The sequence below is a fragment of the Bufo bufo genome, chromosome 3, assembly GCF_905171765.1.
Source record: "Bufo bufo chromosome 3, aBufBuf1.1, whole genome shotgun sequence".
Taxonomy (NCBI): Eukaryota; Metazoa; Chordata; class Amphibia; order Anura; family Bufonidae; genus Bufo; species Bufo bufo.
Window position 1 is genome coordinate 379,086,800 of NC_053391.1, and position 72,089 is coordinate 379,158,888.

At 44.1% G+C, this 72,089-nt stretch overlaps 1 protein-coding gene across 3 annotated transcripts; it reads right to left on the minus strand.

Annotated features, from left to right (window-relative positions):
* Positions 1–15,463: 15,463 nt before the first annotated feature.
* RAD51D (RAD51 paralog D) lies at positions 15,464–37,452 on the minus strand. Of its 3 annotated transcripts, none has more exons than XM_040424700.1 (12): positions 37,411–37,452; positions 37,050–37,115; positions 33,586–33,685; positions 32,306–32,367; positions 28,443–28,561; positions 24,338–24,419; positions 22,644–22,778; positions 18,845–18,940; positions 17,913–18,003; positions 17,752–17,822; positions 16,582–16,740; positions 15,464–15,688 (listed from the first exon to the last, which is right to left on the minus strand). In XM_040424700.1, exons 3-12 carry the CDS (start codon positions 33,665–33,667, stop codon positions 15,608–15,610), a joined length of 978 nt encoding a protein of 325 aa, XP_040280634.1. In that variant the 5' UTR covers positions 33,668–33,685; positions 37,050–37,115; positions 37,411–37,452; the 3' UTR covers positions 15,464–15,607. The 3 variants fall into 3 exon arrangements, with proteins under 3 accessions (XP_040280634.1, XP_040280635.1, XP_040280633.1); XM_040424701.1 differs by lacking the exon at positions 37,411–37,452 and adding an exon at positions 37,308–37,388 and having other exon boundaries at positions 37,054–37,115; XM_040424699.1 differs by lacking the exon at positions 37,411–37,452 and adding an exon at positions 37,308–37,388.
* Positions 37,453–72,089: the final 34,637 nt, after the last annotated feature.

A 72,089-nucleotide genomic window follows, 5' to 3' on the forward strand; every position in this document is an offset into this window, starting at 1 on the left:
AAGTTAGAGATTGCTTTGACCAACGTCTGTGTCAGTGTTCAGTCTCTCAGCCACGCGTGGATATTAACCCCTGGGGGGGGTACATTGATCTGGAACACCAGAGTGTATCTAAAATGCCCTAATTTAGGGCTGCTTTAACACATCAACACAAATTTGTTATATTTTTCTTCATGTTTTGATTTGGAATAGAATGTGTAGTGTTTCCAATGCATTTGTGTGTATAGAAACAAAAGCTATTAGAAGGATTTTGAGCTTTATTCACTTTTTTAAACACACTGCTATTATTTTGAACACAACTGTATACAATATCTTGGGATCCATATTTCAGCAAACCCAGGCGAGCTATTGGCTCTCAATTACACCCCCCTCTTACAATCTGTACGTATGCAACTTAGATCTCAAAAAATCCCATTTATCTCCTGGATTGGAAAAAAGAACTTCCTTAAGACATACATAGTCCTCAAGTTCCTTTACCTAATGCAATCGATCCCTATTTGGGTTCTACTAACCTATTTCACTGAAATCCGCAGGCTATTCTCCTCCTTCCTCTGGGGTGGGAGATCTCCTAGAATTACATATTCAATTCTTACTAGGGAGAAAAGATTTGGGGGCTTTGGGCTACCCCACCTGTACATATACTACAAGGCAGTGCAAGTGACTAGAGACATATCACTACTCACAACCTACTCCCCCGACCTTTGCTCAGATCTTGAACAATGTCTCCTGACCCTGGCGGAAAAACTAGTCCTATGGGGGATACGACAGGTCTCATCTAGCGCTTTAACTCAATCCCCCCTGATGAAACCTGATAATATGATCCACACTCTTCAAATCGCAGGAGCTTAGATTTCCACTCTCCAATAACCCTCTAGCTTTACTACAAGCCTATATCCACCCTCAGCTTTAAGAGCCCTCTGGAGTATGGTCAATGCTAGCTAATGTCTCTCTGAAAGAGATCTCCCAGACCGATAGCTCATTGGATTGGGACAAAGTATTAAACTTACCCAGAATATTAGCAGCACCATTTTTACATCTTCTCGACTTTCGCAGGGACATGAGAAAGCTCACACTGCCTTGCATTTCCTCCACCACACCCACCTGGCCAGAAAAGCTAATCTCTGTACAGCAACTTCCCAAACGCCTATTATCTCTTTCTTATAAATCGCTCATATCTGTTGTACCACCTAGGTTATACTTCCTAGCGGCATGGGAGACAGAACTTGGGATAACCCTTTTTAGACCCTGAAAAGGCTTTCATTTTGTCTCATTCCCATGGGTTTAATAGGTGCAAAAGAACTCGTACAAGTTACTGACTAGGTGGTACAAGACCTCAGAATTCCTTCATAGGTTGAATGCTGATATACCCGATTCATGTTGGAGGGGTTGTGACGGAATAGGGTCCCTATCTCATATCTGGTGGACTTGTCCACGCATTCAACCATTTTGGTCAGAAGTGGAGAAGGTAATAAACTGCATTTGCCCTACAACCCAGATCCCAAACTGTTATTACTTTGGTGTCCAAATACCAACTTCAACCCTACCAACCATAACTTACCTACTATGCTCATGACGGCTGCCCGGTTACTCATACCGTATCTATGGAAGAGCAGCTCCGCACCCACTTTGTCGGCATGGGTAGACAAGGTAGACCAATTATTCCGCTTTGAGGAACTAGCAAATTGGGAGACCCATACCAATCAAAATTCCTGAAGATTTGGAACCCATGGAAGACATATATAGTTTTTGGCTCTTAACTAAGATATAATCACAGTCTTAAGTACCAATAATGCTTATCTGCCTGCCGACCCAGCTGACATCGTGAGAAAACTGCAACCACATAAGCATTTGCCATGCCCCAACATGGGCCCCGCGCCCTGGTTGGGATATGATCAAGCGACCCCAGACCCCGCCCGCTGTATCAGCTGCTACATAGGTTCTCCTTCCTTAACTCATCATATACATTATGTAGCAATAGACTCTACCTACCCTTCCCCGCCAACCCCACCTCACTTCCTATGACTACCCTCTTATCCTCTTCTCTCCTGCCTTGAATTTACATTTAAAAAAAAAGTATATATAGAGAGTTTTGCTGGTGTGCCATACCTCCTGTAGGCCACCCAGACTATATAGTCCAGCCCATCTTCTTACTCCCAAACTGGAGGCTTATAGGTCTTTGCTGGTATGCCATACCTCCTGTGGGTCTTCCAGACAATATCGTCCAGCCCATCTTCTCACTCCCACCAGGGCTTTGCTGGTGCGTTATGCTTTCTGTAGGCAAATAAACCAGACATAGCCACAGAATTAGTTCACCATGCATGCATAGTCACCCAAGTATACCGCCATCCAGACACGGCGGCACATCAGACACGGCAGGTCACGTAGACACCTACTCAGAGCCCAAGTACAGTCATCCAAACGCAGTTGGCATCCAGAAAGGCACAGACCCAAAGGGTAGCAAGCCAGAAAGGCACAGACCCAAAGGGCAGTCAGCGACAAAGGCACAGTTCCAAAGAGCAGCCAGCCAGAAAATTACAGACCCAAAGGGCAGCTAGCTAGAAAGGCGTTTGGCGAAGCAGGCAGAGACACAAAGGCATTTGGCCAGATAGGCATAGAACGCAAAAGGTATTTAACCATGCAGGCAACAGCATTCAGCCGCCAGGAAGACCTGAAGCCATCAGGCCGCCATCCAGGCCCTGAAGCCATCAGGCAGCCAAATCAAAGATTCAAACGTATAACCTAAATTCAATCCATCATAAGGTGTTCCCTGTTTCGCAGCCCGAAGGCTGCATGCTGCCAGCTCTTTTGTCCAGAGGACAGGAAACCACACTGAAGGAGAAAGTGGGTATTCCCTTTTTAATTGCTCTGAGGCTTCCTGTTTGTCAGGGCGGATCCATCTCTCTATATGATGCTGTCATGGGTGAAGGGAAAAACCAGGATTGGAGCCTACACAGAGATAAATTATAATGCAGAGATTTCAACCTGTTTTGTGTTTAGACCCACACTTGGTTTTGGCTTACAATGGCCTCATGCACATGGCCGTTGTTTTTGTCCGCATCCGAGCCGCAGTTTTGGCGGCTCGGATGTGGACCCATTCACTTCAATGGGGCCACAAAAGATACGGACAGCACTCCGTGTGCTGTCCGCATCCGTTGCTCCGTTCCGAGGCCCCGCTAAAAAAATATAACATGTCCTATTCTTGTCTGCGTTTTGTACAACATGCTGCTGAGTCTCCCAGCAGGCAGACATGTCACTCAGGACAGCACTTGTATTAACTCCCTTAGCAGTGTCATTATACAGCTGGGACTTGTAGTTCTACACATACAACATGCTGCAGAGTCTCCCAGCAGGCAGACATGTCACTCAGGGCAGCTCTTGTATTCACTCCCTTAGCAGTGTCATTATACAGCTTGGACTTGTAGTTCTACACATACAACATGCTGCAGAGTCTCCCAGCAGGCAGACATGTCACTCAGGGCAGCTCTTGTATCCACTCCCTTAGCAGTGTCATTATACAGCTGGGACTTGTAGTTCTACACATACAACATGCTGCAGAGTCTCCCAGCAGGCAGACATGTCACTCAGGGCAGCTCTTGTATCCACTCCCTTAGCAGTGTCATTGTACAGCTGGGACTTGTAGTTCTACACAAACAACATTCTGCTGAGTCTCCCAGCAGGCAGACATGTCACTCAGGGCAGCTCTTGTATTCACTCCCTTAGCAGTGTCATTATACAGCTTGGACTTGTAGTTCTACACATACAACATGCTGCAGAGTCTCCCAGCAGGCAGACATGTCACTCAGGGCAGCTCTTGTAGCCACTACCTTAGCAGTGTCATTATACAGCTGGGACTTGTAGTTCTACACATACAACATGCTGCAGAGTCTCCCAGCAGGCAGACATGTCACTCAGGGCAGCTCTTGTATTCACTCCCTTAGCAGTGTCATTATACAGCTGGGACTTGTAGTCCTACACATACAACATGCTGCAGAGTCTCCCAGCAGGCAGACATGTCACTCAGGGCAGCTCTTGTATTCACTCCCTTAGCAGTGTCATTATACAGCTGGGACTTGTAGTCCTACACATACAACATGCTGCAGAGTCTCCCAGCAGGCAGACATGTCACTCAGGGCAGCTCTTGTAGCCACTCCCTTAGCAGTGTCATTATACAGCTTGGACTTGTAGTCCTACACTTACAACATGCTGCAGAGTCTCCCAGCAGGCAGACATGTCACTCAGGGCAGCTCTTGTAGCCACTCCCTTAGCAGTGTCATTATACAGCTTGGACTTGTAGTCCTACACATACAACATGCTGCAGAGTCTCCCAGCAGGCAGACATGTCACTCAGGGCAGCTCTTGTATTCACTCCCTTAGCAGTGTCATTATACAGCTGGGACTTGTAGTTCTACACATACAACATGCTGCAGAGTCTCCCAGCAGGCAGACATGTCACTCAGGGCAGCTCTTGTATTCACTCCCTTAGCAGTGTCATTATACAGCTGGGACTTGTAGTCCTACACATACAACATGCTGCAGAGTCTCCCAGCAGGCAGACATGTCACTCAGGGCAGCTCTTGTATTCACTCCCTTAGCAGTGTCATTATACAGCTTGGACTTGTAGTTCTACACATACAACATGCTGCAGAGTCTCCCAGCAGGCAGACATGTCACTCAGGGCAGCTCTTGTATTCACTCCCTTAGCAGTGTCATTATACAGCTGGGACTTGTAGTTCTACACATACAACATGCTGCAGAGTCTCCCAGCAGGCAGACATGTCACTCAGGGCAGCTCTTGTATCCACTCCCTTAGCAGTGTCATTATACAGCTGGGACTTGTAGTCCTACACATACAACATGCTGCAGAGTCTCCCAGCAGGCAGACATGTCACTCAGGGCAGCTCTTGTATTCACTCCCTTAGCAGTGTCATTATACAGCTGGTACTTGTAGTCCTACACATACAACATGCTGCAGAGTCTCCCAGCAGGCAGACATGTCACTCAGGGCAGCTCTTGTAGCCACTCCCTTAGCAGTGTCATTATACAGCTGGGACTTGTAGTCCTACACATACAACATGCTGCAGAGTCTCCCAGCAGGCAGACATGTCACTCAGGGCAGCTCTTGTATTCACTCCCTTAGCAGTGTCATTATACAGCTGGGACTTGTAGTCCTACACATACAACATGCTGCAGAGTCTCCCAGCAGGCAGACATGTCACTCAGGGCAGCTCTTGTAGCCACTCCCTTAGCAGTGTCATTATACAGCTGGGACTTGTAGTTCTACACATACAACATGCTGCAGAGTCTCCCAGCAGGCAGACATGTCACTCAGGGCAGCTCTTGTATTCACTCCCTTAACAGTATCATTATACAGCTGGGACTTGTAGTTCTACACTTACAACATGCTGCAGAGTCTCCCAGCAGGCAGACATGTCACTCAGGGCAGCTCTTGTATTCACTCCCTTAGCAGTGTGATTATACAGCTTGGACTTGTAGTCCTACCCATACAACATGCTGCAGAGTCTCCCAGCAGGCAGACATGTCACTCAGGGCAGCACTTGTATCCACTCCCTTAGCAGTGTCATTATACAGCTTGGACTTGTAGTCCTACACATACAACATGCTGCAGAGTCTCCCAGCAGGCAGACATGTCACTCAGGGCAGCTCTTGTAGCCACTCCCTTAGCAGTGTCATTATACAGCTGGGACTTGTAGTCCTACACATACAACATGCTGCAGAGTCTCCCAGCAGGCAGACATGTCACTCAGGGCAGCACTTGTATTCACTCCCTTAGCAGTGTCATTATACAGCTGGGACTTGTAGTCCTACACATACAACATGCTGCAGAGTCTCCCAGCAGGCAGACATGTCACTCAGGGCAGCACTTGTATTCACTCCCTTAGCAGTGTCATTATAACGCTGGGACTTGTAGTCCTACACATACAAAATGCTGCAGAGTTTCCCAGCAGGCAGACATGTCACTCAGGGCAGCTCTTGTATCCACTCCCTTAGCAGTGTCATTATACAGCTGGGACTTGTAGTCCTACACATACAACATGCTGCAGAGTCTCCCAGCAGGCAGATATGTCACTCAGGGCAGCTCTTGTATTCACTCCCTTAGCAGTGTCATTATACAGCTGGGACTTGTAGTTCTACACATACAACATGCTTCTGAGTCTCCCAGCAGGCAGACATGTCACTCAGGGCAGCTCTTGTAGCCACTCCCTTAGCAGTGTCATTATACAGCTGGGACTTGTAGTTCTACACATACAACATGCTGCAGAGTCTCCCAGCAGGCAGATATGTCACTCAGGGCAGCTCTTGTATTCACTCCCTTAGCAGTGTCATTATACAGCTGGGACTTGTAGTCCTACACTTACAACATTCTGCAGAGTCTCCCAGCAGGCAGACATGTCACTCAGGGCAGCTCTTGTATTCACTCCCTTAGCAGTGTCATTATACAGCTAGGACTTGTAGTCCTACACATACAACATGCTGCAGAGTCTCCCAGCAGGCAGACATGTCACTCAGGGCAGCTCTTGTATTCACTCCCTTAGCAGTGTCATTATAACGCTGGGACTTGTAGTCCTACACATGCAAAATGCTGCAGAGTTTCCCAGCAGGCAGACATGTCACTCAGGGCAGCTCTTGTATTCACTCCCTTAGCAGTGTCATTATACAGCTGGGACTTGTAGTCCTACACTTACAACATTCTGCAGAGTCTCCCAGCAGGCAGACATGTCACTCAGGGCAGCTCTTGTATTCACTCCCTTAGCAGTGCAGGGGGAGGGGCAGAGATTGTTTTTATTGTAAATAAACAAAGGGCCAGAAGAGAACCAGGGAAATAGATTTTTTTTGCCTAAAACTTGCTTAGCTTAGTTATATATTGCTGACCATCAGATTTACAGTGCTATATTTATTTCCATAACTTGGACAACCCCTTTAAAAGGGTTTTCTGAGGTTTTTTTTTACACCTGGGACCACCACTGACCTGTGAACCCCACAGCCTTACAGCTCACCAAGCACAGCGCCGTACATTGTATAGTGGCTGTGCTTGGTATCGCAGCTCAGCCTCGTTCACTTAAATGAGGCTGAGCTGCTCCTAGGCAACGTGAATGATGAACTTGATGTCACTGGCCTAGGAAAAGCAGCAAGAAGGCTGAGGTGCTCACAGGAGATCGAAGGGGTTCCGGGTGTCAGACCCCCACTGATCAGATACTGATGACCTATCCTGAGGATAGGTCATCAGTAAAATAAAAAAAAATCTTGGAAAACCCATTAATAATAAAAGGGCCCCACTGGTTTAGAAAACCATCAGCTTCAAACATAAATCTACTGTAAAACAAAGCTTTGGCTCTCTAATGTGTTTGAGTCACAACACAATGTGTGAACTTGGCCTACGGGTACGGTAAGTTTTCATGTCCTTATAATGGTGCAACAGAAAGCTATAATTGTAACTGTAGTTATGCCAGGATGACAGCTGTGTTCTTTATTTTAAATATATTGTTCCAGGAATATTCCTGGAATTATTTTTACAGTAATCTGGGTAAAAGTATCACCGTTTTTATTACCTATGAATTTTTACTGCTTCTGTTTTGAAAAGTGGCAAGTCTGCAGCCACATAGTGATCGATAAAGAGAATGTTTTACAAATTACAGAAAATGCAGCATGCCATTTTAAGTCTTTGTCACACTTCAGTGAATCATAGATATGTGCTGTTAGTACTCACCACGGACAGCACATGTACCCATTGATTGAAATGTGTTAGTTCACACATCAGTGGTTTTCCACTGACCGTGATTCAGTGGAAAAATCAAGGAGACATGCACCACTTTGGTCCGTGATAAGTCCCATTGAAGTCTATGGGTCTGTGAAAATCACTGACACAACGTGTTCTGTCAGTGGTTTTTCACGCACCATAAAAGAAGCCTTATTTTGGGTATACATTCTTTACTACCATTTGCAGGCATGCATAGCAAAGAAAGTTATAAGAATTCTAACAAAACAACCCTAAATGTGCCCATACGCAAATAAAGAAATGTCAAACCCATTCATTTTGGACAACTAATGTGTCTGGGGTCTCCCCACCATTCCACGGCAAAAAATGTTGGGCAAAAGAAGGATCAAGCATGAGATGTTACGATCTTTAAAATTATTTTAAGATTTAAAAAAATGTTGTAGTCATCACATTTTTACAACTCTACAACAATTACGCCACCCCAAATACTACTTTTACAGACCAGGCTTACATTCCCGTCTGTGATTTAGTAGTGCAGTGAGGAATGGGGCCTTTGCTGCAGTATTATATAACAACTCTGGGCGGAATAGTTTTTAAACAGTTCTTAAAGGGTTTCTGTCACCACCATTTTTGCTGTTAAACAGGCTGAAATTATACATGTGCAAATGTCACCTGAATTTAACTCTGCTATTCTTTTTTTTCAGTGTGCCCCTGTTTTTGTGCAATTATAACTTTTATTACGTATATGCAAATTAGCCTCTAGGAGAAAGGGGGAGGGGCGTTGCACCTGCTCCTAGAGGCTCCATTCTCCCACCTCATGTCACGCCCTTCTACTTTTGATTGGAAACACAAATGGGGTTAGTCAGCACATCCCAATGCGCAGGTGCACGCTGCTATGACTGAAAACAAACATATAATGCAACAGCTCTCTGCGAACCAAATAAAGTACAAAAACATATTATAATGCTTATGCTATGCTAATAAAGTAGAGATGCTTGGCAAATACATTTTGTACAAAATTATTTGAGCCCGTCTGCCGCACTTCAAGGCGATCTCTGTAGGACGGGAACCTAACACTAAGTTCTACCTGTTAAGTGCCATGACAGCGACCATGAAATTCAGGGGGTGTAGGTTCCACATGCATGCTGGGTCCCCTTTGATTTTTATCATTTTTGGCGCCAAAATGGCCCCTATTGAATACAGGGGATGCAAGTACCAACATGGTCTCCCCCTGTCTGCCGGGGAAATCTCGCGCTTGCACCGTCCTGTTCAGTATTAGTCACAGGCGCAGTGAGGGAAGGACACTCACCGACTTCCTCACTGCACCTGCAATGAATACTGAACGGGAGGGCGCAGGCGTGAGATTTCCCCGGCAGACAGGGGGAGACCAACACTGGCCTTGTCCTGTCAATCAAGAGTAGAAGGGTGTGACATGACGTGGGAGAATGGAGCCTCTAGGAGCATAATGTCAGCCTGTTTAATAGCAAAAATTGTGGTGACAGAAACCCTTTAAAAGAAGGGAAGAGAGTGCAGCATCTCGTAGGAGACAATGCAACCATAGGGACAGATATTTGACGGGGTTGTTCATCTTCGGAGGCTTTTCTGGCAAACCCCCCACCCCAACATTGCTGGACCTGTCAAGGAAAGCATAATGACCTGCCTCCTGCTGCTGGGTTCCGGCTTCTCCGGTCCCCCACCACCTCACTCTGTCTCCACATGTTAACAACATGGATCACGTGGCCGCCGCAGCCAATGACATATCATGTGTCATGCATGGGCCAAAATAAAAATAAAAAAATTATCATAATTATCATCCAGAAAGGAAAAGGATAAGCAGGCACACTCTAAGTTGGGTACAATGTATTAATTTATTTGTATTCTGGTGGTTGTGAGATCTGGTGGATGGATATCGTATCAAATGTGAGTGGAAGGGTGTCCTTTTTAATAAATAGTAAAAGGATATAAAAAATGTAGAATAATAGGTGATCACCACTGGGTTGGAGGTGATGGATATCCTGGAAAAATACCTAGATAAAAAATCCTTAGATAAAAATGTTCAGAAAGTCTTTCATAAACAGTTTTCATATAATAGTAGCCACTGATCAGAAGATAAAATCAAGTAAAAGATGCGCAGGATAGTCCTTCATAAGAAAAATGATCGCTGTACAGAGAATTAATATCGAATGGTGCCCCTTTATGTGCTTGTGGCTCAGTTTGTGGGGTATATTATAGATATCAATCGCCGCTCAGCAGAGGATAAATAGTGCGCCTTTTCAATATGTTTTGGTGAAATAAGCAAGTACATGTAGTTGCAATTCAGAGCTAATGACAATATGTAACTGTTAGTAGTTATATTCCATATGTCAAGCTGTGGACGAAAGGGATGCTCTGTGCCTGAGTGCGGCGTCCTGCACTGTCTCTGGCTACAGAGGTCACTTACCCTTCCCGGCGCTAGTTGTGTTGGATCCTCTGATAATAGTCGGCTGTTCCTGGGAGGCTGTTTCAATCCAGTCCAGTTCTCAGGAGTCGGCGGCGTGTCTCGTGTTGCCTAGGACGCCAGGGGGCGTGGTTCGACCGTCTGGAGAGTGACGTAAGCGGTCACGTGATCGCGGACTTTTTTCAAGCTTGTTAACGGTGTTTCTCCTGCTCTGTTTTCGAGTGGTGAATGTTCCAGTAATCCTCAGCTTCTTAAATGCGTTTCGAGAGTCTATCCCTTACTCACCCATGCTTCTGACTGGGTGAGTCAGATCAAGCAGTTCTGCACCTCTACCATTTACCTGAGTGGTGGATCCGTCTATTCCATATATTTACCATAATTATCATCCAGTATGGTGGACAAACAAAAAACAATGCCAAAAATGCTTTTTGTTTTATTCTGGCTCCCAAAAAACACACTAAGAGTCTAAGAAGTGATTAAATTGGCAACAATGGAAACTATGTCACCCTGCAAAAAAAATAAAAAATCCCTCATAGAAGAACCAAAAAACTAATAAAAAAAAATTGGATTTTTTGTACTCACCGTAAAATCCTTTTCTCGTAGTAGGCATTGGGGGACACAGCACCATGGGTATATGTCCAACTACCACTAGGAGGCACTAGACACAAAAAGTGTTGGCTCCTCCCCGTTGGGCTATACCCTCTCCACAGGCACAAGGCTATTCAGTTTGTACAAAAAGCAGTAGGAGAGAGAAAAAAAGCAAGGAACCAACAACTCCCGTACCGGGAAAGATCAAGAGACCAGCCCGGAAAATCGGAAGTAAAAACATAGGGTGGGATCTGTGTCCCCCAATGCCTACTACGAGAAAAGGATTTTACGGTGAGTACAAAAAATCCAATTTTCTCGTGCATGGCATTGGGGGACACAGCACCATGGGACGTCCCAAAGCAGTCCCCGAGGGTGGGAAAAGAACAGCCATGCCACCGGTTGGGTATACAGGTGCAGGAGAACCATGTGACCCAACAGGAGAAAACACGGAATGGGCAAGAGGTTCCATAACAAGGAAGAAACCTCAAGGAAGAATCAGAGAAGACTGTCAGCACCCCAGGAAAAATGCCTGGAAGAAAATCCCAAATGCAAGAAGGCGGCAAAAGGGAACACCGAGCTCAGCCAAGGGCTGGAGAAAAAATTAGGACAGCACCGCGTGTTGGGACTACCTAACGCTCTAAATTGTCTCAGACCCAAAGAGCGAAAAAACCTGTGGCCAACCCCTGACAGGCCAGGGGAGAAAGGAAACAAGGAATTACTGGAAGCCAAACGAGTGAGTGAAGCCGTAGCAAGGCTCACATGTGAAGGGAGAAGGTCTCCCCTCACCGCAAGGCAGATGATGAAGTTATGCGCCCTATTTAAAAGGCGAAAACCCAAGGCTGCTAGAGGAAACCGCCAACCCTTGGAGAAGGAGGGGGTTGTAGGTAAAAGCCAGGAAAAAAGAGTAAGACCTGCGTCCCAAAAACAGGAGATGAGGCCCGAGCCTCGGAAAACAAGATATCACTGTGAAGCGTAAGACCAGAGGAAACTCTGGGCATGTGAAGCATTAGGGAAAAAAGGAACCAGATACAGGCCCAGGAAATCTCAGCAGGACACACTGGACTGAAAGACATGGAAGTAGAAGGAGAGTACTCCAACCGCCTAAGGAGGAAAGGTTCTACAACAGGAGGAGGTCCCTCCCGAAGGAGACCATACGGCGGAATTGCAAACCGCTGTGCTAAGCCACTCAATACCAGGTACTTGACGTGGGAGGATGGGAAAAGAGACACGAATCCCAAGAAGACCACAAGGTTATTGGAACCCAAAAAGGGAACAATCAACCCAGGCCCCGATCCCCCCAAAAAAAAAAAAAACGATTGCCATGCAGAACCTGAGTGGTCAAATAAACGGGGACCAGGGACTCCAGAAGGAGTACCCGGGATGGGCTCACAAGGAACCAGGAGCTGAACCACCAGAACACAACGCAAGCCAGAATATCCAGGAAAGGAGAGATGAAACTACCATAGGGGAAGGGACCTTGGCCATGGACAACTACCCATTCCAAGAACAGTGACTAGCAAACTGTATACATTGTCCCAGAGAGGACAAGTACAGCAGCTCGGGATGTACCACTAAATTGACAGACATCCATATGCATAAGGAATGCAGAAAGTCGCCATGAAAAAGCCGGGTGAGACTACACAGAAATGTAGAAACCAGCCGCGACCGGCGTACTGAAAACTCCCAGGGGGGAGAAAGTACCTGACAGGTGCAAACGACGGCAAGGTCCAAGGGGACTGCCCCTCTGTCATGTAGTACAACTAAGCAGAGAATATAAGGGAATACCGAGAACACCTGGACCCAGAAGGAACTACGGGACCCTGTCCGATGCCAGAGCAACCAGCTGAAAAATTACCTACCAGGCAGGTGTGTGGCGCTCAGTGGTCCTGTCCCTGACCCGTCAGGGAGGACGTCCAGCGATGAAAAATGCTGATGACCCCAGAAGGATTCCATGTGGCAGAGGACATCCAGCGATGACCGAAAACTGCTGCAGCGGCCGATGCTCACCAGCTACGTGCCCCAACAATGGTAGAAGATCCAGTGGCGATCCCTGTACTCCACCAGGAATAGGATTTGGTCAGGGGACACAATGGGGTCTGGAAAGAGGTACTGCACACAAGCAGGGACAGGCCGACCGCATGGCAGCCTTCGTAGACAGCGGACGCACGTGAAAAGACGTGGCGATCCGAGGAGAGGCTGGGAGAGGAGACCCTCATAGAGCAGCCAGCAGAGGCTGTCATATCTGGACCCGGATGCCATGTTCCCCAAAGAGGTGCTGCAGCAGCTATAGAGGCTGCAGGAGAAATGAAGCAATTGAGGAGGGGTGGGGGGGAACGACTTGAGTGATCCCTATGTACAGCATTAGCTGCCTTCACACAGTACATAGGACAATGACCTAAAGGGGGTCTGCAGTTCTTTTAAAAATGAGGATCTATCCACTGGATAGATAACCCACGATAGACCAGTAAAGGGTGGAGGAGATAGCCCCTCCCGAGGGCCGGGCGGGGTCAGAAAAAGCCCGGGAAGCAAGGAGGAGGGGCCGGGAAGATCGCGGCCTAGCAGGCCCAAAAGCCGGGGCCTCGATTTATGAGGCGGCCGGGAATGGAGCGAGGGGGGCGGGACGAATCGCGGCCGACCGAGGGGCCTCCGGACCCACAAAACTAGGTGAGGAGGGTGGGGGGGGGGGGAGCGACGCCTGGGGGTGGGCGGAACAGGGCAAACAGAGCACCTGGGAGCCGGGAACGGGCCATGGAAGATGAGGCCTAGTCCCTGCAAAAGCCGGGGACTAAAGTAGCGGGGAAGGCCCAGGAGAAGCGACGCCTGGACTGTGTGGCCAGGGAGGAGAGAAAAAACCAACCAAGGGGGAAGAGAAAGGTGGAGGAAGATGGAAGCTTCCCAGGACCCCCAGCTAAGGTGGATCCCACCCCCCTGGCCACAGGAGGGAACCTAACCCTGGGGCAGGGACAGGAGGAATATACTCACTATACTCACCATCTGATGTCTTCGGGCGCCGCAGGGTCACCCCTTCGGCAGACTCAACACGGGAACCGTGGGAATGCCGGCAAGCCACTGCGGATGCAGTCTGTGGGGACTGGGTGACCGGCGATGGTACAGAAGTACGCGCCCGCAGGGGGGGCAACTAAAGTGGAACACGATGGAGCCCCAGCCTGCAGCAGGTATAACGGTGGAGATCACCGAGACCTGCAGAAGAGAGAAAAAAAGAATAAAAAATAAAATAAAAAATAAACAGCAGGACCTGCAAAAAAGCAGGACAGGTCTGCCTCCTACGGACACTAGACAAAAACTGAATAGCCTTGTGCCTGTGGAGAGGGTATAGCCCAACGGGGAGGAGCCAACACTTTTTGTGTCTAGTGCCTCCTAGTGGTAGTTGGACATATACCCATGGTGCTGTGTCCCCCAATGCCATGCACGAGAAAATATTTTTTTTTATTGCGAAAAAGTAAAACAATAAAAATACATATAATTTTGAAATGCAAAGATTAAAAAAAAAAAAAAACACTGTCATGAAGCCCTTAACAGGTTAAACTCCCAGAAAACCCCTTTAGATGGGTTATCCGAGATGCATTTGTGAATCTGAATCTTTTGCTAAAACGCTTGCGAGAGATTGAGACTCATGCATGCGCTGCACGTGATCAAGGAAGTGGCGGCCACTTCCTTACTGTGCTCGGGCATCGACTATACAATCTCCAAGGAAGCTGTGAAGGACTGAGAAAAGGTCAAACATTTTCCTATGTCATTAATTCTTATGGCGGTAAACAAAAAATGATAATAGTTAAAGCTGATTTCCAGTGAGATATTGGTGGAGAAATGTACACAGCACTCGAACCACTATGGGTGCCATGCTGTGGCACTCCTGGAATTGGTTTCCTTTTCTGCAGAAGACCTGTACAATAGTAAAGAAACTGGCGGTGCAGATAAAGGGCATTCCCTTTTTAATCTTAAATGTATAATATAGAAAGCAGTAGCATTCCTTATTACAGTACAACAGTTCTATAGCCATTTCTGAGCTTGCACCAGTTCACTCCAAAAGCCATGAAAATGCCTCGTTGTCAACCTCACACATAAACTGGGGAATATGGTGCATTAAAGATGAGCTGCAGACTGCTGCTGTAATTAGATTTTTGCAACTGAATTCGTTTGTGCCTCCGTCACAACCTATAAATCTGTGAAAGAGATGCAGAGGTCTGCACTGACATCAATTCATGGAAAGGGAACAGAGAGAACATTGGATGAATTAGGCTGCCAGCACACTTTCATATTTTGACCTGGTTTTTGAAGCACATACATCTCCATGTCTTTTATCTTTAGAAACAGAGTTTACATGTAACTGCTTTAAAGGGAATCTGTCAGCGGCAAAAGCCATCCCAAACCACCAGCAGTGCCTTCAAGTAGCCGGCAGTGAGTTTCTAATGATGATGACGTTCTTTTATCCTCCGTCCGCGATATTTTCCAGTCAGGCTTGAAGTCAAGGGGGCAGCGGCCTCCTTGCTTCAAGTCAAGGTAACTGTGCCTGCTTCCCTGCCCCCTTACCTGTGACTGACAGCTGGCAGTTCGGCAAAGCCAGCCGGACGCTTTGCACAAGCGCTGTCAGTCACAGCGAAGGGGCCGGGAAGGTGGCGCGGTTACCTTGTCTTCAAGCCTGACTGGAAAATAGCACGAACGGAGGATAAAAGAACGTTTTTCATACTTCTGCCTCATCTGAATGCAGTAAGAAAATCATCATTAGAAACTCACTGCCGGCTACTTGAAGGTACTGCTGGCGGGTGGGATGGCTTTTGCCGCTGACAGGTTCCCTTTAACTTCAATACTAATTGGCAGTCCTGATGAAATCATGATCCAGAAGCGGTGGTCACATTCTCCTCAAAAATCCCACAAGGTCCAATCTCAACTTCCACCTGTAGATTAGTGGGCTGAAAACAAGGCATTGTTTTATTAGGTGAAATGTATACATACAGCAAAGTAAAACCCTCTACTTCTATGCATTGCCCAAGGAGGCCTGTCAGCACTTTTGACCATGCTAAACTCCTGACAGCATTAGTTAAGGGCAGTAAAAACATACCTTTTATGGAGCTTTTCTCATCAGGAGTAGTGTGAATATGAAGATTTTTTTCAGCCTGGTTCTGCTCTTGCAGGTGCCCAGGAGACAGAGCCTCATTGTGAAGTACTCTCTGTTCTCTGCATTGAGCTGCTTCACAGTCAATAGTTTAGCATCATCAAAACTGCCGAAAGACTCCCTTTAACTACATGATAATGTATATTTCACTACTCCTAAAAACACCATCAGCTGGTACTGCAGTTTTTGCATTCAACCTGGAAACAGTATTCCAGAGTTCCACTGATGCTGGATTAAAATAATTTAACCTTTTACTTTCAGTGTATAATGAAGTACAAACTAGCGTAATTGTGCTCCAACTATACAAAATACTTAGGTCCAAGCAAAGAACAAAAGGGATAATTTTCTATCAAATATACGCCAGTTTTCTAGCATATATCTGTTGCAGATTAAGGTGCAAAGGTTATACTTTTCCTGCGCACTAGGCTTAAAAAAGGGGGTGTTGCGTAAGCGGGCCGGCTCATCTCATTTATCATTTTCTAAGCCTGTTTTAGGCATAGAAAATGTTCTAAATCTACGCCAGCAAGGAAGCTGGTGTAGATTTAGACTGGTGAAAGATGCGCGGCAGTTATGCAGAGGCCTGCATCTCTACATAACTTTAGCGGATCCAGCGCAGGGGTAATTAAGACCGGCATCTGAAACGCTAGTCTTAATAAATGACCCCCAAAGTTCGCACCACACCATTCCCACCTGTCGAGAAGATTTGACCAATGACATTAAACGATTTCCACTCTGCTTGTTTCTCTCATCTCTTTGTATCTGAATTCGAGTGCTGGGCACAAAGCTCCACGAGCGGCCTAATGCAGGACGAAAACCAGTTGATCCATCTCTGGTAATGTGATTCGTAACCTGGAAAGACAAAACGACACTAAACACAAATGATCATCAGAATGACCACTACTAATAAAGGAAACCTCTGTAAGGCTGCTCGTACACAGTACAGTCAAATTACCGCTGTCGGTTCACACCTCTACTTGCCATCATTTCAAAGGGGAACTCGTTAGTTTCCTGCAAATACCATGTTTAGGTAATCCATTTAGGAAACTGGTAAGTACAATCATGTCTCTCTAACCATATGCAGCATGAAATATGAACTGATAACACATTATAATAAACTAGGTTTTATTCAGCTGCAACATTTCAGAAAAAAAAGATAGTTTGAAAGGAGACATGCCCACCGAGCAGCTCCCAGGCTTCTCCTCACTAGGTTTGACTTAATTGACAGGTCTCTCTCCCTATACCCTTGGTTGGAGCAGCATGAATCTGCAGACAGGTTCCCTTTAATTTAGAGAAATATTCATTGGTTTCTGAGCAAAGATTGTATAATGACAAGATTGTAACTTGAGTCCACAACTCTATCGAAAACTAATAATTGGTTTCAAAGCCCAAAATAAGAAAAAATAAATAAAGATTTAAGAAAAATTAGCAGATAACTAAGTCAGATAAAGCAAGTCCTTACATATTACAGTCAGGAATAGATGCTGGAAGATGTAAATCATTATCTATGATGAGGGTCCTTCCTGTACAGTGCAGACAATGTGCCAGAAATATAAAATGGAGTTGCCCTCACCTGGTGTCAAAAGGGGCAGCTCATCCTGGCACAGACAGAGGGCAGTACAGGAGGTGTAGTACCACACTGTATTCTTAAGAGGAGCTATTAGAAATACTAGTAGTACTACACCAGTACAGGTGTTTGACAAAAGAAATGGCCATGTAGATCGGTTTCATCCAAGGCATTGGAAGTTGATTCTAGTTTCAATTTACGATGGCCCATGAGAGACCATTGTATACTGAAAATATTGAGAGACTCCTGTAAAGATCTCTTGACAAAAGATAATCGACGTGTCTTTCTATACTTACAAGTACAGCTAAGCTGAAATCATGAGCAAGGGTTTGTAGTTCCCTCGCCAGATACATCATAACTGCCATTCCTACAAAAAAAAAGAAAAAGTTAGTTAAAATATTTGTCTACTTACACACTTCCTACTCAGCCCTTGAATATGGAGATAATTTAAAGTCACCTTCTGTCTGTTTGCCGCCCAACAGCGGGTATATTACAGCACACACTGAATCAACCACCACAAGTCTCAGCGTCTTTCCAGATCGTAGCAGCTAAAAGATTATCAGAAATAGTCATTATTTACAGCTTTCATGTGAGCAAATCCTCTCCTAGTAATCTGTGTCCAAAGTGTTGTATATGGCATTCTTTACTCACCACTCTCATCACTTATGCTGCATTAGCCAATCATAATGCAGCATAAGCAAAGCACCTACTAAGAGATGGGCAGGTTCTGTCCCCTACTTCTCCCAGTAAAAAGATGATAAGTCAAAGTACTACTCGACAGGGAGCACAAACAGTCTGTGAGTGAGAAACCCAGTTCAAGTTTATATTATAGCATATACAGGGCTCTGCAGGGAGACAAGCAGACTGACCCTCCCACAGGCTGAGAGGCGCCGCTTGTCATAATATATAGTACATTACTGGTGATTACATGTCTTAAAGAGCTTACTCAAAAACTCCGGAAAATGCGAATTCCCTATAATTGGCCCGTGAAAAGGTTCAGTTGATCATTCAAGAAGTAAGCAACCACTCTTTTGTCATGTAGCTCCTAAAATCCTCGTTTCACAGGGCAATGTGCTGCGGACATCCTAGTAATGATCATTAGCCACCATACAGGGCGAATGAATGCCGCATGTAAATGTAGAACCCCTTTAAAGAATCAGTCAAACCGCAGGTGGCCATATAAGAGTCTACTGTGTAACCATTGCAGGTCAAGCAGTTTTTGATCATTCAGCAACTAAACCGAGGGATTCTGGTAATTGCATTTCCACTTATTGCAGCTTTCTAATATTTTCCTAGTATGTGTCAATGTTGAGTGATTCTCCAGAAGCTATATCCCAAAAAAGCCATATATCTTATGCAAATTTATCTTTGGACTCATTCATACTGTACCTGTTGGGAAAAACTGTGTCTCAGGTCTTGCAGTACATCTAAAAGTTTATATGCATCAAACACGTGGATCACCTGAATTATTTCAAGGGATGCAACCTGGAATTGAGAGGAAATCAATTACCGTATATACCGGCGTATAAGACGACTTTTGAGCCCTAGAAAATATTTTCTACAGTGGGGGGTCGTCTTATACGCCGGGTATGGCGGGCGCTGCAGTGCCGGGACGCCCGAATTATCAACAGAGAGAGCCCGGGCCAGGGGCGGACTGACCGGTCGTGCACTTCGGACATGGTCCGAGGGCCCGGCCGGGATTGGGGCCCGGCCCAGAATAACATAACACCGGGCCCCGCTCACTGTAATAGTAATATTCCTATGCGATCCTCTCCCTCTCTGTACTCACAACCTCAGTAGCATAGAGGCAGCAGCAGACAGTGTAGTAGGAGCCGACAGTGGAAGCTAGCCCCGCCCCTCCCTCCAACCAATCAGAGGCAACCAGCAGTCCAGCACTGACTCACAGCACAGGGGGAGGAGTCGCAGGGACTCAGAGAATAGTCTGAGTTTAGTTAAAAGAATCGAATGAGTCACAGACTGTGTCACCGAGTCCCTGCCAGGCTTCCTGCTCTGTGGCTCCCTGTCTCCTGACAAGTCCGTCCGGGGGGGTGGTATAGTATTGCATGTAGCAGAGCTGTGTGTGTACAGTGTGCTTGCAGCAATGTAGCAGAGCTGTGTGTGTACAGTGTGCTTGCAGCAATGTAGCAGAGCTGTGTGTGTACAGGGTGCTTGCAGCAATGTAGCAGAGCTGTGTGTGTACAGGGTGCTTGAAGCAATGTAGCAGAGCTGTGTGTGTACAGGGTGCTTGCAGCAATGTAGCAGAGCTGTGTGTGTACAGTGTGCTTGCAGCAATGTAGCAGAGCTGTGTGTGTGTACAGGGTGCTTGCAGCAATGTAGCAGAGCTGTGTGTGTACAGGGTGCTTGCAGCAATGTAGCAGAGCTGTGTGTGTACAGGGTGCTTGCAGCAATGTAGCAGAGCTGTGTGTGTACAGGGTGCTTGCAGCAATGTAGCAGAGCTGTGTGTGTACAGGGTGCTTGCAGCAATGTAGCAGAGCTGTGTGTGTACAGGGTGCTTGCAGCAATGTAGCAGAGCTGTGTGTGTACAGGGTGCTTGCAGCAATGTAGCAGAGCTGTGTGTGTACAGGGTGCTTGCAGCAATGTAGCAGAGCTGTGTGTGTATAGGGTGCTTGCAGCAATGTAGCAGAGCTGTGTGTGTATAGGGTGCTTGCAGCAATGTAGCAGAGCAGGAAGCCTGGCAGGGAGTAGTCTTATACGGCGAGTATATCCCAAACTCTATATTTTCAGTGTAAAAGTTGGGGGTCGTCTTATACGCCGGCATATACGGTATAAATATGATCCATACATTTATGGCTTATGTCAGTAAGAGTTTTTTCAAAAGAACAACAGAAATTTAGAGGCACATGGGAGGAAAGATAGCATACTTCCACTGGCATTATTGCCAGCAAGCTAATGACTATGTCAGTGTGGGTTAGGCGCGTAGCGTAATCCCCAACGGTTAGGGAAATCCATTCAAATATCGAGGAGAAACAAATTCTATAAAAGGGGTTGTCCCATTATGACAACGTATCCCCTTTCCACAGGATAAGGGATAAGTGTCTGATGGGCAGGGGTCCAACTGCTGGGGCCTCCATCGATTACGAGAATAGGGGTCCATGCTCCCTTGTTTGAATGGAGCGGCGTTCACGTGCGTGCGCCATTACTCCATTGAGCTGTATAAGGCATTCCAGATTCTGATTCCAGAAGCTGCAAGTGGAGTAAGACAGCTTTACTCTCACCTATAGCATGCTCCCAGGAGATCGCTCCTCACACACAGACTTGAAAAATGGGCCCTATGTACCCCAAAACGCGTTGTCAATAAAAAACCAAAACTAATGTTCAAGCATCCAGTCATGTTTTGCGCCTACAAGCTATCAGTCCAGAAACGAGACAGAAACCACTCTGTTGTTCCCTCCTGCATATCTCCTTTACCCCATCGGGATTTGGCCTACGCCACTGGGCCGGATAGCATCGGCTGCACCGACTTCCTCTATACCGCTACATGCCTTCACTGGAGTTGTGCCCAGTTCTGCACAACAAAAACAGGTGAGCAGACTATATACAACATCGAGGGTCTCTGCACCTGTATGTACTCACCCTTCAAGCGCCTTCTCTTTCCGGCCACTACTTGCCAAAAATGAAAGGTGGAATCTGATTGGTTGCTATGGGCAACTAAGCCAGTTCTACTTTACACCAGTTTGATAAATGACCCCAACTGTATCTAAAGGTCCCTTTACACGGGACAAAGATCTAGCAGATTGTCGGGAAGGAAGCGTTCTTTCCTGACAATCTGCTGATCTCTAGCAGAGGAGGCCTGCGCATTTACATGCACCAATCTCCTCTAGAGTATGGGGAGGAACGATCGCTAATGCCATCACTCTTCCCCATACTGTCTCGTTGTTTCCCGGCAGCAAAGGCTGTTGTCACGGCCTTTGGTGTGCGCTGTGACACCTATGCCACGCTTGCTGTTGCCTGTGGCAACGTTTTGCTGTTTCAGCATGCGGGGGCAGTGTCACGGCCTTTGTGGTGTGTGCCGTGACATGGTTGCCTTGCATGTTGTTGCCTGGGGCAACGTGTAGCTTTTTATTCTGGTGTGTACACTTCCCCTTTCAGTTGTTTCCTTTTCTGTCCGGTGCTGGAGGGGTTAACCACCTTGTTGGGCGTGGTCACTAGGTGCTTCATCTTACCTGTGGCTAGAGGCCAGGAGTCAGTGGTACTCCAGCCATGGTGTGTGTTGGAGTTATGCTCCTGGTCTTCATGTTCCATCTCCCAGAGTGAGGGCCTCCTAGTGGGACATCGAGGTCTCCAGAGATGTCTTCCCTCCCTTACATGCGTTGTATGTTTGGTGTGGGGTTATGATTTGGTGTGTTGTTATGTCTAGCTTGGTGTTCCATGTCTGGTATGTTTGGTGATATCTTCCAGCATTGGTTGCTAGACGTCCTAGCCTGTATGCAGTGCCCACCTGGGGCTGCCATGCACCTTGAGGCATGGGGGTCCTGGCAGAGTCTGCTGTGCTGGATACCTGTGTGAGTTGCTGGTACGGTGTCCTGTTTGGTGTTAGGGCTCCGGTACGTATTCACGGGTTCCAGTCGGGGTGGCAGCGGCGGGTAAGCGTCTTGTCTTGTTTTCTTACCTGCCGATTCTCTTGCTGCATATGGTCTTATCCTTTCCCTGCATCTAGGCCTTTTGAGACTCCTGTTCTTCCATGTCCTGGAAGAACAGGGCGCCTCTCCTCAGCTCCTTTGTGAGGTATTCTCAGGGTGACTCAGGGCCTTAGGTATCCGGGGTATGAGCCGTGCTACCATCCAGGTCCGCTCATACGGTGAGGAGTTAGGGCTAGGTATAGGGATGCATTAGGAGGTGACCTGCTCCCTTATCCTTGTGTTCAGGCCTAGTTGCTTTCCTTATCCCCCAGTCATCGTACAGTGGGGGGTTTTCCCCACTCCCCATCGTGACAGCTGTTTACACAGCACGATCTGCCACTGGGAAACGATGCTCTTTTGTACTGCACAAAAGATACAATTACCCAATGAACAATCGTTTTGCTCATTCACCGGGTAATCTGCGGTGCATTTATACCGCCAGATTATCGCTAACCAGCGTTACTAGTAACGCTGGTTGGCGATGATCTGTTCAATGGTCGGCCTGTGTAAACGGTCCTTAATAGCACAGCTTGATTACTACACTTTACCTGTTCATCCTCCTTCTGTGCCTTGCACTGAATTAACTGCAGAAGACGAGTGCCAGTCAGCCCTCCAGTGGTGTCTATGTAACACACTCTCTGTTGTAAGCTGGTGGCTACATTTACAGCAATGCTCTGACACATCTAAAACAAAAATAAACATAGTTTGAGGAAAAAATGCAATTGTAAGGGCCTGTTAAACAGTGTTAACAGCAAGTGGCTTCAATGGTCACTAACATTTCATACAACTTGCATAAATTAAAAGTGGAGGAAAATATAGGAGACTGTGTAATATATTATATCAGAGAAAATTGCCTTGCGATTCAGTTATCAACTCTCTCCTCCCCTTTCCTAAACAAATATTCCCTGAATTCTGTGATAAATCTGTCTTGGCCAAGATGGCTGCCTGCTCACTGAAGGATCAGATTACATCATCCTATAAAAGTCTATGTAGGGGGGAGGAGGTGGAGCATTGAGCTGCAAAATGACACAGACACAACATAGGCATGATTCAGAAGCTAATAGGGTTTTACTTCCTCACAGCTACTGGATTCACATTTATGCTGTTCAGTACTTCTCTATAATGTATTCCATGCTCTTCTGCAGATGGTGATGGGTTGCAGAATTTCCTCTGCTTTCTGTGTGCTCTGTATGGATGCCATCATGACAGAGTCTCCACCCACCAGTGTAGAGACAACTACAAAGAGATACAGCATGCAAAGGAGACAACTGCTAAAAAAAATACCAGATACAAGTCATTCAGTTGCCAGAAATTGCACTATTCCGCATCTACACACGCATGGCAGGTTATTCTGAAGTTATCTAAAAATGTAGGTACACTTTAAATATATTTCATTTTTGCCATTTTAAAATATAAGGGGTTGTGCAGTGGAATAATATTGATGACTTATCCTCAGGATAGGTCTCCAATATCAGATGCGACCCTTTCAAACAGGTGATTGGCGGGGGTGCCAGGTGTCTGACCTTTGTGCTGAGTCTTGGCATCATAAACCCCTCAATATTTCACTTACCTCAATAACTTTACCAACATGATCCCCTGCTATTTCGTATGCAGACAATACAACTTAGGTTACTTTCACACTAGCGGCACAGACCTCCGGCAGGCTGTTCCGTCGGGTGAACAGCCTGTCGGATCCGTCCTGCCGCTAGTGACCGTGTGCCCCCGGACTGCCGCTCCAACCCCATTGACTATAACGGGGGTGGGGTTCCAGTGGAGGCACGGCAGCGCACGGCGAGAGGCTGCAGGAATAAAACTACGACATGTCCAACATTTATTCCGGCAGCCTCTCGCCGTGCCTCCGTCAGAACTCCGCACTGCCCCCATTATAGTCAATGGGGACGGAGCGGCAGTCCGGGGGCACACGGTCACTAGTGTGCAGCCGACGGAACGGCCTGCCGGAGGTCCGTGCCGCTAGTGTGAAAGTAGCCTTAGGTAGGTATACCTGGTGCAGGCTTCACCTGAGGTCACTAGAGGATGGTGGGATTTTATAAAATGCATTAACAAGGAAAGGGGATGGGATAGTAATAAAGACTAAGCTAAAAGTACTTTTTTCATTTTTTTAGTGCAGTTTAACTATAAACTCCAGGCAAAATATCAAATATCACCTTGATTTAGGTCTCTTCCATCTGTATCAAATAAATTACTTGTTAATGATAATGCCATGAACAGTATCATTACCAACCTGTGTTTTACCACTGCCAGGAGCCCCTGCAATCTCAGTGACTTCTCCTGTATATAGTCCTGAATCCAAGAGGATGTCTAGCCTATAAACCAAAGAACAAAATAATTATATGTGTAGTACGTTACACTTGCAGTATGTGTAATGTACCAATTAGACTGGTTGACTTTACACACTGAAAGCTGCAGGGCTTCATTGACACAGGTTATATATTTCACAGGCAATGGCCCAAAAAAGTTGAACATTTGCACTCTGAAAAAGATGACACCAATTTCATGTTCATGATTTTTCCTAATGCCAGCAGATTAGGAAATGGGAAGTATATGCAAATATGAAACATAACACACAAATAGAACAGTACCTGAGGATTTCAAAATGCAGAGACCAGGATTTTAGGGGAGGCAGATACGTGAGTATCTAATTTGTCTCCTACTCCTAGGAATTTCCTTCCCTCCTTCCCATTCATCTCCTATGATCATGTCCCTGTCCACTGCAGGACAGCCGTGTGATCCTTTCTCTGGAGTGCGGTAATACCTGAAAGTCTACGTTTAGGTGAAGTAAGGTGATACCAGTGGCGTTGCAAGGGGGGTGCGGACCGCACCGGGTGACACCATTGATGAGGCGACACCGCAGGGCCGGCATTTACGAGTCATTTGTATTGCCGTCCTCAGGAGAGGGAAAGATGTGTCTGGGATTCGAACCCACGACCTTCTGTCAGCGATGCGATGCAGCCTCTTCCTGTGTCCCGCCCTGTATGTCCATATATGGAGTCAGTGCTTGTGTATTCTAATTTAGCCTGTATTTCAGAAAAGTTTCTGCTGGGATTCGAACCCACAACCTTCATGTATCAGAGGCAAAGCATTTACCCACACAGCCATAAAGGCTGCCTTGCTACTGACTGAAAAAATATGAGACTTCTACTGTTATAGCTGGCTAAGTGTACATCTATACACATGACAGCTGCCCCAACACACCCAGCACTGCTATATCTCTATATGACAGCTGTCCCAGCACACTCAGCTCTGCTATATCTCTATATATGATAGCTGCCCCAGCACACCCAGCTCTACATCTAATACACATGACAGCTGCACCAGCACACTCAGCTCCACTATATCTCTATATATGACGGCTGCCCCAGCAAACCCAGCTCTGCTTCATCTATACACATGACAGCTGCCCAAACACACCCAGCTCTGCTACATCTATACACATGACAGCTGCCCCAGCACACTCAGCTCTGCTATATCTCTATATATCTATCTACTGTATAGCAATACTTAGAGATATATAGATGTAGCAGAGCTGGGTGTGCTGGGGCAGCTGTCATATATAGAGATATATTAGAGCTGAGTTTGCTGGTGCAGCTGTCATGTGTATTAGATGTAGCAAAGCTGGGTGTGTTAGGGCAGCTGTCATGTGTATAAATGTACACTTAGCCAGCTATAACAGTAGAAGTCTCATATTTTTTCAGTCAGTAGCAAAGCAGATCTTATGGCTGTGTGGGTAAGTGCTTTGCCTCTGATACAGAAGGTCATGGGTTCGAATCCCAGCAGAAACTTTTCTGAAATACGGGCTTAATTAGAATACACAAGCACTGACTCCATATATGGACATACAGGGCGGGACACAGGAAGAGGCTGCATCGCTGACATGGAGGTAAGTAGAAGTGTGTTTTGTTTTTTTAATACCCGACTGTTACTGCCATGGGGGGAGCGGGAGGCACTTGATACTGGCACATGGGGGGGGGAGGGGGGTTGGCACCTGATACTGGCACATGGGGGGGGGGGAGCGGGAGATGGCACTATGATACTGGGACATGGGAAGGGAAGAGAGAGGCACTTGATACTGGCACTTTTGGGGGGGGGGGGGAGATGGCATGGCACTATGATACTGGCACATGGGGGGGGAGGAGAGAGGCACTTGATACTGGCACTTTTTGGGGGGGGAGATGGCATGGCACTATGATACTGGCACATGGGGGGAGGAGAGAGGCACTTGATACTGGCACTTTTGGGGGGGGAGGAGAGAGGCACTTGATACTGGCACTCTTGGGGGGGAGAGAGGCACTTGATACTGGCACTTTTTGGGGGGGAGATGGCATGGCACTATGATACTGGCACATGGGGGGGAGAGAGGCACTTGATACTGGCACTTTTGGGGAGGGGAGGAGAGAGGCACTTGATACTGGCACTTTTGGGGGGGAGATGGCATGGCACTATGATACTGGCACATGGGGGGGAGGAGAGAGGCACTTGATACTGGCACTTTTGGGGGGGAGGAGATAGCACTATGATACTGGGACATGGGGGTGGAGGAGAGAGGCACTTGATACTGGCACGTGGGGGGGGGGGGGGTTGGCACTTGACACTGGCACAGGGGGGGGGGGGGGCACTTGATACTGGCACTTCTTTTTGGGGGGGGGGGAGATGGCACTATGATACTGGGACATGGGGGGGGGGAAGAGAGAGGCACTTGATACTGGCACATGGGGGGGTTTGGCACTATGCTACTGGCACATGGGGGGTGGGAAGGAGAGAGGCACTTGAAACTGGCACATGGGGGGGTAGATGGCACTATGATACTGGGACATGGGGGGGGAGAGGAGAGAGGCACTTGATACTGGCACATGATGGGGGGGCATCTATGGGGACACTTACTGGCACATTATTGGGGGGCATTATGGGGGACACTAGGCCGGCACACTGAGGGCATCTACTGGGGCACTATATATGGGGCATTTTATACTGGTACATTATGGGGGGCACTAGCAGGAAGGGGGGAGAGGAGCACTATGAGGGAATTTACTGGGGGCACTATATAGGGGTATTTTATACTGACACATTATGGGGGCACTATGGGGACATTAGCTCAACTGGGGGCATTACAAGGGGGTATTTTTGCACTGTCACATTATAAGGAGAATTATTTCTACTGGGGGGGGGGGGGCATTATGGTGGGCTTTATTACTCCCCCATGGTATGACCCCCTAGTAGCAGCACCAGCCTCTCCCTGCTCTGCTATCCCTCTGCCCCTTCTCCAAATCCTTATTATGAAATCTTTCTCATTAGGAAAAAACACATCAGCTCCACCGAGCCCCCGGTCAAAGTGTTGAAGTGGTGTCCGAGATCCCCAAGGGCCAAGCCAAGTATTTGTAAGTTTTCATGTGAAATATGTTTGTTATACACATATAGCATACACTGTGCCACACAATATACAGTATACCGCTACACTGTGCCACACAATATACAGTATACCGCTACACTGTGCCACACAATATACAGTATACCGCTACACTGTGCCACACAATGTACAGTATACCGCTACACTGTGCCACACAATGTACAGTATACCTCTACACTGTGCCACACAATATACAGTATACCTCTACACTGTGCCACACAATATACAGTATACCGCTACACTGTGCCCCACAATATACAGTATACCGCTACACTGTGTAGTCTGTGCTATCAGCACCATTGTTTTGTGGCAGCGGACAGAAAATAATCTGGAAGTGCCCCTCCCGAGACCAGGCTCTGACTGCTAGGAGAGGGTCTGCTGAGCTAAAGGATGCCCCCTATGGCAGTAGCACCACCATAGCCCCCATATATGGCTAAAAAATTATTGCTTCGGGGAGGGTGACACCATTTTCTACCGCACCGGGTGACACCAGCCCTAGCAACGCCACTGGGTGATACTTCCTTCACCAGTTAGGACTTCTCTGGAGTGCGGTAATACCTGAAAGTCTATTAGGTAAAGTAAGGTGATACTTCCTCCACCAGTCAGGACTTCTCTGGAGTGCAGTAATACCTGAAAGTCTACGTTTAGGTGAAGTAAGGTGATACTTCCTCCACCAGTCAGGACTTCTATTCACAGTCACTTTGCTTTCAAGTTAACGTCACATTTTTTCCATCACAGAATCAGTCTGAATTGAGAGAATGTCATGAATTGAGAGAATAGCTTGTAGATTGGGAATACAGAATTGATTCCTATTCATCCAGGTAACAGAGTTTCACGCTTTATTTCATGGTAACCCTTTACGTCACACACGTGTATATGTAGACATAACAGTAATAAGCCTATACTTTACATTGCATCCTCTTACTTCTTGTTACCAGTTGGAAGGATTGCTGTCGAAGCCTTCAGCTCTTCATATAAATCTGCTCCATTGGACGGGAAGGCAGAGTACTGAGCAAGCAGCACACGTCTCACAGCCACAAGGGTCTAAAATACAACAGTCGTCACTCTATATTCTCAAATAACTATAATGAAATATAGTATAAATTTGTACTATACAATTAATCAAAACAATCGAGGACAGCTGCTCTTCAGAATTAATAAATCTTGTTAATTTAAAGGGGTTATCCCACGAAAATGAATTATCACATATCCACAGGAAAGGTGATAACGGATTGTGAGGGTTCCGACTGCCGGGAATCCCCCATGATCAAGAGAACAAGGGGTCTAAGGCACCTCTCTGAATGAGGTGGTAGTGTGCATGTTGGTCTACTGCTCTATTCACACTCATAGGTCCTACATAGGAAGAGATCTGTCACCATACAACTGAATGGAGTGGTGGACAGACATGTGACACACCACTCCATTCAGAGACGAGACTTAGGGATCCTTCCCTCTAGGAAATCTTTAACCTTTAAAAAGTACCAATGGTACATTCGAAAGTTGTAGAACATTTTCACTGAAAGAAAGAGTGCAGTCACCAGTAAATCTTGATAAAAATTATACTTTGGCAAAACTGGTTAAAAATAATTATGGTGCCGCACCTGAAGGGTTAACTGCCGCGGATCGCAGCTACCGGTCATAGAGGTCGGGTGCCGGCTATGTGATTCTGCAGCCAGCACCCGCCTCCTGTATTTGAATTAATGAGTAAGTTAACATCATTGGTGGTCAGTGTGCCCCCCCCCCCCCTCAAGTAATAAAGTCATTGGTGGCAGTGGCCACAGGGTCCCCTCTCCCCTCCTCCTCAGTGGCAGTTCCCATCGGAGCCCCAGCAGTGTAATCCTGGGGCTCCGATCGGTTACCATGGCAGCCAGGACGCTACTGAAGCCCTCCATGGTAATCTCCCTGCTGCCGTGAGCACAAAGCACAGGGCAGCAGGTAGAGTGTAAAGTCCTATTCACCCTAATAGAGATCTATTAGGGTGAATAGGATAAGGGTTCTAGCCCCTAAGGGGGCTAATAGTTAATAAATAAAAAGTGTAAAAAATAAATAAAATAAAGTTTAAAAAAGCACAAACACCAAAATATTAAGTATAAATCGCCCCCTTTCCCAATTTTACTTATAAAATATATAAACAATAAATAAACATATTACATATGGCCACGTCCGAAAAGTCCAAACTATTAAAATATAAAAAAATATCTCCTATGCGGTGAACGTGTTAAAAGAAAGAAAAAATAATAACAGTGTCACCTTGTCCCCCCCAAAAAATAGGATAGGACTGTTCTATTATGGGCCGGACGTTCTATAAAATGCGAAATGGTGTTTTGTTTTTTTTTGTTTTGTTTTTTGCGTGTTATCCAGTATCGCAATACTTTTTTATGGTATCGAAACCGAATCAAAATTTTGGTATCATGACAAGCCTAACATGTAGTGCTGGCTCATTACTGTGACCTGCGTCTCATCTTCTCCAAGTCTTTTTTTATATTATAATTATATATATTTTCAATTTGTCGACTAAAGATTTAATTTGGCGACTACATTTTTCAGTTTAGGAGCCAATGGCTTCTGTTTATTTAGTCTGGAGCACTGTTATAGTACATGACAACCTCTTCTAATAAAGCTAGGGCCGGCCCTATACCTCACATTGATCCAGAGCTCTCCACATTCATTGCTCTGCTAGATTTATATCAAGCTGACAGCTCAAGGGGAGGGTCTTTTCTCATGCAGCTAAGGGGGCATGTCCATTCTGCTGCAGCTCTCTATCACAGCTCAGGAGGTGTGTCCTCTCTTCTGTAGCTTTCTCCCTATCACAGCTCAGGAGGCGTGTCCATGCTCTCCCTATGACAGCCCAGGAGGCTGTTGAAGGATGAAACTGAGTATGTGTGGCCATCTCAGTGAGTGGGTCAAAGAAATAGGAAAAAGAACAAACAGCAGGTGGCGGTATAGATACATTTTATTGAATAACTCAGTGGCTATGTTCAATTTTTAATTACATGCAATTACAAAAGAATTCAAATCCCTGTGCTGGTTTAAAATGTTGAATATTTTTTGTGGAACTACCCCTTTAAGGGTCATAAGTGACATTTTCAGAGGACCTGTCACCTCTCCTGACTTATTTGTTGTAAATAATAGTATTCCACTTGAAACGACAATTCTGGAGTATCTTTTATTATGACTCCTGTTATTCCTCTATTATTCCAACTAGAGGTTTATGACTAAATGTACAGCTGGATGTTACCAGTTGGGGTGTCTCCCTGCACAGTTTGACACTGTCCTATCAATGCTGCCAGTAGCAGACTGTGCAGGGATACACCTCCAACTGGTAACACCCATAAACATCTAGCAGGAATGACAGAGGAATGGCACAACATATATTATATACACACACACACACACACACTCCAGAACTGCTATTACATGGGGAATGTATGTAGTTACTAAAACAGACCTGTCAGGAGAGGTAACAACTCAGTTTAAGCTGAATTTAACACACAGCTTCCGGACCAATCGATTCAATTGGTCTGAGTGGGCCATTAAGACACACAGATATTTTGCTAGATTAGTACCAATTCTCATGTTCTTGAAAAATCATTGTGTGTAAAAGGCCCCTAAAGTTTCTCTAACATTTTCTGTATTACTATATCTGAAGGCAGCATAGGATATAGGGGAGGGGAAGACACTGATTTTATATGATTTCAATTTATAGTTTAAATGTATATAAGATATGATGTAATGATCTGAGGTCAGCACACCAAAAGGGGAAGATGCTGAATCTGGGGAAATATAACAATTCATGGTTTGATTAGTATTCACATAAAAAGCTGTGTAAATGCTGCAGTGACTCTAAGAAGAAGCTTGCGAGTCTTTCTTCACCTGCCCACACAGATTGCCTTGTGAAGGAGGCATAGAATTATGTAGCAATCATTAGATTTTGGTATCCAAACTATAATGGTCAGAACTTCCAGTAAGGGTAGTTTCACATTTCTGGCAATTAAAGGGGTTGGCCACTTTCTGGTTATTATGGACCAATGTGTATGTAAGATGTCTATATGGCACTTACTAATGTACCGTAGTCTTTGTTGATATTCTGCACCATTTTCTATAATTCATAAGGTTTACTCCCTTGTTTACAAAATCTTTTGTGCTGTCCACACAGAGATCCTGTCCATAAGATGGCTGCTGATGGAGGGTCATGTGACCAGGCAGATCACCTCCATGTGATGTCTCCTCCATTCATACACACTGCTCCTGCACTAAACTCCCAACAGATTAAGTGCAGATGGCAGGGGCAATGTATATGAATGGAGGAGACATCACATGGAGGTGATTTGCCTGGTCACATGACCCTCCATCAGCAGCCATTTTATGGACAAGACCTCTGTGTGGACAGCACAAAAGACTTTGTAAACAAGTGGGCATAGCTTATAAAATATAGAAAATGGTGCAGAATTTCAACAAAGACTATATTGGTAAGTGCCATGTAATTATCTCACAAACACATTGGTCTATAATAACCAGAAAGTGGCCAACCCCTTAAACGCCAGTAGTCTGTTTCCGGCAGAGGAACAGACTACCAAAATTACTGTATCTGGCATAGCCACACACCGCCACATTCCTATTGACTGTAATGGGATCCGGAGGGGAATTCATTCCGTCTTTTGAAAGCAGCAGAACAGCCGAGTGGGCAAAGTGAGTGAAAGAAAACTTTTACTTTAGCAATTTTGAGACTTTTAAACCCCAAAAAGTAAATAGATAAAAATATAAATTCAAAGCCATGCAGAGTCTTACCTTGTATGAAAGAGAGCATTTCCTTGCAAGCTCCTCTAAATCAGCTGCTACCAAATCAACCACTGCAAAGGATATTTTTGCATTATAAAATGGAATCCCATACGCTTCTCTAATAACTTTAGGGTCAAGTTAAAGCACCAGTAAACATTGGCAATCATCCTCTTTTTATTAAATACATTTCTCTGCAGTGACCTTCCATGACTGCTTTTTCTCAAAAACAGCGCTGCACCGGCCCAAAGGTTGTGGGTGGTACTGCATGTGAGAATGAACTGTAGTATGAGACATGAGCCATGGGCAGGTGCTGTTTTAGGAAGAAAGCAGCCATGGTTGTCTAATCTAGTACAATCCCTTTGATATTGAAGCAAACATTCATCAAATCTGTACATTCATTTTTCACGAACCACAAACTCTACAGCAGGGATCAGCAACCCCCAGCACTCCAGCTGTTGTGAAACTACAACTCCTAGCATGCACACTAACTCAGTTTTCTCAGAACTCCCATAGAAGAGGACAGAGCATGCTGGGAAACGTAGTGTCACAGAAGCTGGAGTGCCGGAGGATGCTAACCCCTGTAATACAACCTTGTGTGTGTTATTTGCTCTTCTACTTTTCCACAACCAATTTACTCTTTACTTTTTAATCTTAATTTAAAAAAACTGGATTAGTAAAAGATTCAATTCATGTTTCTGATCTGTTCCCATACAATTTAATTAAGTCAGTTAATGTATAGGTGAGAGAAACTGGATTAGAAAAGCTAAGGGTGGACTGGAAGAAAAGAAATCCCAATTCTCATACAGTACTGGCAGATTAAACAGAAGGGAGGCACCCCCTGCTTGTGAGAAAATGCATCTAGCTGTGCAACTGAAATTGGGAATAATATGGCTGAGGAAGACATTAAAGTGGATTTCCAAGACTTTATAACTTATGATCTATCCTCAGGAAAGGTCATCAGTATCTGATCGGTGGGGAAAGATACAAAAGTGGGCACATACCCAGGCATGGGATTCAGCCAGTTCCCTCAGGTCTCCAGATCCAGTTGTTAAAATTACAGCGGCAGCTGGAGATGAGCACTTCCATTCTATAGTTTAGCTCCTTAAGCTTTTTAAAAGTTGGGTGGTATGTGTGTGTAGTGTATATATGGTGTATTTATGTGTATGTGTGTCGCATATATATGGTGTCGTCCACCGTTGAGTAGGGAACCTGTTGGTAAAAATTTGAATCCCACCCCTGCACCTACCCCAAGATGAAATAGGAATTGAGTGATATTGTAGCATATTTACCTGTTCTTACATGGTTCTTTTTCAGTACAGAAATAATATCAGCTGTAAGTCCAGGACAAAGTCCTTCCCTCAAGATCATCATTATACGTGGCAGTTATACCTGAGGATGAAGGGCATGGAATCACTTATTGGAAATATATAAGGGCACCGATCTATATATATATCACATGTATAGCTTGGAAGAAAGACGAGAGGGGATATGATAGAAACTTTTAAATACATAAAGGGAATCAACAAGGTAAAAGAGGAGAGAATATGTAAAAGAAGAAAAACTGGTACAAGAGGACATAGATTTAAATTAGAGGGGCAAAGGTTTAAAAGTAATATCAGGAAGTATTACTTTACTGAGAGAGTAGTGGATGCATGGAATAGCCTTCCTGCAGAAGTGGTAGCTGCAAATACAGTGAAGGAGTTTAAGCGTGCATGGGATAGGCATAAGGCCATCCTTCATATAAGATAGGGCCGGGGGCTATCCATAGTATTCAGTATATTGGGCAGACTAGATGGGCCAAATGGTTCTTATCTGCCGACACATTCTATGTTTCTATATATATATATATATATACACACACACACACACACACATTACATCTTAACTGCGGTACAAGAATCAGGCATGGAGGCTAAAGTCTGATGGGGTATTGTGCTTAACAAAGTCAAGTTTTCTCAAATTCATAAATTCCTATTTTTTCATACTGCATAGATTTCAATTCTTTAAATAGCTCCATCATATTATATGTCAACTATCCACTCCCCTCAGTCCCTGTCCCTATTTATTACACTTATTGCTTAAAGGGGGTGTGCCACAGGGACAACTTTTCTCTAAATCCAAAGGATCCCATTTTATTTTATTTTTTTAAACAGCCTCTTTTTCTGGCAAACCTTAGCTATTCATCTGAATGGCTGACATGTAATACAACATTACAGGGGAAATGTCAAGATCGTGAAATATTGCAAAATCAGGTGGTCTTGGGGGCTGAAACCGACTGCGGTTCTCATATTCAAGGAGGTGTCTGTGACTGGCCTGTATTGCCATGAAAATCCCCTGTGGCCTAATGAACATGTGCATAAATGACAACTTCTTTATTCTGAATATTTGTCCCACATTTCAATAATAACCTTTAGAGAATTTCAAATATACTTTTCCAGTGGCAGATTTGATACAAAATTGTCTATGAGTGAAAACCACCGCCATTCATCCTAATGTGGTTGATTCTGCTGCATGTACCAGAATGGTTGCAGAGATTTCTACAAACAAAACGGCTGCATGTGAACATAACCTTAGGCCGCTTTCACTCAGTCTGTGTTTGATCCGTAATTTCTAGCAGTGCTTGTGAGCCAAAACCAGAAGTGGAGACTACACACAGAAAACGTATAATGGAAATGGTTTGCACTTGTTCTGTGTTTTTTTTTATTTATTTTTTTACCCGCACCTGGTTTTGGATCAAAATCGCTATCACTGACCGCAGTGTATGAATGCAACCTAAGGCCCCTTTCACACGGGCGAGATTTCCGCGCGGGTGCAATGCGTGATGTGAACCGGACCCATTCATTTCTATGGGGCTGTGCACATGAGCGGTGATTTTCACGCATCACTTGTGCGTTGCGTGTAAATCGCAGCATGTTCTATATTGTGCGATTTCCACGCAACGCAGGCCCCATAGAAGTGAATGGGGCTGCGTGAAAATCGCAAGCATCCGCAAGCAAGTGCGGATGCGGTGCGATTTTCACGCACGGTTGCTAGGAGACTATGGTTTATAACATGGTTATAAGGTTAAATAATAGCATTCTGAATACAGAATGCATAGTACAATAGCGCTGGAGGGGTTAAAAAATAAATAAAATTTAACTCACCTTAATCCACTTGCTCGCAAGTGGATTAAGGTGAGTTAAATAATTTTTATTTATTTTTTAACCCCTCCAGCACTATTGTACTATGCATTCTGTAATCCGAATGCTGTTATTTTCCCTTATAACCATGTTATAATGGAAAATAATACAATCTACACAACCCCGATCCCAAACTGGAACTTCTGTGAAGAAGTTCGGGTACCAAAGCCTATTTTTCTCACGTACATGCAAAACGCATTACAATGTTTTGCAATCGCGCATGTTCCCGCAACACACCCACACCTTTTCCCGCAACGCCCCGTGTAAAACCATCCTAAGGGTTCCTGTGGGTGGTAGACTAGCCAGTCAGTGGAAGTATAGACCCAAGCAGTGACAATCTGGGTATGCTGATGGGTTCATATGAAAGGTTTGGGGAGGTGAAATCCTCTGGAAAGACCTCACTTGTACAATGGATGGCAGGACTCATGGATCCCATGTAATCTTGATTACAGGGCAGTGTCTTAGGGCAGATTGGTTGATGATTGTCTGTAAGAACGTTCATTCCCAATTATTGCCCCATGTAAACATATCCAGCGAACACTGGTTTGCAGGCTGACTGAATCTTTTATATGGACATAAAGATCCTCGTTGTCAGCAAATCTTCTCATGTACACAGGGATCTGCTGCTGACAATATGGAAACTGTATGGGGATGAACAATCACACTAATGATCATTCGTACCCATACAGTATGCTGATACATTAAAGGGGTTCTGTACTTTGTTTTAACTGATTATCTATCCTCTGGATAGATCATCAGCATCTGATCGGCGGGGGGTCCGACACACGAGACCCCTACCGATCAGCTGTTTGAGAAGGTAGTGGCGCTCCAGTAGCGCTGCGGCCTTCTCACTGTTTACCGCAGGCCCACTGACGTCACGACTAGTATCAACTAGCCTGGGCGGGGCTAAGCTTTGTTCAGTTGAATGGAGCTTAGCCCCGCCCACGCTAGTTGATAATAGTCGTGACGTCACTGGGCCAGCGGTAAACAGTGAGAAGGCTGCGGCGCTGCTGGAGCGCCGTTGCCTTCTCAAACAGCTGATCGGCGGGGGTCCCGGGTGTCGGACCCCCGCCGATCAGATGCTGATGATCTATCCAGAGGATAGATCATCAGTTAAAACAAAGTGCAGAACCACTTTAAAGATGGCTGTGGATTTTGCTGAGTAAATTGGAAATTAGTTCCATTCACCTAAATGAGGCTTGCAGAAAACTACGGGGTAGATTTATCAAAACTGGTGTAAAGTAGAACTGGCTTAGTTGCCCCTAAAAACCAATCAGATTCCAGCTGCATTGGAAAATGAAAAGTGGGATCTGATTGGTTGCTAGTGGCAACTAACCCAGTTTTGCTTTTTGCCTATGTACTTGCCACTCCATTCAAATGAATGGAATTGATTTTCAGTCGCGGAAATTTTGGCAACAAAATCTTCAGCGTGTAAAGGTTCCCCTAAATTAATGCTGGTCAACATGAAATATCATTAACCAGGGCTTATTTAAGGGTCGATTATCTGCCAAATGCCATGTAAAGTGTCATCTACAGGTTGGTGTCCCTGATTTGTAACTGCAGGGGACACTTACCTACCACACAGAGATGCAGAGAAAAGGAGCTTCCTCTTACACACGCCAGGACACTGCATCTGTGTTCTATAAAATAAAGGACATGTCATTTATACTGGAAGTGTTATATTGCCCTACACTATTATCACTGTATTGTGACCAACTGACATGTCAAGCATAACAGGGAGTAATTCCCTTATAATAATGATTTTCCTAAGAACAGCAAATACAGTCTATAGCTGCACACGATGTAAGCTTGCTGGTTGTTATATGATATACCACATGAGAAGACTCCAGGTGACAGCGCACGGTAAAGCATAGACTGTATGGGCTCCTGCGAGGTTCAGGTCACGTGACAAGTCTACCCACAGCAGCGCTTTACCTGACTGCAGATACGACTTCCTAGGAAGCTGAAGGACCTTTGATGATGTCACGATCATGTGATCAGTGACATGTTGGGCGGAGTCAGGCTCACGCGTTGAAGTGTCTGTGTGTAGAGGTGGGTGGAGCTATCTGCTGTTATATGAACTGTGCCTTACTGCCTTATGAAGAGCACATGTAAAGCAGTGCTGTACGTGTGTGTATATGAAATGTGTGCACAGCAGACTGTATGTGTAATGTGCATGCAGCAGAGCTGTGTGTGTATATGAAATGTGTGCACAGCAGATTGTATGTGTAATGGGTATACAGCATAGCTGTTCCTGTGTGTGCATGGAGCAGAGCTGTGTGTGTATATGTTATGTGTGCACATCACATTGTATGTGTAATGGGAATACAGCAGAGCTGTTCCTGTGTGTGCACAGCAGATTGTATGTGTAATGGGCATGCAGCAGAGCTGTGTGTGTATATGAAATGTGTGCCGGGCAGATTGTATGTGTAATGTGCATGCAGCAGAGCTGTGTGTGTATATGAAATGTGTGCACAGCAGATTGTATGTGTAATGGGCATGCAGCAGGGCTGTGTGTGTATATGAAATGTGTGCACAGCAGATTGTATGTGTAATGGGCATACAGCAGAGTTGTGTGTGTATATGTAATGTGTGCACATCACATTGTATGTGTAATGGTCATACAGCAGAGCTGTGTGTGTATATGAAATGTGTGCACATCACATTGTATGTGTAATGGGCATGCAGCAGAGTTGTGTGTGTATATGAAAAGTGCGAACACCAGATTGTATGTGTAGTGCAGCAGAGCTGGATATGTAATGAGCATGCAGCAGGGCTGTATGTTTAGATGCGATGCAGAAGTGTGTGGAAGCAGGAAGCTGCAATGTTGCAGGTGTTAGACTATGCATGCAGCGGAGATGTTTATATGAACATGTTCAAATGCTGCAGATTTGTTATAGAAATTCCATTTCAAGCATCTGAATGTCTGTGCAGCGTGTACATGGATTTCTCCAAACCTCATTCTCCTTTGTGGGGTCAGTAGTTAGTTGTGTCTATAAGGGCTCAGGCACACAACCCTGATCACAGGGCTATTGCAGTGTACTCACATGCTGATCTCAATACACTGCAATAGCATACTTACCAACATTTAGGTTGATAAAATGGGTGTGTCAAAACCCCCGCTCCTGGGAAGACCCCAACCTTGACTGGAAACACCCACTTGTGGGTGTGGTTATCATTAGCCAACAACTACACAAGCCTTTCACAGTTGTTGTGGCTTCACACAACTACATACGGTAAGCGCTTCTTGTAAAAAGTGTAATAAGACCATATATACAGCCACACACACGAGGCGCGGCCTCCTGTCTCTCTTTTTCTCCCTTTCTTTTATCATTAGCCCCACCCATTCCCAACCCAGGACAGTCCGCGATTATGCAAGAGCCCCGTGATCAGCCTGACTGACTCATAAAATGGTATAATACCGTCGGTTTGGGTCAGGGGAGCTTGCACGCTATAGGAAAAAGCACCGGCCTATGTGTGCTCCCACGGTCCTGGCCACCAGAGAGGCCTGCGCTTTCTTCTATAGTGTACAAGCACGGCCACCGCTGCTGGATTGCAGGGTGGTCGTAACCATGGAAATGAGCAGTGTATACTGTGATGGGAAAATTAATCCAGCCAGCAATATGGACAATCACAATACATTAGTAAGTGCCTTGTATTAACTTTCTCTACATGATAAATGCCACTTTCTGACGTGAGACAACCCCTTTAAATGAGTATAATTGCAGTTTTGGAAGCCAAAACCAGGATTGAATTAAAACAGTTGAGCCTTCATATCTGTTCTTTATAGTTTCTTTCCTTTTATGATCCACTTCTGATTGTTTCACCATTATACTCCAGACAATGGGCAAAAATGTTGGCGTCTCTGGAACAAATATAGTGTATTTACTGTGTGGGTCATCTGCAAATACACACAGAGACCTTCAGAGAGGCTTTGTAGCATTCCAATGAACCATGTCAGCTGGAGCTGGTCCGTCTGCAGGTGAAGGGCCAATAACATTGCAGTTTCACCGTTACTTGGTTCATGTGTAAACAGGAAAGTAACAATGGAGTTATATAATCTGAAGGCCGAGGCAGAGGATCAGAATGTTAAATGCCAATAGTAGTTGGTATTTTACAGGTAAAAGTAAAGCTTTCAAATAGACTAAAGGCCTCTTTACATGAGTAGATAATTGATTTGGTCAAGTGATGAACAAGATGTTATTTGAGTCGTTAAGATCCCTTTAGATGCGTAGAGTATTGTGTATAAATTTGTGAGTTCGGTCGTCTAATAGATGGTCAGGCAAGTGGTTGCATTTACACTAAAGATAATGGGTGTGTGATGTTTGGGAAAAAATGGATTAAGTTATACCCTTGAATGTGTGAAAAGGGTGTGTTAAAGGGAGTCTGTCACCTCATTTTCACCAATATAACTAACAACACTGCCCCACAGAAGATTGCAGACACATCCCAAGCATACCTGTGCGCGCTTTGTGTCCTTATTCCATGTCCAGGAAAAGCACTTTTAGGCCTCGTGGACACGGAAGCCGCCCGTGTGTCTTCAGCAATTGCCGCAAAACGGACAAGAATAGGACATGTTATATTTTTTTGCGGGGCCAAGGAACGGAGCAACGGATGCGGACAGCACACAGAGTGCTGTCCGCATCTTTTGCGGCCCCATTGAAGTGAATGGGTCCGCATCCGAGCCGCAAAAACTGCGGCTCGGATGCAGACCAAAATAACGGTCGTGTGCATCAGGCCTTATTCTGCTGGAAAACAGCTCCCAAGTGCCCACCTCTGCTGCTCCAAGTGCCCAAAGCAAACCAGACTGAAGAGGAGAGGGTACCAGCTAGAAACATGGGCCTGACCTTGTTTGACCTTTCAAACAATACCAGAACCACAGCATTATATCCACCATATCAGAAGATATAGCCGTTAGAATTCGAGTCAGGAGTGAAAGCTGTTTTTACTTTCACTTTCAGCTGGGCAGGAAAATACTTAAATATTACTTCATTATAAATATATTCCCAAATACCTTTCATTAGTTATAATGGTTCATTTTCTCTAGGGAGCAATCATTAGGAGAAACAAAATGGCCGCTGTATTAGTACACACAAAACCTGTCCTAATCACACAGCAGGACAAGTTACTTCACAACACTGAGCAAAAGAGCTGCCTAATCCTCCTCTCTACTTTTCAGGGATTATGATCCTGAATACAGATAATATCTTCAGCTGGATCTCTGTTGGAATTGAGTTCATGAGCAGATGTGGCTAATGAGCAGCAGCACTCGTGTGCAGTTTCCATTACCACAGTCTGTCCTGTCCAACCTTTCTGTACTTCATGTCTCATCATGAACTCCATTCCCACAAAGATTCAGCTAAATATCATATTAAACTGTAGTCAGGATCATAATCCCTGACAGAGGAGGATGAGGCACCTCATTCTCTCAGTGTTGTGAAGTAACTTGTCCTGCTGTGTAATGAGGACAGTTTTTCTGTGTACTAATACAGCGGCCATTTTGTTTCTCCTAATCATTGCTCCCTAGACAAAACGAGCCATTATAACTAATAAAAGGTATTTGGGAATATATTTATAATAAAGTAATATTTACGTATTTTAATTCCCGGAGAACTCCTTTAAGGCAGTGTAATGCATAAATGTCCACTCTTGGACACCCTTTTGTAGTTACTTTGCCTGATGTTCGGGCAGGACAAGTGCCGATCGATGATAAATTTGATTGGCACATGTTTGCATCTGCCTCTTGCACTCGCTGATCATTCCTCCCCCATTCAGTTGTACTGATTATACAGGGTGATGTGCTGCCGATAATCAGACTTGTTCCCAAATAATTGCACATTGTTTATTAAATTTGGTTCTACATTTTCTAGAAAAACTGCAGTTCTTTTATGCCATCCCCTCATTGGTGTGAGTTTGGAACTTTTTTGGGACTTTTTAAAAAGTTGAGTGTAATTAATTAACATAGCCAACCACACCCAGTTTTCAAAACTGGAGTGAGTGTGGTAAAAAATGTGTTTCCCCTCAAAGTGCTTTCAACACTCAAATTTGGTACTTTATTTCCAATAGTGATCAGAATAAAGTTCTGCGTGAAAGGTTCCTGTAATGACTTTTGCATGGTCATATGCTTACATTACATTTTTACTGTAGTACAGGAGTTTTCACCTAATCCCTAACAGCATCACCCTAGCTAGTATAACTTGCTCACATAATACATATGTAATTTAAACTGTATATCTGTTTTTTTTAGTTCCAGCAGTAAAACTGTAAAACATATAAGATCACTGACCTAATGTATATGCTTTACAAAGCTTAGTGAATTCTTATTGCCATTATAAAACATACAAGATTGTTTTGGCTGTAGACAGGTTAATTGGCAGCTAAAGCATCACTGAGGGCGGGAAGCTTCTTCCTAACTCTAACTATTACCTGTAAATCGGCTCCTAATTTATTTTATTTTTAAAAAATTTATTTCGCTTTGGTAGAGCTTCATTTTGGAGCATAGTTTATATCAACCATATAAAATATCAATTACCCCAATGGCTCCCTTTAGAGACACAAGCCATTCTATAATAGTTTGCTTGATAGATTAAATAGGTACATAAAATATATGAGGAAAATGTGTGTTCAATAATTGATGTACATATCAGAAAAGAGCAAAGTCTGGCCGTGCTGCCTGATTTTAAGTAATCCCAACAAATGGACGTAATCAAGGTGTCAAATTCAAAGTGCAAAGATTATCACCAGGGAGAAGTTATTAGCATGTGTGAAAGTTCATATGCTAGACATCTGTTTTTAATAGAAACATAGAATGTGTCGGCAGATAAGAACCATTTGGCCCATCTAGTCTGCCCAATATACTGAATACTATGGATAGCCCCTGGCCCTATCTTATATGAAGGATAGCCTTATGCCTATCCCATGCACGCTTAAACTCCTCCACTGTATTTGCAGCTACCACTTCTGCAGGAAGGCTATTTCATGCATCCACTACTCTCTCAGTAAAGTAATACTTCCTGATATTACTTTTAAACCTTTGCCCCTCTAATTTAAAACTGTGTTCTCTTGTAGCAGTTTTTCTTCTTTTAAATATTCTCTCCTCTTTTACCTTGTTGATTCCCTTTATGTATTTAAAAGTTTCTATCATATCCCCTCTGTCTCGTCTTTCTTCCAAGCTATACATGTTAAGGTCCTTTAATCTTTCCTGGTAAGTTTTATCCTGCAATCCATGTACTAGTTTAGTAGCTCTTCTCTGAACTCTCTCCAAAGTATCAATATCCTTCTGGAGATATGGTCTTCAGTACTGCGCACAATACTCCAAATGAGGTCTCACTAGTGCTTTGTAGAGCGGCATGAGCACCTCCCTCTTTCTACTGGTAATTCCTCTCCCTATACACCCAAGCATTCTGCTAGCATTTCCTGCTGCTCTATGACATTGTCTGCCTACCTTTAAGTCTTCTGAAATAATGACCCCTAAATCCCTTTCCTCAGATACTGAGGTTAGGACTGTATCGCTGATTTTATATTCTGCTCTTGGGTTTTTACGTCCCAGGTGCATTATCTTGCACTTATCAACATAAAATTTTAGTTGCCAGATTTTTGACCATTCCTCTAGTTTTCCTAAATCCTTTTCCATTTGGTGCATCCCACCAGGAACATCAACCCTGTTACAAATCTTTGTGTCATCAGCAAAAAGACACACCTTACCATCGAGGCTTTCTGCAATTTCGCTGATAAAGATATTAAACAATATGGGTCCCAGAACAGATCCCTGAGGTACCCCACTGGTAACAAGACCTTGGTCTGAATATACTCCATTGACTGCAACCCTCTGTTGCCTGTCCCTCAGCCACTGCCTAATCTATTCAACAATATGGGAGTCCAAGCTCAAAGACTGCAATTTATTGATAAGCCTTCTATGTGGGACAGTATCAAAAGCCTTACTAAAGTCTAGATAAGCGATGTCTACTGCACCTCCGCCATCTATTATTTTAGTCACCCAATCAAAAAAATCAATATGATTAGTTTGACATGATCTCCCTGAAGTAAACCCATGCTGTTTTTCATTTTTCAATCCATGGGATTTTAGATGTTCCACAATTCTCTGCTTAAGTATGGTTTCCAATAATTTCCCCACTATTGATGTCAGGCTTACTGGCCTATAGTTGCCCGATTCCTCCCTACTACCTTTCTTGTGAATGGGCACAACATTTGCTAATTTCCAATCTTCTGGGATCTGCTTTGATACTGATAGGAAAAGCTATCAAATATCCTAAGTTTTAAACCCTGGGTAATTGTGTGTGCGGATTTGTGGCTGATTCTGTGTGGTTTTCTTTTTCGACTTCTGTGGGGTCTTTAAAATACACAGAAAATCCATACCACAAAAGGTCCACAAAATCTTGTTTTTCATGCTGCTTTCATGCAGATTTTCTGCAGGTACCCTTTATCTTGCAGCAGCTATGACGTTTGTTCATTGGCTATAAAGCAATATTTTGGCCAATTTTACAAAAGTGTATTCAGTGCAAGAAATATGCTCCGTGTGTCAGAGGTATTTCTAGTCCTGAATCCGGCTTCTACGGCATGGAGTAATGATTTATAATGCTGTGTGTCTCTGTCCGACTTGCCCGAATTTATTATACTCTGCATTCTAGAATTATGGCTTCAAAATAGGGGTTTTGTGAATTGTTGAGCTTACTAAAATGTGTGTGTGTGTGTGTGGGAGTGGGCGCGGTTATCCATGTTAATTAGTTTCCAGATTTATTACTGTGACTTTTTAAAAAGCCACAAAACAAGTTGCAAATTCACTCCAGTAGGAGGGTGGAGTAGAGAAACTGGAGTAGCACAAAACCCCTTGCACCAAAATTTGCAACTTTTTCAATCCAGAAAACTAGTGTACAAGGTGTAATAAGGTGTAACATATTTTTGATATGTTTATTCTGCACCTGTATGAAAAAAGGTCCACATGATTTTCTTTCCAACTACCGGTAGAAACATCAATTAAAAAAATAATTACAAATTTGCAAGGATGTGCATACCATGAGGTCCCTTTCACACGAGCGAGTTTTCCGTGCGGATGCGATGCGTGAAGTGAATGCATAGCACCTGCACTAAATCCTGACCCTTTCATTTCAATGAGTCTGTGTACATGACCTTTTTTTTCACGCATCAGTTCGTGAGAATCGCAGCATGTTCTATATTCTGCATTTTTCACGCAGCCCTAGTCCCATAAAAGTGAATGGGGCTTCCGTGAAAAATGCATTGCAGTCCGGATGCAATACATTTTTAACTGATGGTTGCTATGAGATGTTGTTTGTTAATCTTCCAGGGTTTTTTTTCACATCAAAACTGATTGCACCCGCGCGGAAAAAAACTTAAACACTGAACGGAATTGCAGACAAAACTGACTGAACTTGCTTGCGAAATGGTGGGAGTTTCACTGAACGCATCCTGACACAATCTGTATCGCTCGTATGAAATGGGGCTTAAAGGCAGGGCTCTGCTCTCTACAGATAGGACTTCAACATGAAAAAACAAGTACGGAGAATCAACCAGAGCAGATAAGGTTTAAACAAGTATAAGTTTGTCCAGGGTGTTCAGGTGTGTGGCGGTATCCACCAGTAAAAATGAGGGTCCCTCTCTTCCATGTATGCCCCTGCATCCATAGAACCATAACAATTGCAGGCTAAATCCTTCACTTTTTCTGTTAGCCTTATATTTTCAATATTACGCTATACATCAATAGCTTCTCTTGTAATGAATATCGTTCAAACAACATCTCTGCATTCATCCATTCATATCAGAAAAGCTACTTCCATGTTTTAAACCACTTGTTTTTAAAAAGATATTATTTTATGCCCTCAGGAAAATTTGTGAAGACTTTAGAAAATTAGGATTTTTTTTTATTGAGATGTCACTTGAAGTGCTGTGTCCCCTGCAGTGTGCAGTAGACCGGGTGTGGGGGCAGGTCTCACATGCCCTGTATTTGCATGGAAGTTAACCTGGTTTTGCAGGTTATCTGAAGGAGCTGTTAACAATTACTAGTCAGCTTTATTTGTCTGTGGGAGCAAGGTGACCCGTCAGTAGGGCTGTTCTTCAGCTGGATGCTCACCTCTTTCATCATATTCTTTTCACTTACGGTAGGTAGACTTTCAGCTACATTTGTATTTCATACATATTTTAAGGCACTATGTTATATTTTATGCATGTATCTTAAAGGGGTTATCTACAATGTAAATACATCTGATTGGTGGCAGCCCAACTCCCAGCATCTCTGTCGATCAGCAGTTTGAAGGGACTGTATCTCATATACGATATAATGTAATCACATATACAAAGCACAGCACCGTATATTGTATAGAAGCTGTGCTCGGCATTGCTCAGATCTATTCACTTGAATGGTACTAAGCTGAAGAAATCCATGATACCAATGGACGTTTTGTTTTTTCAGCCTAATGATGGCTTGCTTCACTGATAGTGACAGCTCTTTGAAGTTGACAGCAACAGATTCCAAATGCAAATAGCACACTTGAAATGAACTCTGGACCTTTTATCTGCTCATTGTAATTGGGATAATAAGGGAATAACACACACCTGGCCATGGAACAGGTGAGAAGCCAATTGTCCCATTACTTTTGGTACCTTAACAAGTGGGAGGCACCTATGCAAACTGTTGTAATTCCTACACTGTTCACCTGATTTGGATGCAAATACCCTCAAATTAACCACCTCAGCCCCCATAGCTTAAACACCCTGAAAGACCAGGCCACTTTTTACACTTCTGACCTACCCTACTTTCACCGTTTATTGCTCGATCATGCAACTTACCACCCAAATGAATTTTACCTCCTTTTCTTCTCACTAATAGAGCTTTCATTTGGTGGTATTTCATTGCTGCTGACATTTTTACTTTTTTTGTTATTAATCGAAATTTAACGATTTTTTTTGCAAAAAAATGACATTTTTCACTTTCAGTTGTAAAATTTTGCAAAAAAAAACGACATCCATATATAAATTTTGCTCTAAATTTATTGTTCTACATGTCTTTGATAAAAAAAAAATGTTTGGGTAAAAAAAAAAATGGTTTGGGTAAAAGTTATAGCGTTTACAAACTATGGTACAAAAATGTGAATTTCCGCTTTTTGAAGCAGCTCTGACTTTCTGAGCACCTGTCATGTTTCCTGAGGTTCTACAATGGCCAGACATTACAAACACCCCACAAATGACCCCATTTCGGAAAGTAGACACCCTAAGGTATTCGCTGATGGGCATAGTGAGTTCATGGCGAGTTCCTAGAATTTTATATTTTTTGTCACAAGTTAGCGGAAAATGATGATTTTTTTTTTTTTTTTTCCCTTACAAAGTCTCATATTCCACTAACTTGTGACAAAAAATAAAAACTTCCATGAACTCACTATGCCCATCACGAAATACCTTGGGGTGTCTTCTTTCCAAAATGGGGTCACTTGTGGGGTAGTTATACTGCCCTGGCATTCTAGGGGCCCAAATGTGTGGTAAGGAGTTTGAAATCAAATTCTGTAAAAAATGGCCGGTGAAATCCGAAAGGTGCTCTTTGGAATATGGGCCCCTTTGCCCACCTAGGCTGCAAAAAAGTGTCACACATCTGGTATCTCCGTATTCAGGAGAAGTTGGGGAATGTGTTTTGGGGTGTCATTTTACATATACCCATGCTGGGTGAGATAAATATCTTGGTCAAATGCCAACTTTGTATAAAAAAAAATGGGAAAAGTTGTCTTTTGCCAAGATATTTCTCTCACCCAGCATGGGTATATGTAAAATGACACCCCAAAACACATTCCCCAACTTCTCCTGAGTACGGAGATACCACATGTGTGACACTTTTTTGCAGCCTAGGTGGGCAAAGGGGCCCATATTCCAAAGAGCACCTTTCGGATTTCACCGGTCATTTTTTACACATTTTGATTTCAAACTTCTTACCACACATTTGGGCCCCTAGAATGCCAGGGCAGTATAACTACCCCACAAGTGACCCCATTTTGGAAAGAAGACACCCCAAGGTATTTCGTGATGGGCATAGTGAGTTCATGGAAGTTTTTATTTTTTGTCACAAGTTAGTGGAATATGAGACTTTGTAAGGGAAAAAAAAAAAATAAAATCATCATTTTCCGCTAACTTGTGACAAAAAATATAAAATTCTAGGAACTCGCCATGCCCCTCAGGGAATACCTTGGGGTGTCTTCTTTCCAAAATGGGGTCACTTGTGGGGTAGTTATACTGCCCTGGCATTTTCCAGGCGCCCTAATGTGTGGTAAGTAGGTAAATGACCTGTGAAATCCTAAAGGTGCTCTTTGGAATGTGGGCCCCTTTGCCCACCTAGGCTGCAACAAAGTGTCACACATGTGGTATTGCCGTATTCAGGAGAAGTTGGGCAATGTGTTTTGGGGTGTCTTTTTACATATACTCATGCTGGGTGAGACAAATATCTCGGCAAAAGACAACTTTTCCCATTTTTTTATACAAAGTTGGCATTTGACCAAGATATTTATCTCACCCAGCATGGGTATATGTAAAATGACACCCCAAAACACATTGCCCAACTTCTCCTGAGTACGGCGATACCAGATGTGTGACACTTTTTTGCAGTCTAGATGCGCAAAAGGGGCCCACATTCCTTTTATGAGGGCATTTTTAGACATTTGGATCCCAGACTTCTTCTCACGCTTTAGGGCCCCTAGAATGCCAGGGCAGTATAAATACCCCACATGTGACCCCATTTTGGAAAGAAGACACCCCAAGGTATTCAATGAGGGGCATGGCGAGTTCATAGAAATTTATTTTTTTTGGCACAAGTTAGCAGAAATTGATATATTTTTTTTTTTTCTCACAAAGTCTCCCTTTCCGCTAACTTGGGACAAAAATTTCAATCTTTCATGGACTCAATATGCCCCTCACGGAATACCTTGGGGTGTCTTCTTTCCAAAATGGGGTCACATGTGGGGTATTTATACTGCCCTGGCATTCTAGGGGCCCTAAAGCGTGAGAAGAAGTCTGGAATATAAATGTCTAAAAAATTTTACGCATTTTGATTCCGTGAGGGGTATGGTGAGTTCATGTGAGATTTTATTTTTTGACACAAGTTAGTGGAATATGAGACTTTGTAAGAAAAAAAAAAAAAATTCCGCTAACTTGGGCCAAAAAAATGTCTGAATGGAGCCTTACAGGGGGGTGATCAATGACAGGGGGTGATCAATGACAGGGGGGTGATCAGAGAGTCTATATGGGGTGATCACCCCCCTGTCATTGATCACCCCCTATAAGGCTCCATTCAGACGTCCGTATGTGTTTTGCGGATCCGATCCATCTATCAGTGGATCCGTAAAAATCATGCGGACGTCTGAATGGAGCTTTACAGGGGTGTGATCAATGACAGGGGGGTAATCAATGACAGGGGGGTGATCAGGGAGTCTATATGGGGTGATCACCACAGTCATTGATCACGCCCTGTAAGGCTCCATTCAGACGTCCGTATGCGTTTTGCGGATCCGATCCATCTATCAGTGGATCCGTAAAAATCATGCGGACGTCTGAATGGAGCTTTACATGGGGGGTGATCAATTACAGGGGGGTAATCAATGACAGGGGGGTGATCAGGGAGTCTATATGGGGTGATCAGGGGTGATCAGGGGCTAATAAGGGGTTAATAAGTGACAAGGGGGGGTGTAGTGTAGTGTGGTGCTTGGTGCTACATATTGCTGAGCTATCTGTGTCCTCTGGTGGTCGATCCAAACAAAAGGGACCACCAGAGGACCAGGTTGCAGGTATATTAGACGCTGTTATCAAAACAGCGTCTAATATACCTGTTAGGGGTTAAAAAAAAATCACATCTCCAGCCTGCCAGCGAACGATCGCCGCTGGCAGGCTGGAGATCCACTCGCTTACCTTCCAATCCTGTGAACGCGCGCGCCTGTGTGCGCGCGTTCACAGGAAATCTCGCGTCTCGCGAGAGGACGCACCGGCGCGTCCAGGCGGAATCAATCAACCACCTCCAGGACGCGTCGCTGTGTACGGCGGTCCGGAGGTGGTTAAAGCTGACAGTCTGCAGTTAAAGGGAACCTGTCACCGTGATTTTGTGCATAGAGCTGAGGACATGGGTTGCTAGATGGCCGCTAGCACATCCGTAAAACCCAGTCCCCATAGCTCTGTGTGCTTTTATTGTGTAAAAAAAACAACGATTTTATACATATGCAAATTAACCTGAGATTAGTCAGGTACAGGACACATCTCAGGTTAATTTGCATATGTATAAAATCTGTTTTTTTACACAATAAAAGCACACAGAGCTATGGGGATTGGGGATTGCGGATGTGCTAGCGGCCATCTAGAAGCCCATGTCCTCAGCTCTATACATCAAATCCCGGTGACAGGTTCCCTTTAAAGCACATCTTGTTCTTTTCATTTCAAATCCATTGTAGTGGTGTATAGAGCCAAAAATGTTAGAATTGTGTCGATGTCCCAATATTTATGGACCTGACTGTATATACAGTACAGACCAAAAGTTTGGGCACACCTTCTCATTCAAAGAGTTTTCTTTATTTTCATGACTATGAAGGCATCAAAACTATGAATTAACACATGTGGAATTATATACATAACAAACAAGTGTGAAACAACTGAAAATATGTCATATTCTAGGTTCTTCAAAGTAGCCACCTTTTGCTTTGATTACTGCTTTGCACACTCTTGGCATTCTCTTGATGAGCTTCAAGAGGTAGTCCCCTGAAATGGTCTTCCAACAGTCTTGAAGGAGTTCCCAGAGATGCTTAGCACTTGTTGGCCCTTTTGCCTTCACTCTACGATCCAGCTCACCCCAAACCATCTCGATTGGGTTCAGGTCCGGTGACTGTGGAGGCCAGGTCATCTGGCGCAGCACCCCATCACTCTCCTTCATGGTCAAATAGCCCTTACTTTCAAAGTTTTCCCAATTTTTCGGCTGACTGACTGACCTTCATTTCTTAAAGTAATGATGGCCACTCGTTTTTCTTTACTTAGCTGCTTTTTTCTTGCCATAATACAAATTCTAACAGTCTATTCAGTAGGACTATCAGCTGTGTATCCACCTGACTTCTCCTCAACGCAACTGATGGTCCCAACCCCATTTATAAGGCAAGAAATCCCACTTATTAAACCTTACAGGGCACACCTGTGAAGTGAAAACCATTTCAGGGGACTACCTCTTGAAGCTCATCAAGTGAATGCCAAGAGTGTGCAAAGCAGTAATCAAAGCAAAAGGTGGCTACTTTGAAGAACCTAGAATATGACATATTTTCAGTTGTTTCACACTTGTTTGTTATGTATATAATTCTACACGTGTTAATTCATAGTTTTGATGCCTTTAGTGTGAATCTACAATTTTCATAGTCATGAAAATAAAGAAAACTCTTTAAATGAGAAGGTGTGTCCAAACTTTTGGTCTGTACTGTGTATATATATATATATATATATATATATTTGTGGGGACTCGCTCTGGTAGACAGGATTAGCAGACACAGTATAGAGGCAACAACTTCTTTGGATCAAACAGTTCAGTGTTTTAGTCACACTTTAGGCAAGTGACAAAACAAGCAGTCATATTCAAACAAAAAGTCACCTTGCGGTGTTGGTGGTAATTCACACCATGCGGCGATTCTGCCTCAGAGTCTTTGCTGATAGCAGCACCTACCTGTTTTCACACCAAACAGGTAGCAAGCCTTCATCCAGACACAAGGCTTCCAGATCCCAACACAGAGACATGGCTTCTGAGCCCAGCTGTCTATCCGTGCTGCCAAAACCCGGACCAGCATTTAAAATCCGGTCCGGTATTTGACCTCACCTGGCTGTAAATCAGCCCAGCAGCACATGCTGGGAGGCAAATACCTGTTTTCCTTGACCAAACCTCTCACTGTGTCACAATATATATATATATATATATATATATATATATATATACACTCACCTAAAGAATTATTAGGAACATGATACTAATACGGTGTTGGACCCCCTTTTGCCTTCAGAACTGCCTTAATTCTACGTGGCATTGATTCAACAAGGTGCTGATAGCATTCTTTAGAAATGTTGGCCCATATTGATAGGATAGCATCTTGCAGTTGATGGAGATTTGAGGGATGCACATCCAGGGCACGAAGCTCCCGTTCCACCACATCCCAAAGATGCTCTATTGGGTTGAGATCTGGTGACTGTGGGGGCCATTTTAGTACAGTGAACTCATTGTCATGTTCAAGAAACCAATTTGAAATGATTCGAGCTTTGTGACATGGTGCATTATCCTGCTGGAAGTAGCCATCAGAGGATGGATACATGTTCTCATTCTGTTTACGCCAAGATCGGACTCTACCATTTGAATGTCTCAACAGAAATCGAGACTCATCAGACCAGTCAACATTTTTCCAGTCTTCAACAGTCCAATTTTGGTGAGCTCGTGCAAATTGTAGCCTCTTTTTCCTATTTGTAGTGGAGATGAGTGGTACTCGGTGGGGTCTTCTGCTGTTGTAGCCCATCCGCCTCAAGGTTGTGCGTGTTGTGGCTTCACAAATGCTTTGCTGCATACCTCGGTTGTAACGAGTGGTTATTTCAGTCAACGTTGCTCTTCTATTAGCTTGAATCAGTCGGTCCATTCTCCTCTGACCTCTAGCATCCACAAGGCATTTTTGCCCACAGGACTGCAGCATACTGGATGTTTTTCCCTTTTCACACCATTCTTTGTAAACCCTAGAAATTGTTGTGCGTGAAAATTGCAGTAACTGAGCAGATTGTGAAATACTCAGACCGGCCCGTCTGGCAACAACAACCATGCCATGCTCAAAATTGCTTAAATCACCTTTCTTTCCCATTCTGACATTCAGTTTGGAGTTCAGGAGATTGTCTTGACCAGGACCACACCCCTAAATGCATTGAAGCAACTGCCATGCTATTGGTTGACTAGATAATTGCATTAATGAGAAATAGAACAGGTGTTCCTAATAATTCTTTAGGTGAGTGTGTGTATATATATATATATATATATATGGATACATCTTAATAAAATGGGAATGGTTGGTGATATTAACTTCCTGTTTGTGGCACATTAGTATATGTGAGGGGGGAAACTTTTCAAGATGGGTGGTGACCATGTCGGACATTTTGAAGTTGGCCATTTTGAATCCAACTTTTGTTTTTTCAATAGGAAGAGGGTCATGTGACACATCAAACTTATTGGGAATTTCACAAGAAAAACAACGGTGTGCTTGGTTTTAACGTAACTTTATTCTTTCATGAGTTATTTACAAGTTTCTGACCACTTATAAAATGTGTTCAATGTGCTGCCCATTGTGTTGGATTGTCAATGTAACCCTCTTCTCCCACTCTTCACACACTGATAGCGACACCGCAGGAGAAATGCTAGCACAGGCTTCCAGTATCCGTAGTTTCTGGTGCTGCACATCTCGTATCTTCGCAGCAAAGACGATTGCCTTCAGATGATACGAGATGTGCAGCACCTGAAACTACGGATACTGGAAGCCTGTGCTAGCATTTCTCCTGCGGTGTTGCTATCAGTGTGTGAAGAGTGGGAGAAAAGGGTTGCATTGACAATCCAACACAATGGGCAGCACATTGAACACATTTTATAAGTGGTCAGAAACTTGTAAATAACTCATGAAAGAATAAAGTTACGTTAAAACCAAGCACACCATTGTTTTTCTTGTGAAATTCCCAATAAGTTTGATGTGTCAAATGACCCTCTTCCTATTGAAAAATCAAAAGTTGGATTCAAAATGGCCAACTTCAAAATGTCCGACATGGTCACCACCCATCTTGAAAAGTTTCCCCCCTCACATATACTAATGTGCCACAAACAGGAAGTTAATCATACACATTACTATTTATGCATATAGTCATTGTCCAGTACCACAGTGACCAATTTGTACTATGCTCTTCTGTTGCTGGTTGGATCTGTGTCTAAACCAGTGATTCTTAAACTTTGAAGTAGGCATCACCAGTGCAGCACATCCATGTGGCTAACAAGTTTCAGCTCCTGAGGTAGTTTTCACAAAGGAGATTATATTAGGCTTAGGCTTTTCTCTAGTTGCTGCAATCTCTGGTTAAGCAACATAATGGGCTCCTTTTAATGAAATGTTGTACTGGGTTTGGGAGAAAATTGGAAGGCAAAGTGAGCAATATTGTAAGATTTGACGTGGATTATGAGCACGAATGGTGAGGCTCAGGCATGATCATGTTCTGGTTTATGAGAAACCAGAAGAAGAAACTCTGGTCTGAGTGGTCTTTAGAAGCTAGACAGGATGATTTTCTCTAGCAATACCGATGTTATTCAACCCTAGGCTCTAAGGGGCACATTTATTAAAGGGAACCTGTCACCTGGATTTTGGGTATAGAGCTGAGGACATGGGTTGCTAAATGGCCGCTAGCACATCTGCAATACCCAGTCCCCATAGCTCTGTGTGCTTTTATTGTGTCAAAAAAACGATTTGATACATATGCAAATTAACCTGAGATGAGTCCTGTCCCTGACTCATCTCACATACAGGACTCATCTCTGGTTAATTTGCATATGTATCAAATCGCTTGTTTACACAATAAAAGCACACAGAGCTATGGGGACTGGGTATTGCAGATGTGCGAGCGGCGATCTAGCAACCCATGTCCTCAGCTCTATGCACAAAATCCTGGTGACAGGTTCCCTTTAAGACTGTCGTTTTAGACTGGTCTTCAGTGGATCAGCCAATGTTATGAAGAGGCACAGGGCTCTTTATAACTTCGGCACATCCAGCACCTGTTCTAAATGTAAGACAGCTTCCAAGCCAAAAACAGGCGTGGGAAATGGTGGATGAGATGGGCGGCCCCGCCCACGCCATTGCGACAATTTTAGACCTGGCATAAGCGGATCGTAGACCCATTCAAGTCAATGGGTCTACATCAGCAAACGGAGTGCACATGGCCAGTGCCCGTGCATTGTAGACTACTATTTGTGGTCCACAGCATGGGCACTGATCCATTATGCTCGTGTGTATGAGCCCTAAGCAAAAACCAAGCGTACCACAGGCTGACAATTAAGACAGTTAATGGGAGTAGTACAGACGCAAGAGAGAGCTTTTAGTGACACTTCCATAGTAATGTAGGAGTCAGGTTTTAGCATTGTATTATGTTAGAATGGACTTTGCTGTAGCCTATCTGAGATTATTTAAAATAAGCCTCTAATCAGTAATTAAAGGGGTTCTACAGTTTGTTTAAACTGAGGATCTATCCTCTGGATAGATCATCAGCATCTGATCGGTGGGGATCCAACACCCGGGAACCCCGCCGATCAGCTGTTTAAGAAGGCCGCGGCGCTGATCGACAGGGGTCCCGGGTGTCGGACCCCCGCCGATCAGATGCTGATGACCTATTCAGAGGATAGATCATCAGTTTAAACAAACTGCAGAACCCCTTTAATATCCCTTATTTATTGTTAAACTGGTCATAGACCAATGCTGGATTTACACACATCAACCAGCATCCAATTATTGGGAAGGAAGGGTTTCTTCCTGACAACTGGCTGCTCGTTCAGTGGAGGTGAAGAGCTGCATGTAAATGATCACCTCCACAGTATGAGCACGATCGATGGTTACTGCGATCACTCATCCTCATACGGATGCATTGTTTCTGGGGAGCAGAGTACAGTTTAGCTAGCACGATCTGTGGCCTAGAAACGATAATTAAGGTGTCTGTATTAACTATTAACAATGCTAACGTATAATTCGCGCCTGATTGGAACGTTAAAAAAGCTAGTTTAATTTTATCAGTAACTACAATAAAAATAGGGCAGCTAGCCCAAGTACTGTACATTTATTTAGGCAGTGAGGGTGTGGTTGCAGACTGAGAGCTAACAATTAAGGAACGGCCATGAAGCAACCACCATAATGGTATAATCAGGTGAAGGGACAGTAGTGGATGGCAACGATCACAGCCGCTCCCACTAAATGTAGAGTAGTTGGACAGCTGCACCTAGATACCTATTGTTGCCCTCAAAAGGCTAGCCAAGAGACACAATGTACTCATTGGCCTAGGGACCACAGATTGAGGTAATGTCTGTGGTCCTACATAATGTATGCTGGCAGATCAGCATACACCATATTTTTGGTACAGTGTTCATATATTTTCCTTAACCCTATACAAGGCTCAAAAAGTGAAGAGAATTATAAAGAAAATTCTTCTCCTCAGTTTAGGATCCAGTTCCAGTTTAGTACCAAAACTACCCTATGTGAATGAGGTCTTAAAGGGGCTTTCCTACTACCATGCCTTATCCCCTACTCAGAGGATAGGAGATATCTGATAGTTGGAGGTCTGACTGCTAGGATCTCCATTATTCACAAGAATGGAGGTAAAGTGCCCTAGGAGAATGGAGTGGTGGGATGTATGTGTGATACATATCACACAATAAAAATGTCATTGCATGGAGTCATGTCCAATAGTATAGCAAGTAATTTCCCTAATGATGTAATACAGAGGTGTATAAACAATGCAGGTAATGAATTTACTGTATTATCCACTCATTAATATGGTCACATTAGATATTAATCCATTTTAAAGGTTAGGTGAATTTATGTGTATTCTTCACCTGCCGTTACATTCATTTGAATGTAACGGCAGGTGAAGAATACACATAAATTCACCTAACCTTTAAAATGGATTAATATCTTATGTGACATATTAATGAGTGGATAATACAGTATGGCACCCCGTTGTTGTGATTCCCAGGCGTCCCAGTGGTTGGATCTCCATCAGCCTAATTGCTATTTCTTATCCTGTGGACAGGGGATACAGTAACTTCATCTAACCACAATATACCTTTAATTACATTTACAGTGGCCGGATTTGGGGTGGCCCCAACGCTACGCTCCAGTCCAGAGAGTCAGGGTCTGCAGTAAACCAGGGTGCTTCTTTACTGGAGGAATTCAGGTACAAAACAATACAGGCGAGGCATTGGGCTGGCTTCTTCAGTCTCCTCCCTGGCAGAAGAAGGGTTGGATGCTGAGGAAAGGCCTGAGCTAGCTGTCCATCTTTTTCTTCAGAAGGCTGGTACCCTGGTCCAAGGCTGGTGATCCAGGGTCTGTGGCAGCGTATCCCCGTCTCAGTGTCTTCTTCTGGTCACTCAGTAGTCTGGTAGAATCTCCTCTTCCAAGCATTGTTCCCTAACTGCAGCACACTAGGAGCTCTGACTGCTCACCTTATATACAGTTTTTGCTAGACTAGAAGCTTCTATTTGGAGGGGTGGAGTGGAGAAACTCAGCACAAACAGATACATTGTTTCAGCTCCCGTCTGGTATAGACTTACATTAGAGCTTCAATGATACTCAATAGCAATGACTAGAGATGAGCGAACTTCTGTTTTAAGTTCGGCGTCTAAAGTTCGGCTTCCGGTTAGCGGAGGATCCCGATATGGATTCCGAATTCCGTTGTGGTCCGTGGTAGCGGAATCATTAATGGTCATTATTGATTCCGCTACCACGGACCACAACGTAATTCGGAATCCATATCGGGATCCTCCGCTAACCGGAAGCCGAACTTTAGACGCCGAACTTAAAACAGAAGTTCGCTCATCTCTAGCAATGACACAGCAGGTTTTCCAGACAAAAAAAACAAGTTTCCAGACATAACAACATAGCTAAAACCAGACATTTAAAAGGTCAGGCTGTCTGCTTTTTGGTGGTAAACAAGTCTGGGCTTTTCCCTCCAAAACATGGTGGTAAACAAGTCTGGGCTTTTCCCTCCAAAACATGGTGGTAAACAAGTCTGGGCTTTTCCCTCTAAAAGTCTATGGCAGCTGTGGAAAACGATCAGCTTCTCAATCAAATCCCTAACAGCCTCTCCGTATTCATTAACCCTTTCCACAGAGCCATGTAAATGCAGTGATAATGAACAGGTTATATTACACAACATATATATAAAAAATCCAGTTACACAGTATTAAACATTGCAAGTTAACCCTTTTAGGTGAAATAAAGTAAGAAGTTTTAACTTTGTATAGGGGAAATAGGCAAATGTCCAAAAAGTAGGATTTTTGTCTTACCTGTAAAATCCTTTTCTAGCTGAGTTCATTGGGGGACAAAGAAGACCATGGATATAGCTGCTGCCACTAGGAGGTGACACTAAGCAAAAAAGTGTTAGCTTCTCCTCTCAGCTTTACCCCTCCTGCAGACACTGAGCTAATCAGTTTGTAAGAAAGCAGTAGGAGCAGCCAGGAGAAGCCAACAGAAAGCAATAAAAAGTAAGAAAGGCAAAGATCGGTCAGAATCAAGAACCGGAGGGACCCATCAAGGAGAACCAGCAATGTACTTATGGGTTGGGAGCTGTGTCCCCCATTGAACTCAGCGAGAAAAGTATTTTACAGGTAAGACAAAAATCCTACTTTCTAGCTCGTATCATTGGGGGACACAGAAGACCATGGGACATTAAAGAGCAGTACCATGGGGAGGGAACAAGACCAAAACAAATCCAAGGCCTGTCATAAGGCCCCGCACAAAATTGCAGGGGAAAGTACACACCCAGATCCCTGCAAAAGGACAGGAAGGCCAGCCAGAGAGCATCTGAATACCCAGATGCCCCGGCTGGGTAGAAGAAGAACAGCCCCGGGGACATAAGCCACGGCTTAGGAGACTTCAGAAGAAGTGGCGAGCACACCGAATATCCACAAGATGGACAAGAATGAAACAAGTCAGGCGCCAGAGCAAACAGAGCGACTACGGAATATACCGGAGAGAGAAAACATAACCTGGGCCCAAAAGACTTCTAAGGAAGGTGATACCCAAGGACCAGCACCCCAGGAAAAGACCCCCCAGAGTGATCAACAGACACAACATGGCATGGGAAGAAAACGAACCGAAAATGGTGTCTGGATACCAAGGGCCAGAGAACTGCAGATGTGACAAATCTTGCCCCCCCATGGGGGAAAAAGTAGAGGTGTCAGAACGCGACAACCCCCAACTCCATACCAGGCTGTCAAAGGAGAAGAGCACTCCAGCAGAACCATTAACAAATCAGGGCTAGAGAACCTGGATGTCAGACATGACCATGGCCCACAAGAAAAGAATATGGAGGGAGAGAAAAGATACAATGGGAACAAGGCAGTGGGACCAACCAAAAAAACACAAAAAAATTGGGGAGTTAACTGGTAGGAAACGAGTGTCCTCCGGGATAGAAAAAAAAAATCCCCTTTTAGACCTATGGCCAATGGGTTTGTCTCATAAGAATGTTATGGAAGGCTGCCTGAATTGGCAGACCTAACCAGAAGCTAAAGAAAAAGTACAGAGGCCAAGGGAACAGGTAGAAGCAACGTACATGTCTGAAAACATAATAGTTGCGTAAACCCATCAGACACTATCAACCGCCACTGCAGACCAAGTTCCCCTAAAGAAGAAGAGAAGGAGGCTATGAGAGGAATGTATGAAACGCCCAGACCGGAACCAGATATGGGATAAATACTGAACCAGGAAGGGAGTGCGGGCGTCGAACGCCACAAAGTCTAAGAAAAAAACGGTAACGGAACCATACTACGCACGCAGATACTCCACAGCAGAAATGGGGCCTAAAAGAACCCAACGGCTATGGAAACTGGCCAAGCAAGCAGAAACAGTATCTGGGGAAGTGCAACTACTCGCCTTGCGGAAGGGGAGAAGTAGAAGAGGCTGATACGGTTCAGTAGAGAATTAGTATAAGTAATGACAACAAGGACAGTACGACCGTCGTACCCGGTGAGGGAAGCAGTGCAGACAACTCACAGAGGCAAACTGGGAAAAGTGCATACCCAAACTTCCACAAGGAGGGAACGCTGATGCTGTCACCGTAGCAGATGGTAGAGGCAATGCACGACATGTCACGTGAACAAGGCGCTAAACCAGCACCACAGAAATCGGTAGGTTATACCAGGTAAAGAAAACCACACTAGTGCCCACCAGCAGTGAGCAAACCCATCATCAGTAGCATGGCTAGGTATGGGCATTTGACCAGCGCAATAAGGAATTAACCACCGCCATCAGAAACACCATACATACCATGCCTGGTAAATATGTCGCAGAAAACCGCACAAAATGCCAGGGTCGATACCTCACATGGAGGAAGGGGATGCGGCAAAAACCTCCAGTGCGACGCCCACTGACAATGTGTCCCGTAAGCCAGAACCAGTGACTGTCGGAATTTGAAGGAAGAACGCTCCACGGAACAGGAGTAGCCCAAATATCTATGGCCAGCGCAAAAACTGCCTCATAGTGGGAGGCCATACCAGCACCCATGGCCTCCACATAGGGGAGACTCCACCTGAAAATGAGGTCAAACAGCAGTAGCCAACATAAACTGTTGGTAGCGCATTACTCCACTGGGGAAGGAAGAAAACTGTCAACTCGTACAGACGTTCCACCTACAAAAGGAGTGTGGCCGCCGATCGTGTCAAGGAAAAGCAACAAAATTAGAATGCTCCGCATGGGGACTCAAGGCATGAGGTGAGGCATGTCGTGAATCAACACCCTGGAAAGACAGAGGCTGCCACGTAGGCGCCCGAACCCAATCTGTACAATGACTACCTGAGGAAAAGGATAGTGTGAAAGTAGTCACAGTATCCCGTGGTAGTGCCAAAATACCGCCTATGACAAGGGGTAAGGCGATTGTCTGTGTCTAGCAAGGAGACCACCCTTGGAACGGGATGGAATGCGACAAGGGGAAGATTCTAGAGGTAGTGGGAATACTCTGCCTATGGAAAGAAGGGAGCCAGACAAGATGTACAGTATCCACTGATAGAACAAGTACCACTGGTTGTGAAACTACCCCGCCGATGGAAGCAGGGTAATGCTACAGGATCTTACAGTATGCAGGTGTGGTACCCATCTCCACCTAAGAAAGACGGATAATGTAACAGGATAAACAGTTTCCAGTGGTAGTGGAGTTACTCTGCTGACGGAAAGAGGGAAACCCGACAGATGTACAGAGTCTACTGTTAGTGCAGGCACTACTGGTTGTGCAACTACTCCGTCAATAGAAGGAGGGTAATGCAACAGGATCTACAGTATGCGATTGTAGTGCAACTAGTCCACCTCTAGAAGGTGGAAATCCAACCGCACAGAAGATAACCAGGATTAGTGCGACACCCAGTGAGAGAAAGCAGCGTCCGCCCAAGGAGGCCTGCGAGTGCTGGAGTACCGCCGGGCCTGGAGGAAGGTGAGGGGGCTGGGGACCGGAGCCAGACCGAGGGCCGGTGAGAGGCCAAGGATTTGAGAGAAAAAAAAAAACATTTTACTGTTTACTTTAGAGAACACAGGAGAAGGGGACCCAGCAGAATGTTAACCCCTAGAACCCAATACAGGGAGGAGGGGAAGAAGGTTAACCCCTGGGTGGGAATGGTGGTGGGGGCCAGCAGCAAAAGGTAGGTAATACATACCTAGATGGTTTCTGCCCACCCCGATTCCAGCAGTGTTATCTTCCTCAGTGTGCTGCCCCTTGGGGAGGGCGGCTACACTGGTAACAGGGGGGACTTCCAGAATTAGCAGCAAGATGACACTGTAGCTGGCGGGTAGTAGAGGATTTGAGATCCACTTTTCCTCCTTGTCTTCCAGAGGTGGGAAACGAGCAGCGGGCTTGAGGATACACTGGTCTCCCCCCTCAAGTGTGGGGAAAACAGGTGATTGGAGGCCGCCTGTAGTCCAATCGGAAAAATAAAAAATCTTTGGCAGACCTGCAGGAAAACATGTCTGCCTCCTACGGACACTAAGTTAAAACTGATTCGCTCAGTGTTTGCAGGTGGTGTATAGCTAAGAGGAGGAGCTAACACTTTTTTGCTTAGTGTTGCCTCCTAGTGGCAGCAGTTATACCCATGGTCTTCTGTGTCCCCCAATGATATGAGCGAGAAATGTCCAAATGTCAAAGTACTCCCTGCTCCAGGGCACTACACATTCAAATATGCAGAAAAATAATTATCTGTATTTATTGCAATTTCATCTATCTTTGCAGCCATCCAGCTTGCCATGTCTATAGATTCATCAGACTCTGCACCAAGCGGTATTGTATATACAATTTATTGTTCCCTATTAGTGGGCATTTCGGACTAACCACATTATTACTACTTTACATAATATTTGTGAATTATTAGGCTGGGTTCACCATTTATATGACCACAGGGAGGGCCTTGGTAGGTGGTGCTTAATACAGGGATCTAAAGGACAAAGGAAATCCCTGTCTCAAATCACTGCCAAACCAGTCTTGGATTATCCCGTACTGTGTATGCAAGCTGTAAGCAAATCCCTGTGACCAGTTGTCACAGAAGGGAGGGGGAGCAGTTCTTACAGTGTGTTCAGACAGACACTAGCGTTCTATCTTTTTGCGGGGCTGCAGAACGCACATACGGATGCAGACAGTATTTTTTGTGGCCCCATTGAAATGAATGGGTCCGCATCTGATTAGTTTGAAAAGTGATTCCTGAAGATCCGATCTGTTATTTTCATTAGACTGATCGTTGCTGCCAATGGGAAGGAGACTCCGCCTTGGCAGATGAGGACTGTCGTTTTTGTCTGGCGGCAGCTCTCTTGAGTACTGTTAGCTAGGAACCAATGCCTCGTGTTAAGCTAAATTTTTCTATGAGCTGAGCATGCCAGAAGATTAACATTTAACTTTAAGGCCTTTGAGAACACCCAGACCTTCAAGACAATTAATATAACAGATAGGCCAAGATGAACATATCTGTCGCTCACCTTAAGCACAGGGATAGAACCTAAAATTACTTACAGGTTCAATTTTAACAATGCATAACTTTGTAATGATAATACTTGACATGTAACCATACGCTAATGATTTCATCAGATCTTGTATTCTACTATCTGTATTGACCTGTATGAAAAAAAACAATAAAAATCATACACTGAACAAAAATATAAACACAACACTTTTGGTTTTGCTCCCATTTTGCATGAGCTGAACTCAAAGATCTGAAACATTTTCTTCATACACAAAAGACCCATTACTCTCAAATATTGTTCACAAATCTGTCTAAATCTGTGTTAGTGAGCACTTCTCCTTTGCCGAGATAATCCATCCCACCTCACATCAAGGTGCTGATTAGACAGCATGAATATTGCACAGGTGTGCCTTAGACTGCTCACAATAAAAGGAAACTCTGAAATGTGCACAGTTTTGCCTTACTGGGGGGAAGGCGGGGGGGGGGGCAGAAAACCAGTCAGTATCTGGTGTGGCCACCATTTGCCTCACGCAGTGCAACACATCTCCGTCGCATAGAGTTGATCAGGTTGCTGATTGTGGCCTGTGGAATGTTGGTCCACTCCTCTTCAATAGCTGTGTGAAGTTGCAGAATATTGGCAGGAACTGGAACACGCTGTCGTCTACACCGATCCAGAGCATCCCAAACATGCTCAGTGGGTGACATGTCCGGTGAGTATTTGCCCACTCAAGTCGGTTATGACGATGAACTGCAGTCAGGTCCAGACCCCGATGAGGACGACGAGCATGCAGATGAGCTTCTCCGAGACGGTTTCTGACAGTTTGTGCAGAAATTCTTTGGTTATGCAAACTGATTGTTGCTGCAGTTGTTCGGTTGGCTGGTCTCAGACGATCAAATTGCTCCAAACAACATTTCATTGTATTCATTGTATTGTACAGTGACAATAAGGGATCTTATCTTATCTTATCATGGAGGTGAACATGCTAGATGTGGAGGTCGTGGGCTGATGTGGTTACACGTGGTCTCCGGTTATGAGGCTGGTTGGATGTACTGCCAAATTCTCTGAAACGCCTTTGAAGACGGCTTATGGTAGAGAAATGAACATTCATTGCACGGGCAACAGCTCTGGTAGACATTCCTGCGGTCAGCATGCCAATTGCACGCTTCCTCAAACATTGCGACATCTGTGGCATTGTGCTGTGGGATCAGACTGCACGTTTCAGAGTGGCCTTTTATTGTGGGCAGTCTAAGGCACACCTGTGCAATATTCATGCTGTCTAATCAGCACCTTGATATGCCACACCTGTGAGGTGGGATGGATTATCTCAGCAAAGGAGAAGTGCTCACTAACACAGATGTAGACAGATTTGTGAACAATATTTTAGAGTAATAGGTCTTTTGTGTATGTAGAATATGTTTCAGATCTTTGAGTTCAGCTCATGCAAAATGGGAGCAAAACCGAAAGTGTTGTGTTTATATTTTTGTTCAGTGTATTTAAAAATAATAATAATAATTGACATTTAACAATAGTTTTATTGATGATCTTCATGTATGCTGGGCAATTATTATTACAATCATCAGGAAAGGAGTTACTCATAATTAATGATCTCTGGCCATTAGACATGGTCAGAATGGCCATTCTCCTAGCCACAGACAGATAATATATTAGTTTATTGCCTTGGGTGATGTATGCAGTTCAGATTCAATATTTCATAAAGAAATGTATTTTGAAATTTGTCCTCTAAACTTATCTTAATTATTCAGTTTAAAGAGTCACTTTCTGGTTATTATGGACCGATGTGTTTGTGAGATAATTATATGGCACTTACCAATATAGTCTTTGTGGAAATTCTGCACCATTTTCTATATTTCATAAGGTTTGCTCCCTTGTTTACAAAATCTTTTGTTCTGTCCACACACAGGTCCTGTCCATAAAATGGCTCCTGATGGAGGGTCATGTGACCGGACAAATCACCTCCATGTGATATCTTCTTCATTCAAACACACTGTACCTACACTAAACTCCCAAAGCGTACAGGTGCAGTGTACTTGAATGGAGGAGGAATCTTATGGAGGTGATTTACCTGGTCACATGACCCTCCAATTGCCGCCATCTCATGGACAGGACCTCTGTGTGGACAGGACAATAGAGTTTGTGAACAAAAGAGAATACCTTATAAAATATAGAAAATGGTGAAGAATTTGAACAAAGGCTATATTGTTAAGTGCTATAAAATCATCTTACAAACACATTGGTCAACAGTAATCCGAAAGTGGCTAACCCCTTTAAGGTATCATTTTAGGGTGCTTATTGACATATTATATCAATGCTGCTTTATCCACAATTTTTTTTTAAACTGATTAAAAAAAATGTATCAACACAGCATGCAAAAAAGCATTTTGATGATAAAAAAGTATTTGTTTTATTAACAATATTTCACAACTTTGATAAGAGATTTCAAAAAATTTCGGGTTGAATATTTTTTTATTTTACTATAGCCTATTTCTACATTGGAGCTAATGACAGTGATGACGAAGAAGATATCGACTGCAAGTGAGTTACTATAAAAACTTATGTACTTTGTGAGCACCTGTCTTTGTAGGTGTAAAAAATTGATTAGAACTTGATGTTGATTTGTTCCATATTCCCTATAGATGGATGGATTTCAAGGGGTTATATGAGATTAGAAAAACATGGCTGCTTTCTTTCATCAGAGACATCTTTTGAAATATGGGTGCCAAGGTGATCCGCTGATCATCCTGGATCCCACTTCAGACCCTCCCCAGCACACAGCTTATTTTTTCAGGAGGAAGCCACATAAAATATTGACAGCACAAAAAGGGGGGGGGGGTGGTTAGGTAGGTGAAAGTCTTTCAGGACCATCCAAGAAGGGGGCAGACATGTTTTTCTAATATTATAAACAACCTTTAAAGGGGTTTTCCACAAATTAGTTATATGACAGACTCTCCAGTGTTATTTTACCCGTCTTTACTTACGCCTCTGGAGCTCTGGTCCCTTCACCTTTTGTGGACAGACAGCAGCTATTACCATCAAGTACCTAAATATCTCAGGAGTGCATTGCAATCTGTTCTTGTTAACCCTTTCTCCTGTCTTCCTCACTTACATAGAAAGTAGTCCCTCACACACATCCCCAACGATTTCAATTTTCTTCTCTACCGTCTAGAGAGAAATATAGCTATAACATTTCTATGAATTTAAAACTAGGAGCAAATGGATGAAACGAGTATGGGCAGCCAGTGGCGTACATAGAGAAATAAGGGTCCCATAGCAAGGATCATACCAGCCCCCCCCCCCCCCCCCACACAGGACAGAAGGGTGTCTGCCTAAACCCTTTTCAATGACCCTTGGACATTTTTCAACTGTCTCATTTGCTAAAAGTTGTTCCTTTAGAGGGTAAAGTCCTGATCAAGTTTTTACCTCCAGTAGAAGAGGAGATAATCCCAACTAGGACTGGGCCCCCTCTTGCCCTGGGCCCCATAGCAGTCGCATGGTCTGCCGCTATGGTAGTTACACCCCTGTGGGCAGCTTCACTATGAGATCACTACACCAGCAGTGAGCAGGAGAGGGAGCAGGAGAAGGTGGAGCAGAATTTTGGCCACAGGAAAAAAAGCAGAAGGTGCTACCAGAGAGATAAAAATGTAATATACATATAAAAAACTATATTTTTATTGCATGTATATTGCAATAATACATCATTTAAAATTCCTTATTCTTTGCAATAATACTCTTTGTGGGATAACACCTTTAAGCACATTGGATAGTAGATATTTCTTGCTAACTACAAATATAACTATAAATGCACTTACACAAATATATTTATTTGTGTATAACGTTATTTGAGAAAAATAGATGGTTGGATAGAGGTCATTTCAGTCCTGCAATGCAGAAAGACCATTTCTTGCTTTCTAATTTCAAAACACCATTAAAGGGGTTCTCCGGGCTACAGATATTGATCAATCCTATGCTCAGGATTAATCATTAATATGAGATCGCGGAGGTCCGACTTTCCCACCAGCTGTTTGAAAGGGCTGTGGTGCTCGTGCATGCGCTCCATCCTCTTCAATGTCTACCTGCATACTGCTCTGTAGCAGCAGTGCAGGGTAATTACAGCTGTCCATCCCATTGAAGTGAATTGTGCAGAGCACAATGTAGACGGTGTGTAGGTAAATATTGGAGAGGTACAGCACTCACACGTGCGCCATAGCCTTTAGAAACAGCTGATCATGGGGTGCCGGAAGTCGGACCCCCACCAATCTGATATTGATGACTTATCCAGAGGATACATCATTAACCACTTAGTGACCATGCAGATTTTTTCAACATTGCTTTCCAAGAGCTATAACTTTTTTGTTTTTTATTCACTGTACCTGTATGAGGGCTTATTTTTTGCAGGACAAGTTATAGATTTTAATGCACTATTTTGGGTACATACAATTATTGACTGTCTATCTAAACCCCCTTTGTTTACATAGGTTAAAAGGCATTTTTGTGGTCACTAAGGGGCCCGGAGAACCCCTTTTAATCCCATCAGACACTGTAGAAAGAACAACAGTTTCTTTCCACTCCATAAAACATACTGATGGAAGAATGCTAAAAATGTATATTTTATAGAACAGGTGGTCTTATATATAGTAGTTGTTTGCAATCTTTTGATCTTGATATACCGTATTATTCCACCATATATTCCGTTGTTTTTGCTTGCAACTGCTGTGATTGATTAATATTTAGGGATTCTCTAAATATTAATTAATTATTAATTAAAAATCATTCTGAATTAAAAAAAAAAAATTACTATAAATGAAATAAATACGTATATATTCCTTTTGTAAATACAATAAATGTTTACTTATATATAATTTTCTAGGCCATTTTCTGCTTCCTACATCTCTCTGTTAAATCAGATTTGGAATGATATCCGCACTTGGGAAGAGGGTTATAACCCACCACTTGAGCTGGCCATTAAAATATTAAGAATCCTGCAAGGCCTAAGAATAAGTCCACATGAAAACAAACAAACCCTTTTTTCCTACAATGCATTTTTGGTAAGTCAGCTCCATCTAAGAGTAATTGTCAGTGTAATTCATGTCATGATGCTCCAATTGAAGAGAATGAGAACAGAGTTGCAGTTACAAGCTCCGTCCACTACACAATGGATGGAGCTACTTCCAAAAAAAACAGCCGATCAGGAGTGCGGGGAATCGGACCCCCACCGATCAGATATTGATAAGCTGTCTCGAGAATAGAATGACCCAAAAACCTTTTTAAAGGAGGGGTTTACTAAATTCTAACCACTTTTATTTGCCTTACCTAATATTTTGGCTGAGCTATGTTTGTTAATGTGGGGATCAGGAGGGTTATCTTTGTGAACCAACTTTTGGCGACAATCTAATGCAGTAGTGCTCCTGAGGCACACACATTTCATCCACATGTTCCCTGTTTGCGGCAGAAATGTGACTGCACATTCATTATAACATATAGGAAATATAGAAAGAACCAGGTGAGCAAGCTCAACTGTTTTCTTATTTTTTTCATTGTCATTTTCACCATATACAGTACACCGTAAAAACAAATTTCCTCTTACCCAGTTAAAAAAGTCTTCTGAGATTTTACAACTGATTACCTATACTCTGGATAGGTCATCAGTATGTGATTGTGGGGGTCCGACACCCGGGACCCCCACTGATCAGCTGTTTTGTGAAGGCCACTACCTTCTCGAAGCTCACCAAGCACAGCTCCGCACATTGTATAACGGCTGTGCTTGGTATCGGTCTCAGCCCCATTCACTTCTATGGGGCTGAGTTGCTCCTAGGCCACATGAAACATGAATGTGTCATCACTGGCCTAGGAAAAGCAGAGAGGAAGCTGCGACACTCACAGGAGCACCGGTGCCTTTTCAAACAGCTGATCGGCGGGGGTGTCGGGTGTCGGACCCAATGATCAGATACTGATGACCTATCTAGAGAATAATTCATCAGTAGGCTTGAGCGAATCGACCTTCGAATCATAGATCCTAAGTCGATTCATTAAAAAACTTTGTTTGAAATGCTGTTTCGGTACAGCATTAACATGTATTAGCTCAGTGGAGGAAAACATTCACCAAAGTCTTGCACAACTTCGGGTGAGAAAAAGTTTTCCTCCACGGAGCTAATAAATTTTTATGCTGTACGGAAACAGCATTTCAAATGAAGTCTTTAAACGAATCCAGCTTCAGATCTATGATCGAAGCTCGATTCACTCAAGCCTAGTCATCAATATAAAAATCTGCGAAAACCCCTTTAAGCCAGTACTCTGCTCTGCACTGATGAGGGGCAATCACCCCGAAACAGCTGTCTGCAGATGAGGTGCTGGCCTAAGTAATATCAAAGTCATGTCTCAAGGCCTATTTAAAAGGTCTAACATTGACTTATAAGATAGTTACATTACATCTGGTGGCATTAGAGGCAGAGCTTGCTAAGAGCTTATTTGCATACCCTATTTCCAGGGGTCAGTGATGCTATAAATAGTGGTATTTTCCTTAGAAAAGGTGGGTCCAATCCCTATATACCAACAGACTAGTGCAGTGCCATGAAGTCATTACAAGTCCAGCGCTCGTTGAAAAGTCTGATGGCTTGCGGGAAGAAGCTGTTGTATAGACTGGTCGTAGAGGTTTGAATACTTAGGTAACTTTTGTCAGATAACATTTTGTATTTAAAAATTATAAATGACAAAAATGCCAAATTTTATATTTAAAGGGGTTGTCCGGGACCAAATGTTTTAAAAAAAAAAAACATGTTTACTCACAATGTACATCTAAATAAAAGTGCCTCCATATATTTTCAGCTATTTTCGCCACTTCTATGTGTCTCCAACGGTCCCCCATTCATTGTTTATATAACTGTTCATCTTTACCTCACTTCCGGCTGCACTGCCCTGTGGGTCCTGGGGCAGCGCAGCATCAGGTGGTTACAGCTGTCTCTCTGCTCCGCTGTAACTCCGCCCCCTCATCAATATTCACCTCCATTCATTCAGAAGCTCACCGGACTGGAGGGGCAGGGCTTAACGGGATGTCAAGGGCGGGGCTTATTGGGTTGTCAAGGGTCGGGGCTTAGCGGGATGTCGGCCAGCCGCTGTAACTCCGCCCCTCATCAATATTCACCTCCATTCATTCACTGCCAGTGACATCACCGGGCTCCCTGAGCAACGGAAGAGGAAGCTTTGCTCGCCTGCAAGGGAGCCGGTACGTCACTGAGGAGAAGAAACCAGTAACTTCCGGCCATGAATTTCAAAGATGAAAACGGGGCTGCAGAAATCTGTGCCAAAGGTACTATATGCTTGTATGTAATGTGTATGCCACACTTGTACTATTAGAGCAATGTCCCCAATCCCGGACAACCCCTTTAAAAATGAGTATACACAAGTGCTCCTTTTCAATTGTTTGAAGCTTTCAAGGGATTCTGTCATCAAGATTTTCGATATGGAGCTGTTCATATCATCCTCTCAGTCTCCATTATCTAATAAAAAATATACTAGTTTTACCCCCACCTGTCCTTTCATTTTGGATAAAAATCGGTTTTATTAATATGCTAATTACCTTACTAACATGCCTAAGGGGCTGTCCCTGAAACCGATTTTTATCCAAAATGAAAGGACAGGTGGGGGTAAAACTAGTATATTTTTAATTAGATAATGGAGACTGAGAGGATGATATGAGCAGCTCCATATCGAAAATCTTGATGACAGAATCCCTTTACGTCATTTAATAAATCTTTTTGCTTTCTAACTGCAGAATAAACGGATTGCTAAGGTCTCAGCTGCATTGCAGGAATACAAAGAACATTTATGTACACAGGTATTCAACCTATTGATATTCAGTGTACAGCGCTGTCAAAGTGTGGTAGAGAAAGGGGAAACAAACTGGACATGAAGGGCCACTACTCTTTTTCCCTGTTGCAGTGAATGTACTGATACATGGTTTCCATTCACCTCTCAGGTCTGGCCCCCATGATGTCTAGTAGGGCATATGGAAAAAATGTTGTCCTGGTTGCCGTCCTCACTGTTCAGTGACAGAAGCTGATGTACTGAGGTTTACACAACGACTGCTATCACTAATTTAAAGGGAATGTGTCATCAGAAAATTACCTGTTGGTTAACTCACATTTTTATGTTAAACATATTTTAAAGAATATTTGGTTATGATGCTTTTAATTTTCCAAGTCACTATCTATATTTTTAAAAATCCTAAAATCCTGCGCACTGGCCACTAAGCTTAATAATAGGCGCTGTTTCTGTACAGATTACTTTTCAGCAGTCTTCTCATTATTACAGACAGGATCACCTGTACATAGAGAAGGCTAAGTTCAGGTATCAATTTACAAACACTGGTCAAGTTTTTGCCAGACAAAAAGTCCTGCCAAAAGCCAGCATTTTTGCCAGAAAGCGGCCGTATCCCCACCCGATCCCGTTATAGTCAGTGGAGTTCCTGTGATGCATGACTGTATCTGACTATATCAACCACGATAAACTCAGGTGGTCTGTTCTCTGCCAGAAAAGACTACCGGAACTTGTGAATGTAGCCCAACACAGGATGAACCATTCACAATAGGTGATATCATAGCTTATCTACTCCACAGGTCACAGAGCATGCCTAGAAAACCCTACCATAGAAGCCAATGAGTCTCCACCAGACTATTGTATCTATGGTCCTGGTGGCTGCTATAAAACATATCTCTAAATTATAAACTGTTCAGACAAGATGGTCGCCCCCATAGTAAAGTTCAGGAAATAAAAAATCTACAACCAGAAAATAAGGATTCCGCTATCTGGTTTTAACTGGCAGGGAAAAAAAAACGTATTGGTGGAACATTCCCTTTAAAGGGTTTCTACCACCAGAATTACTGTTATGTAGCTGACTGATATAGCGATGCACTAATGTCAGCACTACATAACAGTGTGTTCCTAACGTTAGTCCCTGCAGCCGTTTTTTGTTAAAAAAGCACTTTTATTATATGCTAATGAGCCTCTAGGTGCTATGTGGGCGTAAAATCAGCACCTAGAGGCTCCGTCCACTCACCCATTATGCCGCCCAGGTCCAGTGTTGTGCCCGCCCAGCTCCTCTTGATTGATGGCACGGTCCGCCGCATCGCTGCCGAAATCCCGCGTCTGCGCCGTTCACTTCTGTCTTCGGCGCAGGCGCAGTGAGTGAATGATGCGATCCTGGTGCTGGATTCCTCACTGCGCCTGCGCCGACTACGTCACAGTGAGGAGTCCGGCATCAGGAGAGTGGCCTTCACTCACTGCGCCTGCGCCGAAGACAGAAGTGAACGGCGCGGGATTTCGGCAGCGATGCGGCGGACCGTGCCATCAATCAAGAGGAGCTGGGCGGGCAGAACACTGGACCTGGGCGGGATAAAGCGTGAGTGGACGGAGCCTCTAGGTGCTGATTTTACGCCCACATAGCACCTAGAGGCTCATTAGCATATAATAAAAGTGCTTTTTTAACAAAAACGGCTGCAGGGACTAATGTTAGAAACATACTGTTATGTAGTGCTGACATTAGCGCATCGCTATATCAGTCAGCTACATAACAGTAATTCTGGTGGTAGAAACCCTTTAATAAATATCAAAATCCTACTGTGAACAGAGACTAAGATAACAAGGACATTCATGAGCATGTGTAAGCTTTATTATATGAACTTTAATCTTGCATGTGCTGCCTCTTTTCAGTGTAGGATTGAGTTATACTTTTAGGCATCAACTAAGGGCTCATGCACACGACAGTATATTTTTTCCACATCCAATCCACATTTCTTACGGGTCGGATGTAGACCCATTCACTTCAATGTGGCTGCCAAAGATGCGGACAGCACACGGTGTACTGTCCGCATCCGTATG

Excerpts from the sequence above, each read along its gene's own strand:
- RAD51D (XM_040424700.1), bottom strand. The coding sequence starts at position 33,667 with ATGATGATCTTGAGGGAAGGACTTTGTCCTGGACTTACAGCTGATATT. Across the intron at positions 24,420-28,442 it reads CTTCCAACTGGTAACAAGAA|GCTAGACATCCTCTTGGATT; the intron begins GTAAGAGGATGC and ends TTTGGTTTATAG. Across the intron at positions 18,941-22,643 it reads CACAGAAGGAGGATGAACAG|GTTGCATCCCTTGAAATAAT; the intron begins GTAAAGTGTAGT and ends TCTCAATTCCAG.